Source organism: Capra hircus, assembly GCF_001704415.2.
Source record: "Capra hircus breed San Clemente chromosome X unlocalized genomic scaffold, ASM170441v1, whole genome shotgun sequence".
Classification (NCBI taxonomy): Eukaryota; Metazoa; Chordata; class Mammalia; order Artiodactyla; family Bovidae; genus Capra; species Capra hircus.
Window position 1 is genome coordinate 24809418 of NW_017189516.1, and position 72089 is coordinate 24881506.

A 72089-nucleotide genomic window follows, 5' to 3' on the forward strand; every position below is an offset into this window, starting at 1 on the left:
AAGGGAACTATATCAAAGATCAGTAAAACTAAAAGCTGGTTCCTTTAGAAGATAAGCACATGAGACAAATCATTAGCCAGACTCATCAAGAAAAGAAAGAAGACTCAAATCAATAAAATTAGAAGTAAAAAATAAGTTACAACAGACAATACAGAAATAAGGACCATAAGAGACTAACTACTATGAGCAACTATATACCGATAAAATGGACAACCTGAAAGAAATGGACAAATTCTTTAACGTATAACCATCCAAAACTGAACCAGGAAGAAATAAAATATTTGAGCAGATGATCACAAGCAGGGAAATTGGAACTGTAATGGAAAAAAAAGAAAAGAAAGAAATACTCAGGGTCATATGGCTTCATAGGGAAATTCTACCAAAATTTCAGAGAAGAGCTAATACCTATCCTGCTCAAACTCTTCCAGAAAATTTCAGAAGAAGAAAAATTCCCAAACACATTGTACAAGGTCACCATTACCCTGATATCAAAATCAGATAAAGATGCCCCCCCCCACACACACAGAAAATTACAGGCCAATATCACTGATGAACCTGTATGTAAAAATCCTCAGCAAAATTCTAGGAAACAACACATTAAAAAGACCATACATCATGACGAAGTGGGCTTTATTCCAGGGATGAAAACATCTTTCAATCTAGACAAATTAATCAATGTGATATACCATATCCTCTGTCCATGGGATGTCCGTCCTCCATCCATGGGATTTTCCAACAAGAGTACTGGAATGGGTTTCCATTTCCTTCTCCAGGAGATCTTCCAGACCCAGGGATTGAACCTAGGTCTCCCAATTGCAGGCAGACTGTTTAATGTGTGAGCCACCAGGGAAGCCCTGAAAAAGGAATGCACCTCAACATTGATGTTCAGTTGCTCAGTCATATCCAACTCTTTGCAACCCCATGGACTGTAGCACACCAGGCTTTCCTGTCCTTCACCATCTCCTGGAGCTTGCTCAAACTCATGTTCATTGAGTTGGTGATGCCATCCAACCGTCTCAACCTCAGTCACAGGCTTTAGTGTAGTGAATGAAGCAGAAGTAGATGTTTTTTTTTTTTTTTTTTCTGGAATTCTCATTCATTTTCTATGATCCACCAGATGTAGGCAGTTTGATTTCTGGTTCCTCTGCCTTTTCTAAATCCAACTTGAACGTCTGGAAGTTCTTGGTTCATGTACTGTTGAAGCCTGGCTTGTAGAATTTTGAGCATTACTTTACTAGCATGTATTCAGTTCAGTTCAGTTGCTCCAGCTCTTTGAGACCCCGTGAACCACAGCATGCCAGGCCTCTCTTTCCATCACCAACTTCCAGAGTTCACCCAAACCCATGTCTATTGAGTCAGTAATGCCATCCAACCATCTCAACCTCCATTGTCCCCTTCTCCTCCTACCTTCAACCTTTCCCAGCATCAGAGTCTTTTCAAATGAGTCAGCTCTTCAAATCAGGTGGCCAGAGTATTGGAGTTTCAGCTTCAGCATCATTCCTTCCAAAGAACGCCCAGGGCTGATCTTTAGGATTGACTGGTTAGATCTCCTTGCAGTCCAAGGGACTCAAGAGTCTTCTCCATCATCACAGTTCAAAAGCATCAATTCTTCAATGCTCAGCTTTCTTTACAGTCCAACTCCCACATCCACACTTGACCACTGGAAAACCATAGCCTTGACTAGATGGACCTTTGTTGACAAAATAATGTCTGCTTTTCAATATGCTGTCTAGGTAGGTCAGAGCTTTCCTTCCAAGCAGTAAGCATCTTTTAATTTCATGGCTGCAATCAATATCTACAGTAATTTTGGAGCCCAGAAAAATAAAGTCAGCCACTGTTTCCAGTGTTTCCCCATCTGTTTGCCATGAAGTGATGGGACTGAATGCATGATCTTCATTTTCTGAATGCTGAGCTTTAAGCTAACTTTTTCACTTTCCACTTTCACTTTCCACTTTCACTTTCAACAAGAGGCTTTTTAGTTCCTCTTCACTTTCTGCCATAAGGGTGGTGTCATCTGCATATCTGAGGTTATCGATATTTCTCTCGGCAATCTTGATTCCAGCCTGTGCTTCCTCCAGCCCAGTGTTTCTCATGATGTACTCCGCATATAAGTTAAATAAGCAGGGTGACAATATACAGCCTTGACGTACTCCTTTTCCTATTTGGAATCAGTCAGTTGTTCCATGTCTAGTTCTAACTGTTGCTTCCTGACCTTCATACAGGTTTCTCAAGAGGCAGGTCAGGTGGTCTGGTATTCCCATCTCTTTCAGAATTTTCCACAGTTTATTGTGATCCACACAGTGAAAGGCTTTGGCATAGTCAATAAAGCAGAAATCGATGATTTCTGAAACTCTCTTGCTCTTTCCATGATCCAGCAGATGTTGGCAATTTGATCTCTGGTTCCTCTGCCTTTTCTAAACCCAGCTTGAACATCTGGAAGTTCACGGTTCATATATTGCTGAAGCCTGGCTTGGAGAATTTTGAGCATTACTTTACTAGCATGTGAGATGAGTGCAATTGTGTGGTAGTTAGAGCATTCTTTGGCATTGCCTTTCTTTGGGATTGGAATAAAAACTGACTTTTTCCAGTCCTGTGGCCACTGCTGAGTTTTCCAAACTTGTTCACATATTGAGTGCAGCACTTTCACAGCATCATCTTTCAGGATTTGAAATAACTGAAATTCCATTACCTCCACTAGCTTTATTCATAGTGATGCTTCCTAAGGCCTATTTGACTTCACTATCCAGGATGTCTGGCTCTAGGTGAGTGATCACACCATCATGATTATCTGGGTCATGAAGATCTTTTTTGTATAGTTCTGTGTATTCTTGCCATCTCTTCTTAATATCTTCTGCTTCTCTTAGATCCCTACCATTTCTGTCCTTTATTGAGCCCATCTTTGCATGAAATGTTCCCTGGCATCTCTAATTTTCTTAAAGAGATCTCTAGTCTTTCCCATTATATTGTTTTCCCTTATTTCTTTGCATTGATACCTGAGGAAGGCTTTCTTATCTCTCCTTGCTATTTGGAACACTGCATTCAAATGGGTATATCTTTCTTTTTCTCCTTTGCTTTTTGCGTCCCTTCTTTTCACAGCTATTTGAACAGCTTCCTCAGACAGCCATTTTGCTTTTTTGCATTTCTTTTTCTTGGGGATGGTCTTGATCCCTTTCTCCTATACAATGTCACAAACCTCCGTCCATAGTTCATCAGGCACTCTGTCAGATCTAGTCCCTTAAATCTACTTCTCACTTCCACTGTATAGTCATAAGGGATTTGATTTAGGTCATACCTGAATAGTCTAGTGGCTTTCTCTAATTTCTTCAATTTAAGTCTGAATTTGGCAATAAGAACTTCATGATCTGAGCCCCAGTCAGCCTCCAGTCTTGTTTTTGCTGACTGTATAGAGATTCTCCATCTTTGGCTGCAAATAATATAATCAATCTTATTTCAGTGTCGACCATCTGGTGATGTCCATGTGTGAGATGAGTTCAATTGTGCAGTAGTTTGGACATTTTTTGGCATTGCCTTTCTTTGGTATTGAAATGAAAACTGACCCTTTCCAGTCTTGTGGCCATGGCTGAGTTTTCTAAATTTGCTGGTATACTGAATGAAGCACTATCACAACATCATCTTTTAAGATTTTAAATAGTTCAGCTGGAATTCCGTTACCTCCACTAGCTTTTTTCATAGTGATGCTTTCTAAGTTTTACTTCACTTCACACTCCAAGATGTCTGGTTCTAAGTAAGTGATCACACTATGGTGGTTATCTAGGTCATTAAGGTCTTTAAAAAATATTTCTTCTGTGTATTCTTGCCACCTCTTCTTAATATATTTTCTTCTAAAGACCATATACTAGGTGGCACTAAAAGTAAAGAACCCAGTGCCAATGCAGGAGACATAAGAGATGTGGGCTCAATCCCATGTCAGGAAGGTCTCCTTTAAGAGGGCATGGCAATCCACTCCAGTATTCTTGCTTGGAGGATCCTACAAACAGAGGCTTCTGGCAGGTTATAGTCCATAAGGTTACAATGAATTGGACATGACTGAAGCAACTTTGCACAGCACAGAACAGTACACGAAAAACCCATAGCAGACATCATCTTCTATGGTGAAAAGCTGAAAGCATTTCCTCTAAAATCAATAACAAAACAAAAGTGACCACTCTTGTCACTAGCATTCAACATAGTTTTGGAAGTCCTAGCCATAGCAATAAGAAAAGGGGAAAAAAAAGTAATCAAGATTGGAAAAGAAGAAGTAAAAAACTCTCTGTAAATGACATTATAGTATACATAGAAAACCCTAAAAATGTCACCACAAATTTTCTAGTGCTTGTCAATGAATATAACAAAGTTGCAGGATATAAAATTAACATACAGAAGTTTCTTGCATTCCTATATTTTAATACTGAAAAATAAGAATCAGAAATTAAGGAAAGAATCCCATTCACCATTTGAATAAAAAAAGAAATACTGAAGAATAAATCTACCAAAAGAGACAAAAGACTTGTATGCAAAAACTATAAAACACTGATTAATGAATCAAAGACAACACAAACAAATGGAAAGGTATACCATGTTCTAGGATTGGAGGATCAATATTGTGAAAATGGCTATTCTACCCAAACAATCTACAGATTCAATGCAATACTTAACCAACTACCAATGGTATTTTTCACAGAACTAGAATGAAAACTTTCACAACTTGTATGGAAACACAAAAGACCCTGAATATTCAAAGTATCTTGAAAAAGAAGAATGGAGCTGAAGGAATCGACCTTTCTGACTTCAGACTCTACAAAAAGCTACAGTCATCAAAGTACTGGCAGAAAAACAGAAATACAGACCAATGGAACAAGCTAGAAAGCTCAGAGTTAAACCCATGCAACTTTGGGCACCTTATATTTGACAAAGGAAGAAAGAATATACAGTGGAGAAAAGACAATCTTTTCAGTAACTGGTGCTGAGAAAACTAGAATGAAAATTAGAACCCTCCCTAATACCATAACCAAAAATAAACTCAAAATGGGTTAAAGACCTAAATGTAGGACAAGAAACTATAAAACTCTTAGAAGAAAACTTAGGCAGAACTCTCTTTGACATAAATCATAGCAAGGCCTTCTATGACCCATATCCTAGAGTAATGGAAATAAAAACAAAAGGAAACAAATGGGACCTAGTTTAACTTAAAAGCTTTTGCACAACAAAGGAAACTATAAACAAGGTAAAAAGACAACCCTTAAAATGGGAGAAAATAATAACAAATGAAACAACTGAAAAAGGATTAATCTTCAAAACATATAAGCAACTAATTCAACTCAATACCAGAAAAACAAACAACCCAATCAAAAGTGGACAGAAGACATAAACAGACATTTCTCCAAACAAGACGCACAGATGGCTAATAAACATTTGAAAAAGTACTGAGCATCAGCGTCACTCATTATTCAGTTCATTTCAGTTCAGTCACTCAGTCGTGTCCGACTCTTTGCGACCCCTCTTTGAATTGCAGCAAGCCAGGCCTCCCTGTCCAACACCAACTCCCAGAGTTCACCCAAACTCATGTGCATCAAGTCGGTGATGCCATCCAGCCATCTCATCCTCTGTCATCCCCTTCTCCTGCCCTCAATCTCCCCCAGCCTCAGGGTCTTTTCCAATGAGTCAACTCCTTGCATGACGTGGCCAAAGTAGTGGAGTTTCAGCTTCAGCATCAGTCCTTCCAATGAACATCCAGGACTGGTCTCCTTTAGGATGGACTGGTTGGATCTCCTTGCAGTCCAAGGGACTCTCAAGAATCTTCTCCAACACCACAGTTCAAAAGCATCAGTTCTTCGGCACTCAGCCTTCTTCACAGTCCAACTCTCACATCCATACATGACTACTGGAAAAACCATAGACTTGACTAGATGGACCTTAGTCGGCAAAGTAATGTCTCTGCTTTTGAATATGCTATCTAGGCTGCTCATAACTTTCCTTCCAAGGAGTAAGCGTCTTTTAATTTCATGGCTGCAATCACCATCTGCAGTGATTTTGGAGCCCCCCAAAATAAAGTCTGACACTGTTTCCACTGTTTCCCCATCTATTTCCCATGAAGTGGTGGGACTGGATGCCATGAACTTCGTTTTCTGAATGTTGAGCTTTAAGCCAACTTTTTCACTCTCCTCTTTTACTTTCATCAAGAGGCTCTTTAGTTCTTCTTCACTTTCTGCCATAAGCGTGGTGTCATCTGCATATCCTCATTATTAGAGAAATGAAAATCAAAACTACAATGAGGTATCACCTCATACCTGTCAGAATTGCCACCATCAAAATCTCTACAAACAATTGAAAGGTTGTTGCTGAACCATGAAACACTCTGGGATTCTTGGCCTCTGGAGGAGAATTAAATCGAGGGCCAGGGATGAGGCTTGATCACTTAGAGCTTTTGTGTAAAAAAGTTTTATTAAAGTATAAAAGAGATACAGAAAGCTTCTGACAAAACATCAAAAGGGGAACAGAGAGTGCCGCCTCACCAGTGTTAGCAAGGGAGTTAATATACTTTTTAATTAGTTATTACAATGAATCAAAAGAATGCCTGGAGATTGTAAAGATCTTACTAGACTCCCACAATTTACATTTTAAGATGACAGTACTAGCCAGGTTTTCAGAAAGGAGAATCTATTTGTAGGGCAGCAGTGGAGACTCACCTAGAAAGCATATTAAAAGCAAAGACATTACTTTGTCAACAAAGGTCCGTCTAGTCAAGACTATGGTTTTTCCAATAGTCATGTGTGGATGTGAGAGTTGGACTATAAAGAAAGCTGAGCACAGGAGAGAACTAGGTGTTGGAGAAGACTCTTGAGAGTCCATTGGACTGCAAGGAGATCCAATCAGTCCATTCTGAAAGAGATCAGTCCTGGGTGTTCATTGGAAGGTCTGATGTTGAACTGAAACTCCAATATTTTGGCCACCTGATGTGAAGAGCTGACTCATTTGAAAAGACCCTTATGTTGGGAAAGATTGAGGGAAGGAGGAGAAGGGGAAGACAGAAGATGAGATGGTGAGATGGCATTACCGAGTCAATGGACATGGGTTTGGGTAAACTCTGGGAGTTGGTGATGGACAGGGAGGCCTGGCGTGCTGCAGTTCATGGGGTTGCAAAGAGTCGGACACGACTGAGCGACTGAACTGTAATGAACTGAATGGAGACATAGATATAGATAATAGACTTGTGGACACAGTAAGGGAAGGAAAGGATTGGGTGAATTGAGAGAGTAGCATTGAAACATACATTCAGTTCAGTTCAGTCACTCAGTTGTGTCCGACTCTCTGACCCCATGGACTGCAGCATGCCAGACCTCCCTGTCTATCACCAACTCCCAGAGTTCATTGAAACTCAAATCCATTGAGTCAGTGATGCCATCCAATCATCTCATCCTCTGTCATCCCCTTCTCTTCCTGCCTTCAATCTTTCCCAGCATCAGGGTCTTTCAAATGAGTCAGCTCTTCACATCAGGTGGCCAAAGTATTGGAGTTTCAGCTTCAGCATCAGTCCTTCCAATGAATACCCAGGACTGATTTCCTTTAGGATGGACTGGTTTGATCTCCTTGCAGTCCAAGGGACTCTAAAGAGTCTTTTCCAACACTGCAGTTCAAAAGTATCAATTCTTTGGTGCTCAGCTTTCTTTATAGTACAACTCTCACATCCATACATGACCACTGGAAAAACCATAGTTTTGACTATGTATTTAAAATAGATAGCTAGTAGTAATTTGCTGTATGATGCCAGGAGCTCAAACCCAAAGCTCTGTGACAACCTATAGTGGTGGGACAAGGTGGGATGTGGAGGGAGGTTCAAGAAGTGGAGGACATATGTATATCTGTGGCTGATGTATGACAAAATGCAACACAATGTTGTAAATAAATTAGTTATTTAAATGATATGTTTCAAGAAAATATTCTAGGATGAAAAACTTGAATTTCAATATTTAAAGATCATCAAATTCCCTTAATGATGGATAAGAAGAAACTCTACACATGTATAATTATTAACTCTTAATAGAAATTCTAATGAAACAAATGCAAATGAAAAGCTTAGAAGTCTTCAGAGGGAAAAACATTTCATATACAGAATATTCCCAATATGATTAGTATTGAAATTCTCAGTAGAAACTCTAAATGCTAGAAGAAGACAGAGTGATCTCCTAATAATCCTGAGGAAGAGTGATTTCAACTCAAAAGCTCAACTTTATCAAGTGGGAAGTTAAAGTTATCCTCAGACATGTAATGAAGATCTGAATAATTCCCGTGAACCTTGTGAATATTAAAGGTTATGATCCATAAAATTAGGAAGTAAACTGAGAAATAGAAAGTCTTGGGTTTCGGACAACAATAGATCCAGGGAAGAGGGAGGAGGGATGAAGGAGAGGAGACATTCAAGATGAAATTTGTGCAGCTAAGCATGCAACTAGTGTGAATGGAAGTGGAGGACAGAGACTGAAGCTGGGATGGCCTAACAAGGAAAACATGGCAGAATTATGAAGTATTTTCAATTTCTGTAGGATATTTATATGCCACAGGAGCAAATTAAGCAACCAAATAATCCTAGGGGTGGGGTGGAGAAAGAAAGCTGTGTCTCTAATAAAGAAATGCAACCACAGTTTTACTGATGAGACAGTTCTCAATATTATGGAACAACAGACTGATTCCAAATAGGAAAAGGAGTACGTCAAGGCTGTATATTGTCACCCTGCTTATTTAACTTATATGCAGAGTACATCATGAGAAACGCTGGGCTGGAAGAAGCACAAGCTGGAATCAAGATTGCCAGGAGAAATATCAATAACTTCAGATATGCAGATGACACCACCCTTATGGCAGAGAGTGAAGAGGAACTAAAAAGCCTCTTGATGAAAGTGAAAGAGGAGAGTGAAACAGTTGGCTTAAAGCTCAACATTCAGAAAATGAAGATCATGGCATCTGGTCCCATCACGTCATGGGAAATAGATGGGGAAACAGTGGAAACTGTCAGACTTTTTGGGGGGGGGTGCTCCAAAATCACTGCAGATGGTGACAGCAGCCATGAAATTAAAGCACACTTACTCCTTGGAAGAAAAGTTATGACCAAACTAGATAGCATATTCAAAAGCAGAGACATTACTTTGCCAACAAAGGTCCGTCTAGTCAAGGCTATTGTTTTTCCAGTAGTCATTTATGGATGTGAGAGTTGGACTTTGAAGAAAGCTGAGCGCTGAAAAATTGATGCTTTTGAACTGTGGTGCTGGAGAAGACTCTTGAGAGTCCCTTGGACTGCAAGGAGATCCAACCAGTCCATTCTGAAGGAGGTCAGCCCTGGGATTTCTTTGGAAGGAATGATTCTAAAGCTGAAACTCCAGTACTTTGGCCACCTCATGCAAAGAGTTGACTCATTGGAAAAGACTGTGATGCTGGGAGGGATTGGGGGCAGGAGGAGAAGGGGACGACAGAGGATGAAATGGCTGGATGGCATCACTGACTCGATGGACGTGAGTCTGAGTGAACTCCAGTTGTTGGTGATGGACAGGGAGACCTGGAGTGCTGTGATTCATGGGTTGGCAAAGAGTCGGACACGACTGAGCAACTGAACTGAACCGAACTGAGTAGTATAAATATTGAATGTTAGCTTAACACCTTGCCTGTATTAATTTCCTTCTTTGTGGAAAAAGTGGATAATTTTTACATGTGCCTGCTAAGTCACTTCAGTTGTGTATGACTCTGCAACCCCATGGACTGTAGCCTGCCAGGATTCTCTGTCCATTGGATTGTCCAGGCAAGACTACTGGAGTGGGCTGCCATGCCCTCCTCCAGGGGATCTTCTCAACCCAGAGACTGGACCCATGTATCTTAAGTCTCCTCCATTGACAGTCGGGTTCTTTACCACTAGTGCCACCTGAGAAGCTCCTATTTTAAACATAACCATGTGGCTTCCCTTGTAGCTCAGCTGGTAAAGAATCTGCCTGCAGTGCAAAAGACTCTGATTCGATTCCTGGGTAGAGAAGATCCCCTGGAGAAGGGATGGGTTTTCCTGTTGGCTCAGACAATAAAGCATCCGCTTGCAATGAGGGAGACGTGGTTTCAATCCTTGGGTTGGGAATATCCCCTGGAGGAAGATATAGCAACCCACTCCAGTATTCTTGCCCAGAGTATCCCCATGGACAAAGCAGCCTCGCTGGCTACAGTTCATGGGGTCACAAAGTGTCCGACATGATTGAACTACTAAGCACACATGAACTCTTTGTATTCCATGTGAAGAAATAGAATTTGTTTTGTTTTTCCCCTCTACTATAATCTAGTCCCTAGTAGATTGTTGACATCAAACATACATATGTATATGTATGTGTATATATATATATATATATATTTCTAGAATAATATACAAGTAAGTGTATTTTATAGCTTGGTTATATTATATGTAATTATGCACTTTATGTATTTTTTAACTGTAAATTTAATGATTCATGCTTTTCAACAAAGTAAGAAAATTCAGGTTACCATTTACATATTTGGCATTCAGGTTGAGTTTCTTGTCATTTTGTCTTTTAAGAGTGATTTGTATGTTTGTGAGCTCAGTGTACATGGAGCCCTACACTCTTAAATGTGTACTATAAGTACAATGATCATAATCAAGTCATTTCTTCAGTGTATCATTACAATGCAGATATCTGACTAAGATTAAATATTTGAAATGTCAAAAAAGTTTTTTGTGTTGTAACAATGGAATTGGGGGATAAAAATAATACAACAAGAATTTTATATTAAAGTGCTCTGGGACAATCCAGAGGGATGCGGTGGGGAGGTGGGAAGGGGGTTCAGGATGGGGGCACACATGTGTACCTATGGCTGATTCATGTCAATATATGGCAAAAACTATCACAGTATTATAATTATCCTGCAATTAAAACAAAGTCATTAATTTAATAAAATAAAATAATATTCTATATTATGTATATTGATGTTTTTTTCTACTCCTTTAGAAAAATTGAAACAAATGGAGTACTAACAAATTCAAAGTTAATAGATTAAGTAAGTTTTGGATCAAACTATATTATACCATGTATCAAAAATAATATGGTCAATATAACCCTGACAGTAAAATTGCTTATTTCTTCTATTTATGTAATAAGTTGTATTTAGATCTCCTTACTTTTATGGGCTTTTATGGAAATATGCTTATGAGAGATATACCTACCACCTACCTCCCTATTTCAACCTCCCACTGACATTAACACCCTTGGAGGAGAAGGACCATTGAGAAGCATGCTTTTTTATATACATAGGAAATGAAGTCAGTTGAGGTGATGGGGAGAGCACTATAAGAAACGACGACCAAGCTGACTATTGGAGGGAAGCTGTAGTTTCTTTGCTTCTTCTTATTATGCTACTACAGCTTTATTTCTTCTTATTATATTTTGAGAACCAATTTAATCACTCATGGCTTTGAACAAATTGGAAAAACAAAGATGTGTTTTTGGCATAAGTGAAGTCTTGGTCTGTTAAGATTACATTAGTTGAAGGTCATTTTCATCCTGAGGATGATCCTCACATTTAGGAGATTTTTATAACTTGAGGTCAGAAATAGCTCCCAGATACATTGGCTCAGGCTTTCATATTATTGTGTATGTGTGTGTGTGTGTGTGTTTTATGTAAATATTTTTAGTCACAGTTCACAAACTCCTACTATCATTCATTAGGAGCTTTGAATATTTGTTAACTATACTCCTGATGTGATTTAAGTTTAAATTACCTCTTTCAGGTGCTAAAAAAGAAGCAAAAATCGTATTTAAGCATTCTTTTTGATATTTTTACTTGTGTAGTAAGATACAGAAATAAAGGATAATGAGCTGAATCAGAAACCCACCACTGGGTCTTGTACTTTTGTTGCAGGAAGGAGGACCCCATCCAGGGCCCGAATCTGGGCTCTTATCTAACACTCAGAAATGAATTGTCTGAGGAGACTCATGTGCTGACAAAGCAAGAGATTTTATTGGGAAAGGGCACCTGGGTGGAGAGCAGTAGGGTTAGGGAACCCAGGAGAACTGCTCTGCCGCGTGGATCACAGTTCAGTTCAGTTCAGCCACTCAGTCGTGTCCAACTCTGCGACCCCATGAATCACAGCATGCCAGGCCTCCTTGTCCATTACCAACTTCCGGAGTTCACTCAGATTCACATCCATCGAGTCAGTGATGCCATCCAGCCATCTCATCCTCTGTCATCCCCTTTTCCTCCTGCCCCCAATCCCTCCCAGCATCAGAGTCTTTTCCAATGGGTCAACTATTCTCATGAGGTGGCCAAAGTACTGGAACTTCAGCTTTAGCATCATTCCTTCCAAAGAAATCCCAGGGCTGATCTCCTTCAGAATGGACTGGTTGGATCTCCTTGCAGTCCAAGGGACTTTCAAGTGTCTTCTCCAGCACCACAGTTCAAAAGCATCAATTCTTCAGCGCTCAGCCTTCTTCACAGTCCAACTCTCACATCCATAAATGACTACTGGAAAAACCGTAGCCTTGACTAGACGGACCTTAGTCGGCAAAGTAACGTCTCTGCTTTTGAATATGCTATCTAGGTTGATCATAACTTTTCTTCCAAGGAGTAAGTGTCTTTTAATTTCATGGCTGCAATCACCATCTGCAGTGATTTTGGAAAGCCCAAAAAAATAAAGTCTGACACTGTTTCCACTGTTTCCCCATCTATTTCCCGTGAAGTGATGGGACTGGATGCCATGATCTTCATTTTCTGAATGCTGAGCTTTAAGCTAACTTTTTCACTCTCCTCTTTCACTTTCATCAAGAGGCTTTTTAGTTCCTCTTCACTTTCTGCCATAAGGGTGGTGTCATCTGCATATCTGAGGTTATTGATATTTCTCCTGCAATCTTGATTCCAGCTTGTGCTTCTTCCAGCCCAGCGTTTCTCATGATGTACTCTACATATAAGTTAAATAAGCAGGGTGACAATATACAGCCTTGACGTACTCCTTTTCCTATTTGGAACCAGTCTGTGGTTCCATGTCCAGTTCTAACTGTTGCTTCCTGACCTGCATACAGATTTCTCAAGAGGCAGGTTAGGTGGTCTGGTATTCCCATCTGTCTCAGAATTTTCCACAGTTTATTGTGATCCACACAGTCAAAGGCTTTGGCATAGTCAATAAAGCAGAAATAGATGTTTTTCTGGAACTCTCTTGCTTTTTCCATGATCCAGCAGATGTTGGCAATTTGATCTCTGGTTCCTCTGCCTTTTCTAAAACCAGCTTGAACATCTGGAAGTTCACGGTTCACGTATCCTGAAGCCTGGCTTGGAGAATTTTGAGCATTACTTTACTAGCATGTGAGATGAATGCAATTGTGTGGTAGTTTGAACATTCTTTGGCATTGCCTTTTTTTGGGATTGGAATGAAATCTGACCTTTTGCAGTCCTGTGACCACTGCTGAGTTTTCCAAATTTGCTGGCATATTGAGTGCAGCACTTTGACAGCGTCATCTTTCAAGATTTGAAATAGCTCAACTGGAATGCCATCACCTCCACTGGCTTTGTTCATAGTGATGCTTTCTAAGGCCCCCTTGACTTCACATTCCAGGATGTCTGGCTCTAGGTGAGTGATCACACCATCGTGATTATCCGGGTCATGAAGATCTTTTTTATACAGTTCTTCTGTGTATTCTTGCCACCTCTTCTTAATATCTTCTGCCTCCGTTAGGTCCGTACCATTTCTTTTATTGAGCCCATCTTTGCATGAAATGTTCCCTTGGTATCTCTAATTTTCTTGAAGAGATCTCTAGTCTTTCCATTCTTTCTATTGTTTTCCTCTGTTTCTTTGCATTGATCGCTGAGGAAGGCTTTCTTATCTCTCCTTGCTATTCCTTGGAACTCTGCATACAGATGGGTATATCTTTCCTTTTCTCCTTTGCTTTTTGCTTCTCTTCTTTTCACAGCTATTTGTAAGACTTCCCCAGACAGCCATTTTGCTTTTTTGCATTTCTTTTCCATGGGGATGGTCTTGACCCCTGTCTCCTGTACAATGTCATGAACCTCATTCCATAGTTCATCAGGCACTCTATCATATCTAGTCCCTTAAATCTATTTCTCACTTCCACTGTGTAATCATAAGGGATTTGATTTAGGTCATACCTGAATGGTCTAGCAGTTTTCCCTACTTTCTTCAATTTAAGTCTGAATTTGGTAATAAGGAGTTCATCGGGTTTTATCATGATGGGATTAGTTTCCGTGTGGTCTTTGGCCAATCATTCTAATTCAGAGTCTTTCCTGGTGGTGCACACATCACTCAACCAAGATGGACACTAGCGAGAGGGATTCTGGGAAGTGGATGAACATGTGGTGTCTCCTTTAGACCTTTCCCGAACTCTTCCGGTTGGTGGTGGCTTATTAATTCCGTATTCCTTATCAGGATCTCCTGTCATAAAACAACTCACACAAATGGTTACTATGGTGCCTGGCCAGGGTGGGCGGTTTCAATCAGTGTGCTTCCCCTAAACACTTCTATGTATAGTACCAGATGGAGATAAACTATTATCAATCAGTCATTAATTCATACTATTCTGAATGTTAGTTAACAATTAACAAGAATCTCTAAATAAGTTTTGCTACATCCTTCAGTATAAGTGAAGTCCTTTCTTGAGAAGAGGACTCTTGTCAACACCTATACATTAAACTTTGAGCATCACTGATACCACCAAAGAAGATTCTGTAGTCTCTTTAATAACACTGTCTTATCACCTGAATATTATAGGGAAAATGTTACTATATTATATCATCTGAATATTATAGGGGAAAACAACACAGAGAGAAAACCAATTCTAGGTCTGTAATAGCTTACTTTTAGTATTAAAATTATTTACTCAATTAAATTTCTTTTTAATCTCACCCAATCCTGACCATGCACAAAACTCTTGTTTTGGATTTATTTTCCAACAAACCTTCTATAATTTTCCTTTTTACCTTCAAATTTTGTCCTATTAACCCCCTTTTTTGTTTTCTTTCCAGGACAAAATTACTTTTTTTCCCCTTTAAACTGCATTTCCATTCCTTGTATCTTTCTCCCTTTCATACAAAGATGTTATCCTTATTAATTTTATTACTTTTAATGATATATAATATCTAAAACTCTTAACTTTTAAAGACCTTTCCCTTTCTTTTTCTTTTGGTTTTAAATCTACTTGACTGAGTTAATTAGACTTTCTCAAGTCCTTGTGGGTTGTACTTACATTTCTGCTTTGTAGAGATTTGTAAAACAAAAATAGTTGCTTTTAATTTCCCAGAGAATATTTCTGCTACCTAAATTCTATGAAAAGATTGATTTGTATAGCTACATTTTCTTTAATTTGTTTCTTTATATCTTCAAGAAGATTTCCAACTAAACTAGAAATCAAGAATTCTATGTTTGAGAACTTTAGGGTTCAATTTATCATGGCTTTAAAAGTTTGGACCGAGTCCCTTTTTCTGTATACACAAGTTAAACCCGGTGCAATTTACCCTAGAGGCAAAGAAAAGCTCTATTATTGGTAGTATAATTAGCTCCTTGATATCAGCTTCATATTGTGTGAGTTCAGGTAAGCCTGATGGTTTCCTTTAGTATTGAGAAGTGGAGTATTCCTGCAATGTCAGTAAACAAGGATGGGAAAGCCATCACCAACCCTCCAAATATGAATTTCTGAGCCTTGGAGGCACCCAGAAAGAAGAAAAAAATCTGCTATCTGGAAGTAATAAGGTTGCAGGCACTATCTGTGGTGAGCACTGAGGGGCTCAGGATGTGAAAAATGCAAGATTCTGGCCCCAGATAGCTGAGATGCATACAAAAGGAATGATTTCATTGAGTCCAGACTCATGCATCTTCCCATAGAGCCAGACATCCTGGAATGTGAAGTCAAGTGGGCCTTAGAAAACATCACTATGAACAAAGCTAGTGGAGGTGATGGAATGCCAGTTGAGCTATTTCAAATCCTGAAAGATGATGCTGTGAAAATGCTGCACTCAATATACCAGCAAATTTGGAAAACTCAGCAGTGGCCACAGGACTGGAAAAGGTCAGTTTTCATTCCAATTCCAAAGAAAGGCAATGCCAAAGAATGCTCAAACTACCAAACTCATCTCACATGCTAGTAAAGTAATGCTCAAATTTCTTCAAGCCAGGCTTCAGCAATAGGTGAACCGTGAACTTCCAGATGCTCATGCTGGTTTTAGAAAAGGCAGAGGAACCAGAGATCAAATTGCCAACATCTGCTGGATCATGGAAAAAGCAAGAGAGTTCAAGAAAAACATTCATTTCTTCTTTATTGACTATGCCAAAGCCTTTGACTGTGTGGATCACAATAAACTGTGGAAGATTCTTCAAGAGATGGGAATACCAGACCACCTAACCTGCCTCTTGAGAAATCTGTATGCAGGTCAGGAAGCAACAGTTAGAACTAGACATGGAACAACAGACTGGTTCCAAATAGGAAAAGGAATACGTTCAGGCTGTATATTGTCACCCTGCTCATTTAACTTATATGTAGAGTACATCATGAGAAATGCTGGGCTGGAAGAAGCACAGACTGGAATCAAGATTTCCGGGAGAAATATCAATAACCTGAGATATGCAGATGACACCACCCTTACGGCAGGAAGTGAAGAGGAACTAAAAAGCCTCTTGATGAAAGTGAAAGAGGAGGGTGGAAAAGTTGGCTTAAAGCTCAACATTCAGAAAATGAAGATCATGGCATCTGGTCCCATCACGTCATGGGAAATAGATGAGGAAACAGTGGAAACAGTGTCAGACAATCTCTTTAACAAGTGGTGCTGGGAAAACTGGTCAACCACTTGTAAAAGAATGAAACTAGATCACTTTCTAATACCATACAGAAAAATGAATGCAAAATTGATTAAAGTTCTAAATTTAAGAGCAGAAACTATAAAACTCCTAGAAGAGAACATAGGCAAAACACTCTCTGACATAAATCACAGCAGGATCCTCTATGATCCACATCCCAGAATATTGGAAATAAAAGCAAAAATAAACAAATGGGACCTAATTAAAATTAAAAGCTTCTGCACAACAAAGGAAACTATAAATAAGGTGAAAAGACAGCTTTCTGAATGGGAGAAAATAATAGCAAATGAAGCAAATGAGAAAGAATTAATCTCAAAAATATACAAGCAACTCCTGCAGCTCAATTCCAGAAAAATAAATGACCCAATCAAAAAATAGGCCAAAGAACTAAACAGACATTTCTCCAAAGTAGACATACAGATGGCTAACAAACATGAAAAGCTGCTCAACATCATTCATTATCCGAGAAATGCAAATCAAAATCACAATATACCATTTCATGCCAGTCAGAAGCTGCTATCCAAAAGTCTACAAGCAATAAATGCTGGAGAGGGTATGGAGAAAAGGGAACCCTCTTACACTGTTGTTGGGAATGCAAACTAGTACAGCCACTATGGAGAACAGGGTGGAGATTCCTTAAAAAAACTGGAAATAGAACTGCCTTATGACCCAGCAATCCCACCACTGGGCATACACACTGAGGAAACCAGAATTGAAAGAGACACATGTACCCCAATGTTCATCACAGCACTGTTAATAATAGCCAAGACATGGAAGCAACCTAGATGTCCATCAGTAGATGAATGGATAAGACAGCTGTGGTAAATATACAGAATGGAGTTTTACTCAGCCATTGAAAAGAATACATTTGAATCAGTTCTAATGAGGTGGATGAAATTGGAGCCTATTATAGAAAAACACCAATACATTATACTAACACATATGTATGGAATTTAGAAAGATGGTAATGATACCCCTATATGCAAGACAGCAAAAGAGACACAGATGTATAGAACAGTCTTTTGGATCCTGTGGAAGAGGACGAGGGTGTGATGATTTGGGAGAATGGCATTGAAGTATGTATAATATCATATGTGAAATGAATCACTAGTCCAGGTTTGATGCATGATACAGGGTGCTCGGGGCTGGTGCACTGGGATGACCCAGAGGGATGGGATGGGGAGGGAGGTGCGAGGGGGATTCAGAATGGAGAACCTGTGTACACCCGTGGAAGATTCATGGTGATGTATGGCAAAACCAATACAATATTTTAAAGTAATTAGCCTCCAATTAAAATAAATAAATTTATATTTTAAAAAAAGAAAGTAAAATCTGTCACTACTTCCACTTTTTCCCCATCCATTCACCATGAGATAATAGGACTGGATGCCACAATATTAGATTTTTGAATGTTGAGTTTTAAGCCAGGTTTTTCACTCTCTTTTTTCACCTTCAAGTGACTTTTTAGTTTCTTTTCTCTTTCTGTCATTAGCGTTGTATCATCTGCATACCTGCCATTGTTGATATTTCTCCTAGAATCTTGATTCTAGCTTGTTAGTCATCCAGTCTGGCATTTCGCCTGCTGTACTCTGCATAAAAGTTAAATAAGCAAGGTAAAAACATTTTGAACCTGTCAGTTGTTCCAAATAAGGTTCTGTTGCTTCTTGACCCACAAACAGGTTTTTCAGGAGACAAGTATGTTGGTCTGGTATTCCCATCTCTTTAAGAATTTTCCACAGTTTGTTGTGATCCTTACAGTCGAAGAATTTTATACAGTTAATGAAGCAGAAATAGATGTTTCTTCTGGATTTTCCTTGCTTTCTCTATGATCCAGTGAGTGTTGTCAATTTGATATCTGGTTCCTCTGCCTTTTCTAAACCAAGTTTGTACATCTGGAAATTTTTGTTTCATATACTGCTGAAGCAGAGCTTGAACGATTTTGAACACAACCTTACTAGCATGTGAAATGAGTACAACTGTCCAGTAGTCTGAACATTGTTTGATGCTGCCCTTCTTTCGGATTGGAATGAAAAGAGATCTTTTCCAGTCCTATGACCATTGTTGAATTTTTCAAATTTGCTGATATATTGAGTGTAGCACTTTAACAGCATCATCTTTTAGGATTTTAAATGGCTCAGCTGGAATTCCATCATCTCCACTGGCTTTGTTTGTAGTAATACTTCTTAAGGCCCACTTGACTTCACACTCCAAGATGTCTGGCTCTAGGTGATTGACCACACCATCAAGGTCGTCCTGATCATTAAGACCTTTGTATGTATAGTTCTGTATATTCTTGCTACCTCTTCTTAATCTATTCATCATATATTAGGTCCTTACAGATCTAATATAATTAGATCCTTACTGTCTTTCCTTTATTATGTCCATTCTTGCCTGAATATTTCCTTTGATATCTCCAATTTTCTTGAAGAGATCACTGGTCTTTCCTATTCTATTGTTTTCCTCTGCTTCTGTGCATTGTTGATTTAAGAAAGCCTTCTTTTTCCTCCTTGCTATTCTCTGGAATGCTGCATTCAGTTTGGTATATTTTTCCCTTTCTCCCCTGCTTTTCACTTCTCTTCTTTTCTCAGGTATTTCTATAGTCTCCTCAGACAACCACTCTCCTTCTGGCATAAAAATGTCTAAAATAAAATAAAAACAAAACTTATTTAAAATCAAGAAAAAAATTATCTCTTAGAAGGGAAGTCCCATAAAGCTATCAACCAATTTATCATTAGAGACCTTGAAGGCCAGAGAGGATTGGATTACATATACAAAGTGGAAGAAAGAAACTGCCAAAGAAGAATAAATTATCAGTGCAAAATAGACACATATGTACATAAATAAGATTTTTATTCAAGTCTCATGATAACCAGAAAAAAAAACACCCCACAATAGATTCACAAACATAGAGAGAAGAAAACAAAAATTATCTCTATGGAGAAACATGGTTTGCAAAGGAAGGCAGCAAGAGAGAAACAAAGAAACATGTGAACTACAAAACATCCAGAAACAATATGATGGAATTAGTAAGAACTCACCTGTCAGTAACTACTTTAGATGTAAATGGTTTGAGATATCTAATCAAATGGCAGAGTAGCTGAATGAGTAAAAATGTAAAAACAGAAGATCTACCTATATATTCTACATACAAAACACTTTGGAATGGATAAAGAAGATGTAGTGCATACATACAACAGAATATTACTTAGCCATTATAAAATAAAATAATGTCGTTTGCAGCAACATGGATGGACCTATAGACTGTCGTGCTGAGTGAAGTCAGAGAAGGAGAAATATCATATGACATCCCTTATATGTGGAATCCAAAAAGAAATGATATAGGTGATCTTACTTACAAGACAAAAAGAGACTCACAAACTTAGAAAACAAATGCTTGGTTACTGGAGGAGAAGGATGGTGGAAAAGGATAGTTAAGGAGTTTGGGTTGGACATATATACACTGCTGTATTCAAAATGGATAACCAAGAAGGATCTATTGTATAGCACATGGAACTCTGTTCAATGCTATGTGGCAGCTTAGATGGGAGGGGAGTTTGGGGGACAATGGCTACATGTATATGTATAGCTCAGACCATCACCACTCACCTCAAACTATCAAAACATTGTTAATAGGCTATCAGTTCAGTTCAGTTGCTCAGTCATGTTCGAATCTATGCAATCCCATGGACTGCAGTACACCAGGCTTTCCTGCCTATCACCAACTACAGGAATTTCCTCAAATTCATGTCCATCGAGTTGGTGATGCCATTCAGCAATCTCATCCTCTGTCATCCTCTTCTCTTCCTGCCTTTAACCTTCACTAGCATCAGGGTCTTTTCAAATGAGTCAGTTCTTCTCATCAGGTGGCCAAAGGATTGGAGTGTCAGCTTCAGCATCAGTCTTTCCAATAAATATCCAGGACTGATTTCCTTTAGGATGGACTGGTTGGATCTCCTTGCTGTCAAAGGGACTCTCAAGAGTCTTCTCCAACAGCACAGTTCAAAAGCATCAATTCTTTGGCACTCAACTTTTTTTTATATTCCAACTCTCACATCCATTACATGACTATGGGAAAAACCATAGCTTTGACTAGACAGACTTTTGTTGGCAAAGTAATGTACCTGCTTTTCACCATGCTGTCTAGATTGGTCACAGCTTTTCTTCCAAGGAGCAACTGTCTTTAAATTTCATGGCTGCAATTCCCATCTGCAGTGGTTTTGGAGCCCAAGAAAATAAAGTCTGTCACTGTTTGCATTGTTTCCCCATCTACTTGCCATGAAGTGATGGGACCAGATCCCATGATCTTAGTTTTTTTAGTGTTGAGTTTTAAGCCAACTTTTTCACTCTCCTATTCAACATTCATCAAGAAGTTTCTTAATCCTTCATTTTCTGCCATAAGGGTGATGTCATCTGTGTATCTGAGGTTATTGATATTTCTCCCAGAAATCTTAATTCCAGCTTATGTTTCATCCAGCCCAGCATTTCAAATGATGTACTCTACATATAAGTTAAATAAGCAGGGTGATAATATACATCCTTGATGTACTAATTTCCCATTTGGAACCAGTCTGTTGTTCCATGTCTGGATCTAACTGTTGCTTCTGGACCTGCATACAGATTACTCAGGAGGTAGGTAAGGTTGTCTGGTATCCCCAACTCTTGAAGAATTTTCCACATTTTATTGTGATCTACACAGTCAAAGGCTTTGGCGTAGTCAATAAAGCAGAAGTAGATACTTTTCTGAAACTCTCTTGCTTTTTCAATTATCCAATGGATGTTGGCAATTTGATCTCTGGTTCCTCTGCCTTTTCTAAGTCCAGCTTGAACATCTGGAAGTTCTCAGCTCACGTGCTGATGAAGTCTCATTGGGAAAATTTTGAGCATTACTTTATTAGCATATAAGTGCAATTGTGCAGTAGTTTGAATATTCTTAGGCACTGCCATTCTTTGGGATTGGAATGAAAACTGACCTTTTCCAGTCCTGTGGCTACTGCTCACTGCTATAGTTTCCAAATTTGCTGGCATATTGAGTGCAGCACTTTCACAGCATCAGCTTTCGGGATTTGAAATAGCTCAACTGGAATTCCATCACCTCCACTAGCTTTGTTCGTAGTGATGCTTCCTAAGGCCCACTTGACTTCACATTCCTGGATGTCTGGCTCTAGGTGAGTGGTCACACTATCGTGGTTATCTGGGTCATGAAGATCTTTTTTGTATAGTTTTTCTGTGTATTCTTGCCACCACTTCTTAATATCTTCTGCTTCTGTTAGGTCCATACCATTTCTGTCATTTATTGTGCCCCTCTTTTCATTAAATGTTCCCTTGGTATCTCTCATTTTCTCAAAGAGATCTCTAGTCTTTTCCATTCTATTGATTTCCTCTATTTCTTTGGATTGATCACAGAGGAAGGCTTTATTATCTCTCCTGGCTATTCTTTGGAATGTTGCATTCAAAAGGGTATATCTTTCTTTTTCTCCTTTTCCTTTAGCTTCTCTTCTTTTCTCAGTATTTATAAGACCTGCTCAGACAAACATCTCGCCTTTTTGCATTTTTTTCCTTGGGTATCATCTTGATCACTGCCTCCTGTACAATGTCATGCTTCACAGAGCCTTTCACATGATGTACTCTGCATATAAGATAAATTCTCATATTTTCTTGCTTCTTTTCATTTCCTATAATGTTTTGTTTTATAATGCTTTTCATGGATGTGGTGATAGTTTTGTTTTGGCAGACAGTTGATTTGCTGACTCTGATGTTTTCAAATCTTGATTTTAAAACTGGCTTGAGTCTAGAGTGGTGGCTTGCTGACTATTTCTTTAAGGACAAAGTAATAAATATTTTAGGATTGCAGGTCATACAGGTTCTATTTAACTGCAAGTAGACAAGAGACTACTATGAGCAATCATATGTGAATAAGATGGACAACCTGAAAGCAATGGACAAATTTTTAGAAAAGCCTTCTAAGATTGAACCAGAAAAAAACAGAAAACATGAACAGACCAATCACAAGCACATAAATCAAAACTGTAATCAAAAAGTTTTCCAACAATAACAAAAATCCAGAGCAAGATGGCTTCACAGGAAAATTATATCAAACATTTAAAGAAGAGGTAGCATTTATCTTATTCATACTCTTTCAAAGAGTTTCAAAGGAATGAAAACTCACAAACTCATTCTACAAAGCCACAATCACTGTGATATAAAAACCAGGCAAAGATATCACAAAAAAGTACATTGTATGCCAATGCCACCAATGAGCATTGATGCAAAAATTCTCAGTAAATTGTAGCAAACAGAATTCCAAAGCACATTAAAAGGATCATACAAGTGAGGATTAAGTGATTCAAGGGTGCAAGAATTCCTCATTACTGTAAATCAATCAATATGATACACAATATTAAGAAATTAATGGCAAAAACAATATGATCATCACAATAGGGACAGGGAACGCCTTCAACAAAATTCAACACTCATTTATTATGAAAACTCTCTAGAATATTGGTATAGAAGGAATCTAGCTCAACATAATAAAGGCCATATATAATGCCACAGAAAACATTATTCTCAATGGTGAAAAACTTAAAGAATTTTCTGAAATCAGAAACAAGACAAGAATATTCATTCTCACCACATTTATTCAACATGTTTTTAGAATTACTAGTCATGGAAATCAGAGAAGAAAAAGAATCCAAACAGGAAATGAAGAAGTAAAAGTGACCCTGTTTACAAGTGGCATAATACTATATGTAGAAAATCGTAAAGATGCCACCATAAAATTACTAGAGCTAATCAATGAAGTCCCTTGTATTCCCACACACTAACAATGAAAAATCAGAAAAATAATTTAAGAAGACAATCCCATTCATTATTGCAACTAAAAGAATAAAATACTTGGGAATAAACCTACCCAAAGAGAAAACACATGAATGCAGAAAATTAAAAGACACAGATGAAAGAAATCAAAGGTGACACAAATAGATGGAGAAACATACCATGTTCTTGGATAGGAAAAATAAATATTTTGAAAATGAGTACACTGCCCAAAACAATCTACAGGTTCCATGAAATCACTATCAAATTACCAATGGCATTTTTTATAGAACTAGAAGAAAACATATTACAATTTAACAAAACACAAAAAGACCTTGAATAGTAAAAGCCATCTTGAAAAAGAAAAATGAAGATGGAGGAATCAACTTTCCTGCCATCAGACTACAAAACTACATTCATCAAAACTGCATGGTACTAGCACAAAAACAGAAATATAGACCAATGGAACAAGATAGAAAGCCCAGAGATAATCTCATATACATATGGCACCTTATCTTTGACAAATATGCAAAAATATTTAATGAAGAGAAGACAGTTTATTCAATAAGTGGTGCTGGGAATACTGGACTCTTATGTATAAAGGATTGAAATCAGAACATTTCATAAACTCTAAATGGGTTAAAAATCTAAATGTAAGGCCAGAAACTGTAAAGCTCTTAGAGGAAAACAGAGACAACACACTCTTCAACCTTAATCACAGCAAGATCCTCTTGACCTCACCTTTAGAGTAATGGAAATAAAACTGAAAGAAACAAGTGGGACCTAACTAAACTTAAAAGCTTTTTCACAGCAAATGAAACAATAAATAGGATGAAAAGCAGCCTTCTGAATGGGAGAAAATAACTGCAAAAGAAGCAACTGATAAAGGATTTATCACAAAAATATATAAACACCTCATACAGCTCAATGTCAGGAAAACAAACAACTCAATAAAATATGAACTGAATACCTAAATAGACATTTCTCCAAAGAAGACATACAAATGGCCAATAAACACTTGAAAAGATGCTCAACATCACTCATTATGAGAGAAATGCAAATCAAAACAACAATGATATATTAACTCACACCAGTCAGAATGGCCATCATCAAAAAATCTACAAACAATAAATGCTGGAGATGATGTGGAGAAAAGGGAATCCTCCTGCACTTTTGGTGGGAATGTAAACTGATATGGCTACTATGGGTAAAAGTGGACATTCCTTTAAAAATAACAATAAAACTAACTTCTGACCCAGCAATCCCACCACTGGGAATATACTCTGAAAAAACCATAATTGAAAAAGACATATATATACCCTAATGTTCATTGCTGCACTATTTACAGTAGCTAGAATATGGAACTAACCTACATGTTCATCAATAGATGATGGTATAACCAAGATGTGGCACATATACACAATGAAAAATTACTCGGACATAAAGAGGAATGAATTTGAGTCAGGTGTAGAGAGGTCAACAAATGTAGAGTCTGTTATACAGACTGAAGTAAATCAGAAAGAGAAACAAATATCATATATATTAATGCATATATATGGAATCTAGAAAAATAGAACTGATGAACCTATTTGCATGGAAGAAGTAGAAACATAGATATAGGGAATGGACTTGCGGACACAGTGGAGGAAGGAGAGATTGAGATAAATTGAGAATGTAGCATTGACATATATACACTATCATGTGGAAAAGATAGCTAGTGGATAGTTGCTAGATAACACAGGGAGTCCAACCTGGCACTGCAACAACCTAGAGAGGTGGGATGGGGGAAGGGGAGGGAGGCTCAAGATGGTAGGGATATATATATATATATATATATATATATATATATATATATATATATATAATTATGACTGACTTGCATTTTTGTACAGCAGAAATAAATACAACATTGCAAAGCAATTATCCTCCAATTAAAAATAAATAAAGACAAAATAAGGAATACTAACTTCAAAAAACAAAGGAAGAATTTTTGATGCTGAACTCCCATCAAGGCCTAGAGGATAGATGCCCACTTGTAAGTACAGGGGATGCAGGGTTGATACCTAGTCCAGGAATATTTCAAATACTGAGGAGCAACAGGCCCATATGCCACAACTACTGAGCTCACTCTCTAGAGCCCATGAGCTGCAGTTACTAAGCTCACATGCATAACCACTGAAGCCCACATGCCTAAAGCCTGTGATTCACAAGTAGAGAAGCCACCACAATTTGAAACCCATGTGCCACAAAGAAGAGTAGCCCCCACTTGCCCCAACTAGAGAAAGCCCACCCACTGGAACAAAGACCCAGTGTAACCATAAGTAAATCAATAAATAAAATTAAAAGAAAAAAAAAAAAAACAAGGAATATTGGAGGTGAACCATTGGACCAAATAGATTGATCATTCCATCCAATAGCACAAAAATACATGTTATTCTCAAAGTGTTCATTGTTCAGTCATATCTAACTCTTTGTGACCCCATGGACTGTAGCCCTTCAGGCTCCTTTGCCCAAGGAATTCTCTAGGTATGAATACCAGAGTGGGTAACCATTCTGTTCTCCAGGGCATCTTCCTGACCCAAGGATTGAATGCACATCTCCCGTGTCTCCTAAATTTCAGGTGGATTCTTTACCTTCTGAGCCACCAGGGAAGCAATATAATCTTCTCAAGTACATGCCAAACATTCTCTAGAATATATCATATGCTGCTGCTGCTGCTAAGTCGCTTCTGTTGTGTCCGACTTTGTGAGTCCCCATAGACGGCAGCCCACCAGGCTCCCCTGTCCTTGGGATTCTCCAGGCAAGAACACTGGAATGGGTTGCCATTTCCTTCTCCAATGCATGAAAGTGAAAAGTGAAAGTGAAGTCACTCAGTTGTGTCCGACTCTCAGCGACCTCATGGACTGCAACCTACCAGGGCCCTCCGTCCATGGGATTTTCTAGGCAAGAGTACTGGAGTGGGTTGCCATTGCCTTCTCCGAGAATATATCATATAATAGGTCACAAATAAGTCTTGGGATATACAAAAAGTTTGAGATCACACCAAATATCATTTCAACCATAATTATATCAAACTAGAAATCAATAACAAGACAAAAGCTAGAAAATTCACACATATATGTAAATTAAATAACAACCCTCAGTGGCACCCCATTCCAGTACTCTTGCCTGGACAATCCCATGGACGGAGGAGCCTGGTGGGCTGCAGTCCATGGGGTCGCTGAGAGTCAGACATGACTGAGCGACTTCACTCTCACTTTTCACTTTCCTGCATTGGAGAAGGAAGTGGCAACCCACTCCAGTGTTCTTGCCTGGAGAATCCCAGGGATGGGGGAGCCTGGTGGGCTGCTGTCTATGGGGTTGCACAGAGTCGAACACAACTGAAGCGACTTAGCAACAGCAGTAGCAAACAATCAACGAGTCAAAAAATGGAAATAAAAATAACCTTAAAAACAAATGACAATGGAAACAAAACATACCAAAATACATGGGATGCAGCAAAAGCAGTTATAAGATGAAGGTTTACAGCCTTAAAAAACTACATTAAGAAGAAAACGACTCAAATAAACAAACTAACCACTCAAGGAACTGTAAAAACGAAGGAACACCAAACTTAACATAAAAGAATGAAATAACAAATATAAGAGCAGAAATAAAATAACAGAGATGAAAAAAAACAATACAATGACAGCAAAGAGCTGGTTTTTAAAAGATAAAACTATAAAATTTCAGCTACACTATGGAAAAAAACACAAATATATAACTACATGCAAATAAATACATTTCAAAATGAAAGAGGTGATATTACATGTTACCTCACAAATACAAAGATCATAAAAGACAATTAACAAGAATTATACAACAGAAAATGGAGGGACTAGAAGAAATGGTTAAGTTCCTAAAAACACAAATTACCAAGACTGGAGAAATAGAAGATTTGAACAGAGAAATGAGCAGGTAGGTTAAATCAGTAATCAAAAGACCTATTTGTTGTTTTAGTCACTAAATTATGTCTGAGTCTTTGCAATCCCATGGACTGTAGACCACCAGGCTATTCTATCCATGAGATTTCCCAGACAAAAATAGAGGAGTGGGCTTCCATTTCCTTCTCCAGGGGTTCTTCCCCATACTTGAGTCTTTGTTCTGCCCTCAGCTCCTCAGGTTAGGGCTGAAAGGTCATTAATGGACTGTTAGGGGCCTGGAGAGCAGCAGGCTCTGTGGGAGTTCAGGGAGCTGAGGCTAACGAGGGCAGGGAAAGGAGTCCACAACAGGCTGCCCTCCTCCCCCACCCTGCTCCCCATCCCTGTTCTCTAGCTCTGCCCTGTCAGTGCACCCCCAGTCAGGGTACAAGGCAGAGGGCAGAGGGAATGAGCATCCTGAGCCTAGGGAAACTTTATTATTCATGAACACACTGTGCAGGCTGAGTCACTGGACTGATCGGAAAGCCTCTGTCCTCTTCCTGGAGGAGGGGCTGGGGGTCGTAGCTAAGCTGTGCTCCCTCTATCCGCTCCACGTGCTGACACAATGAGTGACATGAGTTCTGTAAGCTTGGAAATGGGTCCTGGCAGTGGGGAGATTTCAGCTGCCACACTGTGCTCCAGGATGAGCATCCATAGCAGAGATGATGGTGACACTTGCAGTAAGCACAGTTACAGTGAGTTTGGTGCCAGCAGCTCATCTTTTGAGGAACTGGACCTGGAGGGCGAGAGACCCCTGAGGGAACCAAAGCTCAGCCCTGAGACTGAGCCTCTAGGGGCTGCCAAGTGGTACTGGGAGCCCAGTACTCCAGAGAAGGGTGAAGAGTAACCACAGCCTGCACCTTCCTGTGGCCCAGCTGCTAAGGATCTGAGCAACTCTGCAGTCATCCCTGGGCTCAAGCTGGGGCTGGGGCTCTCATGCAGCCCTGACTTCTCCTGCCCTGGGCCTCTGGCTAAGCCTTCTCCTCACTGTCTTCTTGGCCCTGAGAGTGAGAGGAGCCTCTGGAGCTGCCATTCTTGTTACATCTGTTTTTCAGATTCAGGTTGGCACTTCCCGGACCCAGAATAAAAACAAATGATTTCCTCAGTTTCAAAAAAAAAAAAAGATAGACTTGTTGCTTTAGTCACTAAATTGTGTCTGATTCTTTCTGATCACAAGGACTGTAAACCTCCAGGCTATTCTATCTATTAGATTTCCCAGAGGAGAATATGGGAGTGGGCTGCCATTTCCTTCACCAGGGGTCTTCCTCACCCAGGGATCAAACTCGCATCTGCAGCATTGAATGCAGATTCTTCACAACTGAACCACCAGGGAAGCAACAACAAGAGATTAAATCAGTTATTAAAAGGCTACCAACAATGAAGAGCCAACAAGACAGTTTACCTACTGAATTCTACCAGACAATTAAAAAGAATGAATGCTAGTCTTTCTCAAACTCTTCCAAAAAATTGAACAGAGAATCCTATGAAACTCATTTTATGAGTCCAGCATCATCCTGATACAAAAGCCAGATAAAATACTACAAGAAAAGAAAGCCGCAGAACAATATCTTAATGAATACAGGTTAAAACCTCTCTGCAGCATACTGGAAAAGATGAATTCAAAAGCATATAGAAAGGATCATACACTATGATCATATGAGATTCACCTTTGAATGTAAGGATGATTCAGTGCATGCATAACAATAAGTATGGTATATCACATTCAAAAATGAAAACTTACCTCAATAGATGCAAAGAAAATACCTATAAAAATACATTTTATCATGACAAAAGTGCACAATAAAAAGCTTATAGAAGTAATTTTGTGACCCTAGGGACTATAACCCGCCTGGCTCTTCTGTCCATGGGATTCTCCAAGCAAGAATACTGGAGTGGGTTGCCATGTCCTCCTCCAAGAGACCTTCCTGACTCAGGTACTGAACCTACATCTCCTGTGTCTCTTGCATTGGCAAGCAGGTTCTATACCACTAGCACCCCTCTAAGAGGCCCATAATAAACACACATATGACAAACCCATAGCCAACATGCTCAATTCTGAAAGGGTAAAATTTTTTTCTTCTAAGGTGAGAAACAAGAGCGTACATTGTCACCACTCATATTCAAGTCTTAGCCACCACAATTAGGTAAAGTTTAACAAGGACCTAGAAGAAATAAAAAAGAGTCAATCAATAATTAATAATGCAATAAATGAGATAAAAAACACTCTAGGTGGAACCAATAGTAGAATAAATGAGGCAGAAGTTAGGATAAGTGAGGTAGAAAGTAAAATGGTGGAAATAATGAAGCAGAGAGGAAAAAAGATTTAAAAGAAATAAGGAAAACCTCAGAGACCTCTGAGACAATGTTAAATGCCCCAACATTTGATTCATATGAGTCCAAGAAGAAGACAAAAAGAAAGGCCATGAGGAAATACTTGAGGAGATAATAGTTGAAAACTTCCCTAAAATGGGGAAGGAAAGAGCTACCCAAATCCAAGAAACCCAGAGAGTCCCACACAGGATAAACCCAAGGTGAAATACCCCAAGACACATATTGATCAAATTAACAAAGATAAAACACAAAGAGCAAATATCAAAAGCACCAAGGGAAAAACAGCAAATAAATCACAAGGGGATTCCCATAAGGATAACAGCAGATCTTTCAATAGAAACTCTTCAGGCCAGGAGGGAATGGCAAAACATACTTAAAGTGATGAAAGAAATAAACCTACAACCCATATTACTGTACCCAGCAAGGATTTCATTCAAATATGAAGGAGAAATAAAAAGCTTTACAGTAAAGCAAAAGCTGAGAGAATTCAGCACCACCAAACCAGCTCTTCAACAAATGCTAAAGGATCTTCTCTAGACAGGAAACACAGAAAAGGTATATAAACTTGAACCCAAAACAACAAAGTAAATGGCAATGGGATCATACTTATCACTAATTACCTTAAATGTAAATGGGTTGAATACCTCAATCAAAAGACAAAGTTTGGCTGAATGGATACAAAAACAAGACCCCTATATATGCTGTCTACAAGAGTCCCACCTCAAACCTAGGGACACATACAGACTAAAAGTGAAGGGCTGGAAAAAAATATTTCACACAAATGGAGACCAAAAGAAAGCAGGGTTAACTATACTCATATCAGATAAAATAGACTTTGAAATAAAGGCCATAAAAAGAGACAAAGAAGAACACTAGATAATGACCAAAGTATCAATCCAAGAAGAAGATATAACAATTATAAATATATATGCACCCAACATAGGAGCACCACAGTATGTAAGACAAATGCTAACATATATGAAAGGGGAAATTAACAGTAACACAATAATAGTGGGATACTTTAATACCCCACTCACACCTATGGATAGATCAACTAAAGAGAAAATTAGCAAGGAAACACAAACTTTAAGTTATAAAATGGACCAGTTAGACTTAATTGATATCTACAGGACATTTCACCCTAAAACAGTGGTTTCACCTTTTTCTCAAGGCAACATGGAACCTTCTCCAGGATAGATCACATCCTGTGCTATAAATCTAGCCTTGGTAAATTTTTTTAAAAAATGAAATAATCTCAAGCATATTTTCTGATCACATGTGGTCAGATTAGATGTTAATTACAGGGGGAAAAATTAAAAATACAAACATATGGAGACTAAACAACACACTTCTAAATAACGAACAAATCACTGAACAAATCAAAAAAGAAATCAAAGCATGCATAGAAACGAATGAAAATGAAAACACAACAACCCAAAACCTATGAGATTCAGAAAAAAACAGTGCTAAGGGGAACCAGGTTCATAGCAAAACAAGCCTACCTCAAGAAACAGATGAAAAATCAAATAAATAACCTAATTCTACACTTAAAGCAACTAGAAAGAGAAGAAATGAAGCACCCCAGGCTTAGTAGAAAGAAAGAAATCTTAAAAATTAAAGCAGAAATAAATGCAAAAGAAACAAAAGAGATCATAGCAAAAATCAACAAAGCCAAAAGCTGGTTCTTTGAAAAGATAAATAAAATTGACAAACCATTAGCCAGACTCATCAAGAAAAAAGGGAGAAAAATCAATTCAACAAAATTAGAAATGAATATGGAGAGATCACAACAGACAACACAGAAATACCAAGGATCATGAGAGACCAGTATCAGCAAATATATGCCAATAAAAATTCTTAGAAAAGTATAGCTTTCCAAATCTGAACCTTGAAGAAACAAAAAACCTTAACAGGCTCATCACAAGCACAGATATTGAAACTGTAATCAGAAATCTTCCAACAAACAAAAGCCAAGGACCAGACGGCTTCACAGTTGAATTCTACCAAAAATTTAGAGAAGAGCTAATACCTATCCTACTCAAACTCTTCCAGAAAATTGCCAAGGAAGGTAAATTTTCAAACTCATTCTATGAGGTCACCATCACCCTAATACCAAAATCAGACAAAGATGCCACAAAAAAAGAAAACTATAGGCCAATATCACTGATGAACATAGAGGCAAAAATTCTTAACAAAATTCTAGCAAACAGAATCCAACAACATACTAAAAAGATCATACATCATGACCAAGTGGGCTTTATCCCAGGGATGCAAGGATTCTCAATATTCACAAATCAATCAATGTAATACACCACATTAACAAATTAAAAGATAAAAACCATATGATTATCTCAATAGGTGCAGAGAAAGCCTTTAACAAAATTCAACATCCATTTATGAAAAAAAAAAAATACCTTCCAGAAAGCAGGCATAGAAGGAACATACCTCAACAAAATAAGAGCCATATATGATAAACCCAGAGCAAACATAATCCTCAATGGTGAAAAATTGAAAACATTTCCCCTAAAGCGAGGAACAACACAAGGGTGCTCACTCACACCACTACTATTCAACATGGTTTTGGAAATTTTGGCCACAGTAATCAGGGAAGAAAAAGAAATAAAAGGACTCCAGACTGGAAAACAAGAATTAAACTCTCGCTGTTAGCAGATGACATGATGTTCTACACAGAAAAACAAAAAAACACAACCAGAAAATTACTAGAGCTAATCAATGAATATAGTAAAGTTGCAGGATATGAAATTAACACACAGAAATCTCTTGCATTCCTATACACTTAAAATGAGAAAACAGAAAGAGAAATTCAGGAAAAGTTTCCATTCACCATTGCAACGAAAATAATAAAATACTCAGGAATAAATCTACCTAAAGAAACAAAAGACCTATATATAGAAAACTATAAAACTTTGATGAAAGAAATCAAAGAGGACACAAATAGATGGAGAAATATACCATATTCATGGATTGGAAGAATCAATATAGTGAAAATGAGTATACTACCCAAAGCAATCTATAGATTCAATGCAATCCCTATCAAGCTACCAATGGTATTTTTCACAGAACTAGACCAAATAATTTCAGAATTTGTATGGAAATACAAAAAACATTGAATAGCCAAAGCAATCTTGAGAAAGAATAATGGAACTGGAGGAATTAACCTGCCTTACTTCAGATTATACTACGAAGCTACAGTCATCAAGACAGTGTGGTACTGGCACAAAAACAGAGATATAGATCAATGGAACAAAATAGAAAGCCCAGAGATAAATCCATGCATGTATGGACACCTTATCTTTGACAAAGGAGGCAAGAATAACAAAGGAGAAATGACAATCTCTTTAACAAGTGGTGCTGGGAAAACTGGTCAACCACTTGTAAAAGAATGAAACTAGATCACTCTCTAACACCGCACACAAAAATAAACTCAAAATGGATTAAGATCTAAATGTAAGACCAGAAACTATAAAACTCCTAGAGGAGAACATAGGCAAAACACTCTCCGACATACATCACAGGAGGATCCTCTATGATCCACCTCCCAGAATACTGGAAATAATATCAAAAATAAATAAATGGAATCTAATTAAAATTAAAAGCTTCGGCACAACAAAGGAATATATAAACAAGGTGAAAAGACAGCCTTCTGAATGGGAGAAAATAATAGCAAATGAAGCAACTGACAAACAACTAATCTCAAAAATATACAAGCAACTTATGCAGCTCAATTCCAGAAAAATAAACGACCCAATCAAAAAATGGGCCAAAGAACTAAATAGACATTTCTCCAAAGAAGACATACAGATGGCTAACAAACACATGAAAAGATGCTCAACATCACTCATTATTAGAGAAATGCAAATCAAAACCACAATGAGGTACCACTTCACACCAGTCAGAATGGCTATGATCCAAAAATCTGCAAGCAATAAATGCTGGAGAGGGTGTGGAGAAAAGGGAACCCTCCTACACTGTTAGTGGGAATGCAAACTAGTACAGCCACTATAGAGAACAGTGTGGAGATTCCTTAAAAAATTGCAAATAGAACTACTTTATGACCCAGCAATCCCACTGCTGGGCATACACACCGAGGAAACCAGAATTGAAAGAGACACATGTACCCCAATGTTCATCGCAGCACTGTTTATAATAGCCAGGACATGGAAACAACCTAGATGTCCATCAGCAGATGAATGGATAAGAAAGCTGTGGTACATATACACAATGGAGTATTACTCAGCCATTAAAAAGAATACATTTGAATCAATTCTGATGAGATGAATGAAACTGGAGCTGATTATACAGAGTGAAGTAAGCCAGAAAGAAAAACACCAATACAGTATACTAACACATATATATGGAATTTAGAAAGATGGCAATGACGACACTGTATGCAAGACAGCAAAAAAGACACAGAGGTGTATAACGGACTTTGGGACTCTGAGGGAGAGGGAGAGTGTGGGATGATTTGGGAGAATGGCATTGTAACATGTATACTATCATGTAAGAATCGAATTGCCAGTCTATGTCCGACGCAGGATACAGCATGCTGGGGGCTGGTGCACGGGGATGACCCAGAAAGATGTTATGGGGAGGGACGTGGGAGGGGGGTTCATGTTTGGGAAAGCATGTACTCCTGTGGTGGATTCATGTCAATGTATGGCAAAACCAATACAGTATTGTAAAGTAAAATAAAGTAAAAATAAAAATTAAAAAAAAAAAAAAACACAGTGAGGTACCATCTCACGCCAGTCAGAATGGCTGCTATCCAAAAGTCTACAAACAATAAATGCTGGAGAGTGTATGGAGAAAATGGAACTCTCTTACACTGTTGATGGGAATGCAAACTAGTACAGCCACTATGGAGAACAGTGTGGAGATTCCTTAAAAAAACTGGAAATAGAACTGCCATACAACCCAGCAATCCCACTTCTGGGCATACACACTGAGGAAACCAGAATTGAAAGAGACACGTGTACCTCAATGTTCATCTCAGCACTGTTTACAATAACCAGGACATGGAAGCAACCTTAATGTCTATCAGTAGACGAATGGATAAGAAAGCTGTGGTACATATGCACAACTGAATATTTTTCAGCTATTTAGAAGAATGCATTTGAATCAGTTCTAATGATGTGGATGAAACTGGAGATTGTACAGAGTGAAGTAGGTGAGAAAGAAAAGCACCAATAGAGTATGCTGCTGCTACTAAATCATTTCATTCATGTCCGACTCTGTGCAACCCCACAGACGGCAGCCCACCAGGCTCCCCCGTCCCTGGGATTCTCCAGGCAAGAACAGTGGAGTGGGTTGCCATTTCCTTCTCCAATGCATGAAAGTGAAAAGTGAAAGTGAAGTCGCTCAGTCGTGTCCAACCCTCAGCGACCCCATGGACTGTAGTCCACCAGGCTCCTCCATCCACGGGATTTTCCAGGCAAGAGTACTGGAGTGGGGTGCCATTGCCTTCTCTGCCAATATAGTATATTAACACATATATATGGAGTTTAGAAAGATGGTAATGATGACTCCATATGTGAGATAGCAAAAGAGACACAGATGTAAAGAACAGACTTTTGGACTCTCTGGGAGAAGGTGATGTGGAAGATGTGACAGAATAGCACTGAAACATGTATATTACCATATGTGAAATAGATTGCCAGTCCAGGTTTGATACATGAGACACTGCACTCAGAGCTGGTCCACTGGGACAACCCTGAGGGATGAAATGGGGATGGAAGTGGGAGGGGTGTTCAGGATGGGGCACACATGTACATCCATGGCTGATTCATGTCAATGTATGATGAAAAACCACTACAATATTGTAAAGTAATTAGCCTCTAAGTAAAATAAATTAATCAATTTTAAAAAAGAGTTACTGGGAAAACTGGACAGCTACATGTGAAAAATGAATTTAAAGTAGTATCTAATGCCACATTCAGAAATAAACTCAAAATGGATTAAAGACCTGAATGTAAGGCAAGAAACCTTAAAACTCTAAAGGAAAAATAGAACACTTTTTGACATAAATTTTATCAGTATGTTTGTTGGACCTGTCTCCTAAAGCAAAGGAGATAATTAAAGAGGACCTAATTAAATGTAAAACCTTTTCCATGGCAAAGAAAATGATTCACAAAATGAGAAAACCTATAGAATGGGAGAACATATTTGGAAATTATGTGACTAGCAAGGGGTTTATACTAAAAAATATATAAACAGCTCATACATAAACATGAAAATAAAGAAACAATACAGGGGAGGGGGAGGGGAGGGACAAACCAGGATATGGGCATTAGCAGATGCAAGCAATTACATTTAGCATGAATAGAGAACAAGGTTCCACTGTATAGCATTGGGAACTATTTAATCTCCTTTACACACCATAATAGAAAAGACTATTTTTTAAAAGTATATATATATATAGATAGATAGATAAATAGACAGATAAATAACTGAGTCATCACTTTGCTGACAAATGTTCATATAGTCAAAGCTATGGTTTTGCCAGTAGTCATGTATGGATATGAAAGTTGAAACATAAAGAAGACTGAGTACTGAAGAACAGTTGTTTTCAAACTCTGGTGCTAGAGAAGATTCTTGAGAGTCTCTTGGACAGCAAGGAGATCAAATCAGTGCATCCTAAGGGAAATCAACTCTGAATATTTATTGAAAGGACTGATGCTGCAGCTGAAGCTCCAATACTTCGGCCACCTGATGTGAAGAGCTGACTCTAGAAAAGACCCTGATGCTGGGAAAGATTGAAGGTAGGAGGAGAAGGAGATGACAGAGAATGAGATGTTAGATGGCATCACCAACTCAGTGGACATGATTTGAGTGAACTCCAGAAAATGGTGAAGGATAGGGAATCCTCGTGTGCTCCAGTCCATGAGGTTGCAAAGAGTTGGACACGACTTTGTGACTGAACAACAACAACAACTGGGTCACTTTGCTGTACAACAGAAATTAGCATGATATTATAAATCAACTATACTTCAATTTTTCTAATATGGAAAAAATCTAGGAAAAATATTAGATTGTATTTGTTTAAAAACAAATGAAAAACCAGACTAAAAAATGGCAGAAGACTTTTTTGCAAAGAAGACATTTTTACAAAGAAGCATACAAATGGCATCAGGCAAATGAAAAGATGCTCAGTGTTACTAATCATCAGGGAAATGCAAATAAAAATCACAATGAGATCTCACCTCACACCTCTCTAATTGGTTATTATCAAAAAGAACATAAATGACAAATGTTGGTAAGGGTGTAAAGAGAAGGGAATACTTGTACACTGTTGGTGGGACTATAAATTGGTGTAAAAATGTGGAAAACAGTATGGAGGTTTCTCAAAAAATTAAAATAAGGCTATAATATGATTCTGCAATTCTCCTCCTGGATATATGTCTAAAATTATTTTTCATAATCTAATTCCAATGGATACATGCCCTGCAATGTTCACAGCAGCATCAATTATAATTACTAGGATATGGAAATAACCTAAGTATCCATCAACAAATGAATAGAGAACATGCTTTAACAGCACATATGCTAAAATTTGAAAGATACAGTAGCATGGCCCCTCTGCAAAGATGACATAATGAAGTGTTCCCTAGTTTTAAGGAAACAAAAATCTTAAATGACACTTTAGACCAGATAGACTTAATTGATATTTGTAGGACATTCAGTCCAAAAGCATCAGAATACTCTTCTGAAGTGCACATGGAACATTCTGTAAGATAGATCACACCTTGGGCCACAAATCAAGCCTCAGTAAATTTAAGAAAATTAAAATATTATCAAACATCTTTTCTGACCACAACAAAAGATCAGAAATCAATTACAGTGAGAAAAAACTATTAAAAATACACAAAGACTAAACAATATGTTACTAAACAGCCAATGGATCACTGAAAAAAAAATAAAAGAAGAAAGTAAAAAATATCAAGAGGCAAAAAACAATAAAAATACAATGATCTAAAACCTATGGGACTCAGGAAAAGTACTTCTATGAGGAAAGTTTATAACAATAAAATTTCACCTCAAGAAACAAGAAAAAAATCTCTAATACTAAAAAAATACTCAAAAATACTAAAATAAAATCTCATACCTAAAACTAGAGAAAGAAGAACAAACAAAATCCAAAATTAGTGGAAGAAAAGAAGTTATAAAAAACAGAATAGAAATAAATGAAATGGAGATTAAGAAAAAACAACAAAAATAAATAAAACTGAAAGCTGATCTTTTGAGAAGATAAACAACATTGATAAACTTTTAGGCAGAAAAGTTTTTAGCCTTTGTCAAGAAAAAGGGACACTCAAATGAACAGAATTAGAAATGAAAAAAGGAGAAATCACAACTGACATTACAGAAATACAAAGGATCATAAGAGTCTACTACAAGCAAGTATACACCAATAAGATGGACAACATAGAAGAAAAGAATAAATTGTTAGAAAAGTACAACAGTCTAAGACTAAATGAGGAAGAAAGAGAAAACATGAACAGACCAATCACAAGTACTGCAACTGAAATTGTGATTAAAAATCTTCCAAGAAACAAAAGTCCAGGACAAGATGGCTTTACAGGCAAATTCTATCAAACATTTAGAAACAACATCTACCATTCTAAAACTCATCCAAAAAAAGTTGCAGAGAAAAGAACACTCCCAAGCTCGTTCTGCAAGGCCACAATAACCATGATATCCAAGTCAGACAAAGATATCACACAGAAAAGAAAATTATAGGCCAATATAGATTCAATAGATTCAAAAATCCTCAATAAATTTCTAGCAAACCAAATCCAATAACACATTAAAAGTATCATAAGCCATGAGTAAGTGGGATTTGTCCCAAGAATGAAGGATTCTTCAATATATGTGATATTGAATCAATGCAATACACTACATTAATAAATTGAAGAACAAAAACCATATGATAGTCTCAATAGATGCAGAAAAAACCTTTCAACAAAATCTAACACCCATTTATGATTAAAAAAAAATTTCCAGAAACTGAGAATAGAGGGCAGTTACATTAACATAATAAAAGCCATATATGACAAAAACCAGGATTCTCTGGTGATAATGGTAAAGAACCACTTGCAATGCAGGAGACATGAGTTGTGGTTTATTCATGGGTTATGAAGATTCCTTGGAGAAGAGAATGGCATCCCAATCAAGTAGTCTTGCCTGGAGAGTCCCTTGGAGAGAGGAGCTTAGTGGACTACAGTTCATAAGATCACAAAGAGTTGGACATGACCAAAGTGACAAAACCACACATGACAAAACCAAAGAAAACGTCATTCTCAATGGTGTGAAATTGAAAGCATTTCTGCTAAGATCAAAAACAATGCAAGAATATACGTTCTTACCACTCTTATTCAACATAGCTTTGTAGGTCCTAGTAATGGCAATCAGAGAAGAAAGAGAAAAAAAGTGGAATCCAAAATGGAAAAGTAGTAAAACTGTCACTGTTTGCATATGACATGATTCCATGCATAGAGAATCCTAAAGATGCTACCAGAAAACTACTAGGGCTTACCAAAAAATTTGGTAAAGTTGCAGGATACAAAATTAATACACAGAAATCTCTTGCATTTGTATTGTTGTTGTTCAGATGCTCAGTTGTGTCCAACTATTTGCAGCCCCATGAACTGCAGCACACCAGGCTTCCCTGTCCTTCACTATCTCCTGGAGCTTGCTCAAACTCATGTCCGTTGAGTCAGTGATGCCATCTAACCATCTCATCCTCTGTCATCCCCTTCTCCTGCTTTCAATCTTTACCAGCATCACGGTCTTTTCTAATGAGTCAGCTCTTTGCATCAGGTGGTCAAATTATTGGAGTATCAGTCCTTCCAATAAATGTTCACAGCTGATTTCCTTTAGGATTGACTGGTTTGACCTCCTTGCAGTCCAAGGGACTCTTATTTGTAAATTCTTACAGAAAAAGATCAGAAAGGAAAATTAAGGAAAAATCTCATTTACCATCATATCAAAAAAAAAAAAAAAGAAAATCTAGGAATAAACATACCAATGGAGGCAAAACATACCTAAAGAGGATAACAACTAATAGCTCCAGAAAGAACGAAGTGACTGGGCCAAAGCAGAAAAGACTCACAGTTGTGGATATGTCTAGTGATGAAGGTAAAATCTGATGCTATAAAAAAACAGAATTGCAATAGGCACCTGGAATGTTAGGTCCATGAATCAAGGTAAATTGGATGTGGTCAAGAAGGAGAAGGAAAGAGTAAACATCGACATGTTAGCAATCAGTCAACTAAAATAGACTGGAATGGGTGAATTTAATTCAGATGAGTATTATACCTACTACTGCAGGCAAGAATCCCATAGAAGAAATGGAGTAGCCCTCAGAGTCAACAAAAGTCTGAAAATATAGCGTTTTGGTGCAACCTCAAAAACAACAGAATAATCTTGCTTTCTTTCCAAGCAAACCATTCAACACCACAGTAACCCAGGTCTAGCCCCAACCACTGATGCCAAAGAAGCTGAAGCTGATGAGTTCTATGAAGACCTATAACACCTTCTACAACTGACAGTAATAAAAAGTATCCTTTCCATCAAAGAGGATTGTAATGCAAATGTAGAAAGCCAAGGGATACTAGAATAACATGTAAGTTTCACCTTGGAATACAAAAAGACGGAGGGCAAAGGTTAATAATTTTGTCAAGAGAACATGCTGGTCTTAGCAAACACCCTTTTCCAACAACCCAAGAAATGACAGTACATATTGACATCACCAAATGATCAATAATGGAATCATTTCAATTACATTCTTTGCAGTCAAAAATGGAGAAGCTCTACACAGTCAGCAAAAACAACAAATCCCTTATGATCATACAGTAGAGGTGATTAATTGATTTGAGGGATTAGATCTGGTAGACATCATGCCAGAAGGACTATGGACTGAGATTCATAACATTGTACAAGAGGCAGTGACTAAAACTATCCTAAAGAAAAGTAAATACAAGTAGGTGAAGTGATTGAAGAGGCCTTACAAATAGATGAAGAAAGAAGAGAAGTAAAAGGCAAGGGAGAAAGGGAAAAATATACCCAACTGAATGCAGAGTTCCAGAGAGTAGCAAGGAGAGATAAGAAGGCCTCCTTAAATGAAAAATGTGTAAAATAGAGGAAAACAATAGAATGAGAAAGACTAGAGATCTCATCAGGAAAATTGGAGATATTGAGGAAATATTTCATGCAAGGATTGGCATGTTGGCAATTTAAACTCTGGTTCCTCTACCTTTTCTGAACCAAATTTAGACATCTGGAAGTTCTTGGTTCATGTAATGCTGAAGCCTAGCATGAAGGATTTTGAGCATAACTTTACTAGCATGGGAGATAAATGCAATTGTCTGGTGGCTTGAACATTCTTTACTACTACCCTTCTTGGGAACTGGGATGAATATTAACTTTTTCCAGTCCTGTGGCAACTTGGGTTTTTCAGATTAACTGACATATTGAGTGCGGTACATTGATAGCATCATCTTTTAGGATTTGAAATCACTCAGCTGGAATTCCATCACCTCTACCAGCTTAATTGGGAGCAGTGCTTCCTAAGGCCCAATTGGCTTCACACTCTGGAATGTTTGGATCTGGGTGAGTGACCATACCATAATGGTTATCTAGATCATTAAGATCTTTTCTGTATAGTTCTTCTGTGTATTCTTTCCATCTCTTCTTGATTTCTTCTGCTTCTATTAAGTCTTTACCATTTCTATCCTTTATTGTGCCCATCTTTGGATGAAGTGTTCCTTTGATATTTCCAATTTTCTTGAGGAGATCTCTAGTCTCTTCCCTTCAGCTATTTTCCTCTATTTCTTTACATTGTTCACTGAAGAAGGCCTTTGCTTGAAGAAGCGAGTCTTTGGAACTCTGCATTTAGTTGGGTTACCTTTCCCTTTCTCCCTTGCTCTTAATTTCTTTTCTTTCTTCAGCTGTTTTTAAAGCCTCCTCAGATATATGCCTTTCCTTCTTGCCTTTTTTTTTTCCTTTGGAATGGTTTTGTTTCTGCCTCCTGTACAATATTACAGATCTCTGTCCATAGTTCTTCAGGAACTCTGATGACTAGATCTAATCCCTTGAATCTATTAATCACCTCCACTGTATATTCACAGGGGATTTGATTTAAGTCGTACCTAAATGACCTAGTGGTTTTCCCTGCTTCTTTTAGTTACGCTTGAATTTTGCTATGAGAAACTGATTATCTGAACCACAGTTACCTCCAGGTTTTGTTTTTGCTGACTGTATATAGCTTCTCCATCTTTGGCTGCAAAGAATGTAATCAATCTGTTTTTAGTGTTGACCATCTGGTAATGTCCATGTGTAGAGTCTTCTCTTGTGTTGTTGGAAGAGAGTGTTTGCTATGACCAGTGAATTTCTTGGCAAAGCTCTGTTAGCCTTGGCCCTGTTTCATTTTGTACATGAAGGCCAAACTTGCCTGTTACTCAAGGTATCTCTTGACTTACTACTTTTGCATCCCAATCTCTTATGATAAATAAGACATCTCTTTTTGCTGTTATTTCTAGGAGTTTTTTCAGGTCTTCATAGAGCTGATCAACTTCAGCTTCAGCATTGGTGGTTGGAGCATAGACTTGAATTACTGTAATGTTGAATGGTTTGCCTTGAAATGAAGTGAGATCATTCTGTCATTTTTGAGGTTGCAACCAAGTACAGCAACTCTGACTCTTTTGTTGATTATGAGGGCTACTTCATTTCTCCTATGGGATTCTTGCCCACAGTAGTACATATAATGGTCATTTGAATTAAATTTACCCATTCGCATCCATTTTAGTTCACTGATTTTTAAGATGTCGATGTTTACTCTTGCCATCTCCTGCATGACCATGTCCAATTTACCTTGATTCATGGACCTAACATCTCAGGTTCCTATGCAGTACTGTTCCTTACAGCTTTGGATTTTACTTTCATCACCAGATCCATCCACAACTGGGCATCATTTCCTCTTTGGCCCAGCTACTTCATTCTTTCTCGGTCTATTAGTAGTTGTCCTCTGCTCTTCCCCAGTAACATATTGGACACCTTCCAACCTGGGGGACTCATCTTTTAGCCATAACTTATTTGTCTTTTTATACAGTTCATGGAATTCTCACAGTGAGTATACTGGAGTGTTTTGCCATTTCCTCCTCCAGTGGATCATATTTTGTCAGAACCCTCCACTATGAACCATCTGTCTTGAGTGGCCCTGCGCAGCATTGCTCATAGTTTCATTGAGTTATGCAAACTCTTTCACCACAACAAGGCAGTGATCCATGAAGTGGAATGAAAAAAAAACGAGAGAGAGACAGGGCCAAATACATTAAAATCAGAAATGCAAAAAAGGAGTCACAACTGACACCACAGAAATGCAAAGAATCATAAGAGACTATTATTAATATGATCCAATAAAATGGACAACCTACTAGAAATGGACAACTTCTAAGAAAGGTAGAATATCCCAACACTGAAAAAGGGAGAAATAGACAGTATGAAGAGATTAATTACCCATGCTGAAATTGAATCAGTAACTTAAAAACTCCCAAGAAGCAAACTTCCAGGACCAGATGACTTCAGCCATGAATTCTACCAAACATTTAGAAAAGAGTTAACACTTATTGTTCTGAAACTATCCAAAAAGTTGCAGAGGAAGGAACACTTCCAAATTAATTCAATGAAGTCACCATCACTTTGATACAAAACCACACAAAAATGTAACCAAAAAAAGAAAATTACAGACTAATATCACTGATGAACCCAGATGAAAACTTTCTCAACAAAATACTAGCAAGTTGAAAGCAACAATGTGTTGCAAAGATCATACACTATGATCACACGGGATTTGTCCCAAGGATAGAAGGATAATTCAATGTCACCAAATCAATCAGATTGATGTATATTTTTAAAAACTGAAGAATAAAAACCTATGGTCTATATACACTATTATGTATAAAATAGATAATTAGTGGGAAGTGGCATATAACACAGGAAGCCCAGCCTGGCACTATGTGGTGACCTAGAGGAGTGGGATGGGGAAGAGGACAAAAGCTCAAGAGGGAAAGGATTATATATATTATATATATAATATTGTATTATATAGCAAATATACTCCAATTTAAAAAGCCTGGAGTCATATCAATCAACACAGGAAAATCTTTTGATAAAAATCAAATTTACTTATAATGAAAACTCTTCAGAAAGTTGTCATAGAGGAAGCATATCTCAGCAAAATAAATCCAAATATGACAAACCAACAGCTAACATCATACTCGATGGTAAAAAGAACAGAAGGCATTCCCTCTAAGATCAGGAGGAAGGCAAGGATGCCCACTCTCACCACTTTTTTATTCAACATAGTTTTGCAATCCTAGCATAGCAATTAGATATGAAAAAGAAACAGAAAGAATCTGAACTGGAAAAGAAGAAATAAAACTGTCACTATTTGAAGATGACATAATGCTATACACAGAAAATCCTAAAGAGACTACCACAAAGCTACTAGGGCTCATTGGGAAAGTTGTTGATGTTCAGTTGCTAATTCATGTCCAACTCTTTGAGACACCATGAACTGCAGCACTCCAGGCTTCCCTGTCCTTCACTATTTCCCTGAATTTACTCAAGCTCATGTCCATTGAGTCAGTGATGCCATCCAACTATCTCATTCTCTGTTGCCTCATTCTCCTCTTGTCCTCAATCTTTCTCAGCATCAGGGTCTTTTACAATGAGTCAGCTCTTCACATCAGGTGGCCAAAATATTGGAGCTTCAATTTCAGAACCAGTCCTTCCAATGAATATTCAGGGTTGGTTTCTCTTAGGATTGACTGGTTTGACCTCTTTGCAGTTCAAGTGACTCTGAAGAATCTTCTCCAGCACCACAGTTTGAAAGGATCAATTCTTTGGTGCTCAGCCTTCTTTATGGTCCAACTCACACCATACGTGACTACTGGATACAAAATTAATATAGAGAAATCACTTGCACTCCTGTGTATTAACAACAAAATATCAGAGGGATAAATTAAGGAAACAATCTCATTTAGTAGGGCATCAAACAGAAAAAAAAAACTACTTAGGAATAAATATACATAAGGAAGCAAAAAACCTGTACTTAGAACACTACAAGACACTGATGGAAGAAATCAAGTATGACACAACCAGATGAAAAGATATACATGTTCTTGGATTGGAAGCATCAATACTGTTAAAATGATTATGCTACCCAAGCAATCTACAGATTCAAAGTAATCTCTATTATAATATCAATGGTATTTTTTTCAGAGAACTAGAGGAAAATATTTTTAAAATTTATATAGAAATACGAGTACCCCAATAGCAAAAACGATCAAGAATCAGGTTCCCTAACTTCAGACTATATTACAAAGTTACAGCCATCAAAACATTATGGTACTGGCACAAAAACAGACATATAGATCAGCACAATTGGATACAAAGCCCAGAAATAAAGTTATGCACTTATGATCAATTAATCTACTACAATGGAAGCAAGACTATACAGTGGACAAAAGACAGTCTCTTCAATAGATGATGCTGAGAAAACTGGACAACTCACATCATTCAGAATGGCCGTTCTTAAAAAGTCTATCAGTAATAAATTTTGGAGAGAATGTGGAGAAAGGGAACCATACTACACTGCTGGTAGGTCTTCATAGTGACCTACATAGTGTGGTCACTATGGAGAAAAATATGGAGATTTATTTAAAAGTCTAAAAATAGAGATACGATATGATCCAGCAATCCCACTTCTAGAAATATATCTGGAGAAAACCCTATTCACAAAGATACACGCACCCCAATGTTCCAAGAAGCACTATTTAAAATATAGAAAACATGTTGTTTAGCCATGTCCAACTCTTTGCAAACCCATGGACTGCAGCACACCAGGCTTCCCTGTCCTTAACTGCCTCACAGAGATGGCTCAAAATCATGTCCATTGATTCTGTTATGCTATCTAATGATCTCATCCTCTGCCACTCCCTTCTCCTGTTGCCTTCAATCTTTTCCAGCATTAGGGTCTTTTCAATGAGAATGCTCTTTGCAACAGGTGGCTAAAGTATTGGAGCTTCAGTTTTAGCAACAGTCCTTCCAATAAACATTCAAGGTTGATTTCTTTTAAAATTGACTGGTTTGATATCCTTGAAGTCCAAGGGATTCTCAAGAGTCTTCTCCAGCACCATAATTCAAAAGTGTCAATTCTTTGGTGCTCAGACTTCTTGATGGTCCAACTTTCACATCTGTACATGACTAATGGAAAAACCATAGCTTTGACTATACAGACCTTTGCCAGTAAAGTGATGTCTCTGCTTTTAAATATTCTAAGATTGTCATGGTTTTCCTACAAACAAGCAAGCATCTCTTAATTTCATGGCCACAGTCACAGTCTGCAGTGATTTTGGAGCCCAGGAAAATAAAATCTGTCCTTTTCCCAATTTTTCTCTTCTATTTGTCATGAAGTGATGGGAATGGATGATCTTGATTTTTTGAATGTTGAGTTTTAAACCACCTTTTCCACTCTCTTCTTTCATTCTCATCAAGAGACTCTTTAGTTCCTCTTCACTTCCTTCCATAAGAGTTGTATCATCTGCATATATAAGGTTGTTAATATTATGTACAGCAATCTTGATTACAGCATGTGATTTCTTCAGGTCAGCATTTCCTATGATGTACTCTACATATAATTTAAACAAGCAGAGTGAAAATATACAGCCTTGACTTACTCCTTTCCCAATTGTGAAACAGGTGTTCCAGGTGCAGTTCTAACTGCTGCTTCTTAATCCACAAACAGAAAAAGGCATCTTTATTGTGTTAGTTCTAAACGATCTTGTATGTCTTCATAGAACTGACCAATTTCAGCTTATTCAGCATTAATGATTGGAGTATAAACCTATTCAAGGATCACAGCCTTGTCATGGCAGAGGAGCTTTCATAACTCAATGAAACTATGAGCCATGCCTTGAAGGGCCACCCAAGATGGATGGGTCATAATGAAGACTTCTGGCAAAACATGATCCACTGGAGAAAGAAATGGCAAACCACTCCAGTATTCTTGCCATGAGAAACCCATGGAACAACTTGAAAAGACAGAAAGGTATGACACTAGAAGATGAGTATGCCAGGTTGAAAGGTGTCTTGAATGCTACTGGGGAAGAATGGAGGGCAATTACTAATAGTTCCAGAAAGAATGAAGCAGATGGGCCAAGGGACACTCAGAAAGGACACTCAGTTGTGGATGGGTGTGGTGGTGAAAATAAAGTCTGATGCTGTAAAGAAAAATATTGCATTGGAACATGGAATGTTATGTCCATGAATCAAAGTAAATTAGACATGGTCAAGCAGTAGATGACAAGATCAAATATTGACATCTAAGGAATCAGTGAACTGAAATGGATGGCAATGGGTGAATTTAATTCAGATGACCATTATATCTATTACTGTGGGCAATAATCCCTTAACAGAAATGGAATAGCCCTCATAGTCAACAAAAGAGTCCAAAATGCAGTACCTGGGTGCAGTCTCAAAAATGACAGAATGATCTCTGTTCATTCCCTAGGCAAAACATTGAACATCACAACCTTTCAAGTCTATGCCCCAACCACTAATGCCAAAGAAGCCAAGAAACAGAAGCATCCTAAATGTACATTGACAGACAAATGGATAAAAATATGTGGTATACAATGTTATTTTTCACAGAACTAGAACAATAATTTCACAATTTGTATTAAAACACAAAAGATGCTGAATAGCCAAAACAATCTTCAGAAAGAAGAATGGAGCTGGAGGAAACAAACTTCTTGACGTCAGACCATACTAAAAAGTTACAGTCATCAAAACAGTATGGGGCTTCCAGTTCAAGAGAGCAGAGAAGAAAGACATGAGTTCATTTTCTCCTGTGAAAGCACCAATATTGCAACTAGCTATTGAACAACCATCAACAGGAGGATGCTGAAACCCAGAAAAAAAGATACAACATGTCCAAGACAAAGAAGAAGCCACAGTGAGACAGTAGGATGGGCGCAATCATGATAAAATCAAATCCCATACCAGCAATGTGTGTGACCCACAAACTGGAGAACAATAATACCAAAGAAGTTCTCCCACTGTTGTGAAGGTTCTGAACCCAATTCAGGATTTTCAGCGTGGGAATTTGACAAGGGGACTGGGAATGTCCAGAGAATCTGGCCTTGAAGGTGAGTGACATTTGATTATAGGATTTACACAGGACTTAGGGAAACAAAGGCTTCAGTCTTGAAGGGCACAAACAAAATCTTGCATTCACCAAGATGCAGAGGAAAGAAGCAGTGACCCCACAAGAGACTCAACCAAATAACCTGCCAGTGTTAGAGAGCTTTCTGTGGAAGTATGGTTTGGCAGGATCTCACCATAGGGACGGGGGCACTGGTAGCACCAAGAAGGTCCTCCTTGCTGTAAATCCTCTTGGAGTCTGCCATGAACCCTACCATAGAGCCCAAGGGTAGATTGCCTCAGTCCAAACAAATACCAGGGAAGGCGTGTAATTGCACCCATCAGTAGATAATTGGATAAAAGCTTTACTGAGAAAGGCCAGGCCTACCAGAGCAAGACCCTCTTTTTCCCATCACCAGTTCCTACAGTCAGACAGCTTACACAAGCCTCTTATCATCCTCCATCATAAGTCAGACAGAAGAAGCAAGAAGAGCCAATCAGGCAGAGGCTAAAACAAAGATCATATTATAGAAAGTCAATCACAATTAAAAAGTAGAAAATTAGGTGAAGGTACAAGATAAAACCCCAGAAAAACAACTAAATTCAGTGGAGATAGGCAACCTTCCACAAAAAATAAGTCAGAATAATGATAGTGAAGATGACCCAGGATGTTGGGAAAAGAATGGAGGGAAAGATTGAGAAGATGAAAGAAATGTTTACCAAAAACCTAGAAAAACTAAGGAACAAACAGAGATGAATGATACACTAAAAGGTGAATAATACAATAGCAGAAAAACTGAGGGAGAAGAATGGATAAATGACTGGAGAAGAGAATGGTGGACATCACAGCCACAGAAAAGAATATAGGAAAAAAGAATGAAAAGAAATGAAGACAATATGAGACATCTGGGACAACACTAAAGGCAAAACATTTGCATTATCAGGGTCCCAGAAGGAGAAGAGAGAGAGAAAGCATCTGAGAAAATATTTGAAAATATAGTAGCTGAAAACTTGCCAAACATGGGAAAGGAAATAGACAACCAAGTCGAGGAAGCACAGAGAATCCCAGGAAGGATAAACCAAAGGAGAAACACACTGAAACACATAGTAATCAAACTGACAAAAACTAATGACAAAGATAATATATTAAAAACAACAAGGGAAAAACATCAAATAACATATAAAGGAACTCTCATCAGGTTATCAGCTGATTTGTCAACAGAAACTCTACAAGCCAGAAGGGAATGGCACAGTATATTGAAAGTGATGAAAGGGAAGCAATTTCAGCCAAGAACACTCTATACAGCAAGACACTCCTTCAGATTTGATGGAGAAATACAAAGCTTTTCAGACAAGCAAAAGTTAAAAGAATTTAGCACCACCAAACCAGCTTTACAACAAATGCTAAAGGAACTTCTCTAGGCAAGAAACACAAAAGAAAGAAACGATCTACAGAAAATAAACACAAAACAATAAAGAAAATGGTAATAGGAATATAATTATGGATCATCAAATGTAAATGTACATGGATTAAATGCACCAACCAAAAGTCGTAGACTGCCTGGGCTGATGAAAAGATGTGCATGTATGCACTCCCACTTAACCAGATCACTCTGCTTGACCCCTCAAACTGTATGTAATCATTCTATATTGTTATGTTAGTCATGCTCCCATTATGGCTTACAATTGTAATTATCTTTTATTTTTTACCTGGTTATTGATTGTCAAAACTGATAAACATCTTTTATTATTATGATTATATAACTATTACTCAGTTAATACCATTGTATCATGATTGGTCAACAGAAAAATAATAGAACTCTATATCACCACAAGTAGAATTTAACAGGAAAACATGTAATCACTTTTGCAAATTCAGATGCATATCATAACTATCTTGAAATTTTTTGAGAATTACAAATGACCAGGAATATATGTTTCTAATGAGTAGTCATGTTTAAAAACAACTGGACTATATGATGACCTGGTACTTTTATCTAGTTTCATTTTTTCTATTTCATATTCAGTGCTCCCATTTAATTTAGTTTATGTTTTTCATTTTCTCCATCTCTTCCTTTTTTTTGCTGTTTTTTTCTCAAGCCTTTATCAAGCATAGTAAGAAAAGTTTTGGATACATATACAGCAATAATATGTATTTTATATATATATATATTTAGAAAATTTACAAATTCTTCCTAACTGAAAAATTTGTGGCATATTTTATTCCACTTGTTGGACTTAGGATGAATAGAATGCTAGATTTCTAATTTAAAAAAAAATAGATATGGAGCAAAAAAGAAAGGTTTACTCTATAGCACAGGGAATTATAGTCAATATCTTATAATAACCTATAACCTAATTCTTCAAGCTACCCTTCAGGAATATGTAAACCGGGAACTTTCAGGTATACAAGTTGGATTTAGAAAAGGCAGGGAAACCAAAGACCTAATTGCTAACATTCACTGGATCATAGAAAAAATTAGAGAATTCCATAAAAAACATTTACTTCTGCTTTACTGATTACGCCAAAGACTTTGACTGTGCAGATCATAACAAAATGTGGGAAATTCTTAAAGAGATGGGAATAACAGATCACTTCACCTGTCTCCTGAGAAATCTGTATGCAGATCAAGAAGCAACAGTTAGAACTGGACATGGAGCAACAGACTGGGTCCAAATTGGGAAAGGAGTACATCAAGGCTGTATATTGTCACCCTGCTTATTTAATTTATATGCAGAGCACATCATGTGAAATGCCAGGCTGGAGAAAGCATAAGCTGGAATGAAGATTATGGGGAGATATATCAACAATATTAGATATACAGATGACATCACCCTTCTGGCAGAAAGTGAAGAGGAATTGAAGAGCCTCTTAATGAAAGTGAAAGAGGAGAGTGAAAAAGCTGGCTTAAAATTCAACATTCAAAAAATTAAGATCATAGCATCCAGTCCCATCACTTCATGGCAAATAAATGGGAAAACAATGGAAACAGTGACAGACTTTATTTTCTTGGGCTCAAAACTCACTGTGGGCAGTAATTGCAGCCAGGATATTAAAAGACAGTTGCTCCTTGAGAAAAAAGCAATGACAAAACTAGACAGCACGTTAAAAATCAGAGACCTTATTTTACTGACAAAGGTCCATCTAGTCAAAGCTATGATTTTTTCAGTAGTATGGATGTGAGAGCTGAACAATAAAAAATGCTGACTGCCGAAGAATAGATGCCTTTGAACTGTGGTGTTGGAGAAGACTCTTGAGAGTCTCTTGGACTGCAATGATTTCAAACCAATCAATCCTAAAGGAAATAAATCCTGAATATTCATTGGAAGGTCTGATGCTGAAGCTGAAGCTCCAGTACTTTGGCTACCTGATGTGAATAGCTGACTCATTGGAAAATACACTGATGCTGGGAAGGATGGAAGGCAGGAGGAGAAGGGGATGACAGAAGATGAGATGGTTGGATAGCATCATGGACTCAATGGACATGAGTTTGAGCAAACTTCAGGAGATGGTGAAGGACAGGGAAACTGGGTGTGCTGCAGTCCATGGGGCTGCAAGGAGTTGGACACCGCTGAGTGACTGAACAACAACAACAACCTATAATGAAAATTAATTTCAAAATAGTATGTGTATATGTGTAACTGAATCACCTTGCTGTGGGCCTGAAACATTGTAAGTCAACCTTCAATAAGATATATATATATATATACACATATACATATATATGTGTATATATATAAAGGAAAAGGATAATGGTACTGGCACAAAAACAGAAATACAGACCAATGGAACACGATAGAAACCTCAGAAATAAGTAAATGCACCTATGCAAAGAACTGACTCATTTGAAAAGACCCTGATGCTGGGAAAGATTGAAGGCAGGAGGAGAAGGGGACGACAGGATGAGATGGTTGGATGGCATCACCGACCCAGTGGACATGAGTTTGGGTAAACTCCAGGAGTTGGTGATGGACAGAGAGGCCTGGCGTGCTGCAGTCCATGGGGTCACAGAGTCAGACATGACTGAGTGACTGAACTGAACTGAACTGAAATGACCATTTTTCTAGATTCCATACATATGCAGTAATATACAATATTTGTTTTCTTTTTCTTTCTGAGTTACATTGACCTGTATGATAGTCTCTAGGTTCATCCACATCTCTGCAAATGACAGTTTCATTCTGTCCTATGACTGATTAATATTCCATTGTATGTCGGTACCATATTATCTTTATCCATTATTATGTTCATGGACATTTAGATTGCTTATATTTCCTGGCTATTGTAAATAGTGTTGTAATAAACATTTGCAGTGCATATATCTTTTGAAATTATGGTTTTCTCTGAGTATATTTGGAGCAGTGGGATTTCCGGGTCAAATGTTAGTTCTATCTTTAGATTTTGAAGGAAGCTCCATAAATTTCTCCATACTGGATGTATCAATTTATATTCTCATCAACAATGTAGGAAGGTTCCCTTTTTTCACACCCTTTCCAGCTTTGATTATTTGTAGATTTAAAAAATTAATTTATTTAATTTAATTGGAGGCTAATTACTTTAAAATATTGTGGGTTTTTTTGCCACACATTGATGTGAATCAGGCATAGGTGTACATGTGTGCCCCGTTCTGAACCCCCATCCTACCTCCCTCCTCATCCCTCAGAGTCATCCCAGTGCACTGGCCCTGAGCACCCTGTCTCATGCATCGAGCCTGGACTAGCAATCTCTTTCACATATGGTAATATACATATTTCAATGCTATTCTTTCAAATCTTCCCATCCTCGCCTTCTCCCACAGAGTCCAAAAGTCTCTTCTTTACATCTGTGTCTCTTTTGCTGTCTAGCATATAGGGTCATTGTTACCATCTTTATAAATTCCATATATATGCATTAATATACTGTATTTGTGTTTTTCTTTCTGATTTACTTCTTTCTGTATAATAGGCTGCAGTTTCATCCACTTCATTAGAACATATTCAAATGCATTCTTTTTAATAGCTGAGTAATATTCCATCATGTATATGTACCACAGCCTTATCCATTCATCTGCCGACGGACATCTAGGTTGCTTCTATGTGCTAGCTATTGTAAACGGTGCTGTGATGAACAATGGGGTACACATGTCTCTTTCAATTTTGGTTTCCTCAGTGTGTATGCCCAGCAGTGGAATCACTGGGTCGTATGGCAGTTCTATTTCCAGTTTTTATAAGCAATCTCCACACTGTTCTCCATGATGGTTGTACTAGTTTGCATTCCTACCAACAGTGTAAGAGGGTTTCCTTCTCTCCTTACCCTCTCCAGCATTTATTTGTAGACATGTTGATAACAGCCATGCTTACGAGCATGAGGTGGTACCTCATTCTGGGTTTGATTTGCATTTCTCTAATAATGAGTGATGTTGAATATCTTTTCACTTGTTTGTTAGCCATCTGTATGTCTTCTTTGGAGAAATGTCTGTTTAGTTTTTTCGCCCGCTTTTTGATTGGGTTGTTTGGTTTTCTGGAATCAAATTGTATGAACTGCTTGTATATTTTTTAGATTAATTCTTTGTCGGTTGCTTACTTTGCTAATATTTTCTCCCATTCTGAAGGCTGTCTTTTCACCTTGCTTATAGTTTCCTTCATTGTTTAAAAGCTTTTAAGTTTAATTAGATCCCATTTGTTTATTTTTGCTTTTATTTCCATTATTCTGGGAGGTGGATCATAGAGGATCCTGCTGTGATTTATAGCAGAGAGTGTTTTGCCTATGTTTTCCTCTAGGAATTGTATAGGTTCTGGTCTTACATTTAGATTTTTAGTCCATTTAGTGTTTATTTTTGTGTATGGTGTTAGAAAGTGTTCTAGTTTCATTCTTTTACAAGTGGTTGACCAGTTTTCCCAGCACCACTTGTTAAAGAGATTTTCTTTTCTCCATTGCGTATTCTTGGCTCCTTTGTCAAAGATAGGTGCATGGATTTATCTCTGGGCTTTCTATTTGGTTCCATTGATGTATATTTCTGACTTTGTGCCAGTATCATACTATCTTGATGACTGCAGCTCTGTAGTATAGTTTGAAGTCAGGCAGGTTGATTCCTCCAGTTCCATTCTTCTTTCTCAAGATTGCTTTGGCTATTCAATGTTTTTTTTTGTATTTCCATACATATTGTGAAATTATTTGCTCTAGTTCTCTGAAAAATATGATTGGTAGCTTGATAGGGATTGCATTGAATCTATAGATTGCTTTGGGTAATATACTTATTTTCACTATATTGATTCTTTTGATGCATGAACATCGTGCATTTCTACATCTATTTGTGTCCTCTTTGATTGCTTTCATCAGTGTTTTATAGTTTTCTATATGTAGGTCTTTTGTTTCTTTAGGTAGATTTATTCCTGAGTATTTTATTCTTTTCATTGCAATGGTGAATGGAATTGTTTCCTAAATTTCTCTTTTGTTTTCTCATTGTTAGTGTATAGGAATGCAAGGGATTTCTGTGTGTTGATTTTGTGTCCTGCAACTTTACTATAATTCATTGACTAGCTCTAGGAATTTTCTGGTGGAGTCTTTAGGGTTTTCTATGTAGAGGATCATGTCATCTGCAAACAGTGAGAGTTTTACTTCTTTTTTCCCAATCTGGATTCCATTTATTTCTTTTTCTGCTCTGATTGCTGTGGCTAAAACTTCCAAAACTATGTTGAATAGTAGTGGTGAGTTTGGCACCCTTGTTTTGTTCCTGACCTTAGGGGAAATACTTTCAATTTTTCACCATTGAGGATAATGTTTGCCGTGGGTTTATCATATATGGCTTTTATTATGTTGAAGTATATTCCTTTTATGCCTGCTTTCTGGAAGGCTTTTTTCATAAATGGATGTTGAATTTTGTCAAAGGCTTTCTCTGTGTCTATAGAGATAAATATATGGTTTTTATCTTTCAATTTCTTAGTGTCATGTATCACATTGATTGATTTGTGAATATTGAAGAATCCTTGCATCCCTGTGATAAAGCCCACTTGGTCATGATGAATGATCTTTTTAACATGTTGTTGGACTCTGTTTGCTAGAATTTCGTTGAGGAGTTTTGCATCTATGTTCATCAGTGATATTGGCCTGTAGTTTTCTCTTTTTTGTAGCATCTTTGTCTGGTTTTGATATTAGGGTGATGGTGGCCTCATAGAATAAGTTTGGCAGTTTACCTTTCTCTGCTAATTTCTGGACGAGTTTGAGTAGGATAGGTAATAGCTTTTCTCTAAATCTGTGGTAGAATTCACGTGTGAAGCCATCTGGTCCTGGGCTTTTGTTTGCTGGAAGATTTCTGATTAAAGTTTTGATTTCTGTGCTTATGATGTATCTGTTAAGATTTTCTATTTCTTCCTGGCTCAGTTTTGGAAGGTAATACTTTTCTAAGAATTTGTCCATTTCTTCCAAGTCGTCCATTTTATTGGCATATAGATGCTGATATTAGTCTCTTATGATCCTTTGTATTTCCATGTTGTCCATTTTCATTTTTAATTTTCTTGATTTGATTCTTCTCCCATTGTTTCCTTGATGAGTCTGGCTAATGATTTGTCTATTTTATTTATGTACTCAAAGAATCAGCTTTTAGCTTTGTTATTTTTTGCTATAGTCTCCTTCGTTACTTTTTCTTTTATTTCTGCCCTAATTTTTATGATTTCTTTCCTCCTACTAACCCTGGGTTCTTTGTTCTGTTTATAGTTGTTTTATGTGTAAAGTTAGGTTATTTATTTGATTTTTCTGTTTCTTGAGGTAAGCTTGTATTGCTATGAACCTTCCCCTTAGCTCTACTTTTATTGAATCCCATAGGTTTTGGGTTGTTGTGTTTACATTTTCATTTGTTTCTATGCATATTTCGATTTATTTTCTGATTCATCCTGTGATTTGTTTGAAAATCAGAAGCATGTTATTTAGCCTCCATATATTTGTATTTTTAGTAGTTTTTTTTTTCCTGTAGTTGACATCTAATCTTACTACATTGTGATCAGAAAAAGATTCTTGAAATAATTTCAATATTTTTGAATTTACCAAGGGTAGATTTATAGCCCAGGATGTGATCTATCCTAGATAAGGTTCTGTATGCACTTGAGAAAAAGGTGAATTTCATTGTTTTGGAAGTGAAAATCCTATAGATATCAATTAGGTCTAACTGGTCTATTGTATAATTTAAAGTTTGTGTTTCCTTGCTAATTTTCTGTTTAGTTGATCTATCCATAGGTGTGAGTGGGGTATTAAAGTCCCCCACTATTATTGTGTTCCTGTTAATGTCCCCTTTCGTACTTGTTAGCAATTGCCTTACATATTGCAGTGCTCCTATGCTGGATGCATATATATTTATAATTGTTATATCTTCTTCTCGGATTGATCCTTTGACCATTATGTAGGTCCTTCTTTGTCTCTTTTCACAGCCTTTGTTTCAAAGTCTACTTTATCTGATATGAGTATTGCTAGTCCTGCTTTCTTTTGGTCTCCATTTGTGTGAAATATCTTTTTCCAGCCCTTCACTTTCAGTCTGCATGCCCCTTGTTTTGAAATGGGTCTCTTGTAGACAGCATATATAGGGGTCTTGTTTTTGTATCCATTCAGCCAGTCTTTGTCTTTTAATTGGGGCAATCAATCCATTTACACTCAAGGTAATTACTTGTAAGTATGATCCTGTTGCCGTTTACTTTGTTGTTTTGGGTTTGACTTTATAAACCTTTTCTGTGTTTCTTGTCTAGAGAAGATCTTTTAGCATTTGTTGAAGAGCTGGTTTGGTGGTACTGAATTTCTCTCAGCTCTTTCTTGTCTCTAATTCTTTTTATTTCTCCTTCATATTTGAATGAGATCCTTACTGGGTACAGTAATCTGCGCTGTAGGTTTTTCTCTTTCATCACTTTAAATATGTCCTGCCATTCCCTTCTGGCCTGTAGAATTCTATTGAAAGATAAGCTGTTATCCTTATGGGAATCCCCTTGTGTGTTATTTGTTCCTTTTCCCTTTCTGCTTTTAATATTTACTCTTTGTGTTTGTTCTTAGTTCATTTGATTAATGTCTGTCTTCAGGTGTTTCACCTTGGGTTTATCCTGTTTGGGACTCTCTCGGTTTCTTGGAGTGGGTGGCTATTTCCTTCCCCATTTTAGGGACATTTTAAACTATTATCTCAAGTATTTTCTCATGGCCTTTCTTTTTGTCTTCTTCTGGGACCCCTATGATTCGAATGTTGGGGCATTTCACATTGCCCCAGAGGTCTCTGAGTTTGTCCTCATTTCTTTTAATTCTTTTTTCTTCTCTGCTTCACATATTTCCACCATTCTATCTTCCACCTCACTTATCCTATCTTCTGCCTCAATTATTCTATTGTTGGTTCCCTCCAGAGTGTTTTTGATCTAACTTATTGCATTATTCATTGTATATTGACTCTTTTTTTTTCTTCTAGGTCCTTGCTAAAGATTTCTTGCATCTTCTCAATCCTTGTCTCCAGGCTATTTATCTGTAACTCTATGTTGTTTTCAAGACTTTGGATCATCTTTACTATCATTATTCTAAATTCTTTTTCAGGTTGACTCCCTATCTCCTCCTCTTTTGTTTGGCTTGGTGGGCATTTATCATGTTCCTTGGAGAAGGAAATGGCAACCCACTGCAATACTCTTGCCTGGAAAATGCCATGGATGGAGAAGCCTGGTGCAACCTACAGCCCATGGGGTTGCAAAGAGTTGGACATGACTTCATTTTCCCTTTCACTTTACCTGCTGAATATTTCTCTACCTTTTCATTTTGTTTAGATTGCTTTGTTTGGGGTGGCCTTTCTGTATGCTGGAAGTTTGTGGTTTCTCCTTATTGCAGAGGTCCCTTACCTGTGGGTGGGGCCAGAGGAGTGGCTTGTCAAGGTTTCCTGATTAGGGAAGCTTGCATCTGTGTTCTGGTGGGTGGAGCTGGATCTCTTCTCTCTGGAGTGCAACGAAGTGTCCGGTAGTGACTTTTGAGGTGTCTATGGACTTGGTGTGACTTTGGGCAGCCTGTATTTTAATGCTCAGGTTCATGATCCTGCATTGCTGGAGAAGTAGTGTGGTATGTCTTGCTCTGCAACTTGTTGGCCCTTAGGTGGAGTTTGGTTTCAGTGTAAGTATGGAGGCTTTTGGATGAGCTCTTGTTGATTAATGTTCCCTGGAGTCAGGAGTTTTCTGGTGTTTTCAAGTTTTGAATTTAAGCCTCCTGCCTGATTTTCAGTCTTATTCTTACAGTACCCTCAAGACTACTCCATTCATACAGCACAGGTGATAAAACATCTAGGTTAATGGCAAAAAGATTTTCCACACTGAGGGACACCAAGAAAGGTTCACAGAGTTACATGGAGAAGAGAAGAGGGAGAAGGGAGATAGAGCTGACCAGGAGGGGAAGAGGGGGAAGCAAAAGGGGAGAGACCAATCTAGCCAGAAATCAGTTTCCTGGGTGTTCCCCACAACCTGGAACACCCAGAGAGATTCACAGAATTAAGTAGAGGAGAGAAATGGGAGGGAGGAGATAGAGGTCACCTGGGGGAGAAAAGGGAGAGTCAAAAGGGAACGGAGCAAACAAGCCAGTAATCACACCCCCAAGTAAAAATAGGTACTGAAGATTAGATTCTTAAAAGTAGAAAATTGATAACAAATACCAAAAAGCAAAGATTATAAAGCTAGAGTAGAGGTTAGATTCTCAAAAATACAATATTAAAAATATAAAGCAAAGTCAATCACAAAAATTATATATATATATATATATATATATATATATATATATATGCAATTTGCTTTACAAATAGGGTTTTTTTTTTTTTTTTTTGCAAGGTAGTAGTAGGTTATTCAGAGTACATCATGAGAAATGCTGGGCTGAGAGAAACATCAACAACTTCAGATATGCAGATGACACCATCCTTATGGCAGAAAGTGAAGAGGAACTAAAAAGCCTCTTGATGAAAGTGAAAGAGGAGAGTGAAAAAGTTGGCGCAAAGCTCAGCATTCAGTAAACTAAGATCATGGCATCTGGTTCCATCACTTCATGGCAAATAGATGGGGAAACAGTGGAAAGAGTGTCAGACTTTATTTTTTTGTGCTCCAAAGTCATTGCAAATGGTGAGTGCAGCCATGAAATTAAAAGAAGCTTACTCCTTGGAAGGAAAGTTATGAGCAACCTAGATAGCATATTCAAAAGCTGAGACATTACTTTGCCAACAAATGTCCATCTAGTCAAGGCTATGGTTTTTCCAGTGGTCACATATGGATGTGAGAGTTGGACTGTGAAGAAAGCTGAGCGCCTAAGAATTGATGCTTTTGAACTGTGGTGTTGGAGAAGACTGTTGAGAGTTCCTTGGACTGCAAGGAGATCCAACCAGTCCATTCTGAAGGAGATCAGTCCTGGGTGTTCATTGGAAGAACTGATGCTGAAGCTGAAACTCCAGTATTTTGGCCACCTCATGTGAAGAGTTGACTCGTTGGAAAAGACTCTGATGCTGGGAGGGATTGGGGGCAGGAGGAGAAGGGGACGACAGAGGATGAGATGGTTGGATGGCATCATCAACTCGATGGACATGAGTTTGAGCAAACTCTGGGAACTGGAGATGGACAGGGAGGCCTGGCGTGCCACGTTTCATAGGTCACAAAGAGTTGGACACGACTGAGCTACTGAACTGAACTGAACTGAGTAGATTATAAAAACAAAAAGAGGTAATAAAGTACTTAAAAATTTCAAAAAAATTTAAAATGATAATAGTAAAATATATCTAGGAATTTCTCTGGAGCTGTTTGGGGCAGTGTGGGTTCATTTCAGTCTCTGATATGTCCTTATTCCAGCTTATTCTTCATCTCATGGTCAATAGGCTGCATCCTATGCTTAATCAATGCTAGCTACAGGATTTTAATCTATTGCACCTGTCACTTCCAGAACAGTTCCCTCTTTTTGTTTATTTTGGCTTCCTCTTTTTGCAAGTCTTTTCAGTATCTAATTTCTACCCTGAGACAAAGGGGTGAATGTGGTCACTTGTTCAGTTGTGCTGTGGAGAGGGAGGAAGACTGCAAACAAATATCACTGGTGTCTGTGCAGAGTGCTTACAGTTTATGGACCACAAAGGGTTTGCCTCAGCTCATGGTACATGTGCTTTCCTGGTCTACAGTGCTCAAGCTCCAGGTCTAAGCTGCTCAGATTCAGGTTTTCAGGTACTCAACAAAGGCATAGACTTGGTTGGGCCTGTGTTTTATGCCCTTCCCAGGTCCGAGGAGCTCAGGCTACCAGGTGCTTGGCGAGTGCACTGTCCCAGGTGTACAGTGCTGTTTAATCACCTCCCCAGTCCCTGCCACTCAGTTCCCTGGTGTGCTGCAAGAGCGCTGTCTCAGGTGTGCCATGTGTCTCCTCGGGAGCTCATCTCTGGCTGCAACCCTCCTGGCAGATGTCAACCATCCAGGATCCAAGGAAGACTTGGTTAGCAACTGGGAGCCTGCTCACAGTTTGGTGGAGGATGCCATCTCTGGGGCCTAGATTTCCCCTTGCCTTCTGGCTCTGGCTGTCGTCCACCTGCCTCTCTGCCTCTGTCAGGGAGATGGGCCGGTCCACAGCTGGCTTGCTCTTCTTTGGTATTCACTCAATCCTTTGTTCTATGAGCAGGCCAGGCTACACCTTAGGTTAGAGATATTCATAGGAAAGTTTTCTTTCTCTCTCTCTCTCTTTTTTGCTCTTTCTCTGGCTGTCCCACAGTTTGGTTTGCTATCTCATGTTAGCTCGCTCAGATTGTTCTCAGGGCATCAGGCCCTGTCCTTATCCTAAGCATGCAACCCATGCCTCCTTGTTGCCCCCACTCACTGGTGGCAGAGGCAAGCATCTGGGCTACTTCTCCATTGGGAATTGCAGTTAGAGGTGGATTTTGTGTTTGTTTGTTTGTTTTTTTTTCCTCCCAGTTATGTTGCCTTCTGAGATTCCAAAGCTCCCCACAGGCGCGCCAGTGAGAAGGTTTCCTGGTATTTGGAAGCTTCTCGTCCTTCAAGACTCGCTACCCAGGATGGGTCTCTGTTCCTAACTTGTTTGTCTCTCTTTTTGTCTTTTATATTTTGTCCTACCTCCTTTCAAAGAGAATGGGCTGACTTTCTGGATGACTCGTGTCTTCCGTCAGCATACACAAGTTGTTTTGTGGAAGTTGCTCAGAATTCAAATGATATTTTGATGAATATGTGGGAGAGAAAGTAGTTTCCCCGTCCTATTCCTCTGCCATCTTCGGATTGCCTCCTATTTGTATATTTTTGATCATGGCCATTCTGACCCATGTGAGATGACACTTCATTGTAACTTTGATTTGCATTTATTTTATAATTAGTGATGTTGACCATCTTTTCATTTATTTGTTTGCCATATGTATCTATTATATGGAGAAATGTCTATTTAGGTCTTCTTCCCATTTTTTGATTTGGTTGTTTATGGGTTTTTTTTTTTTTTTTTGACCTGCATGAACTGTTTGTATTTTTTAAGGATTAATCTTTTGATAGTTCCTTTCTTTACAAATATTTTCTCCCATTCTGGGGATTACCTTTGGGTTTTATTTATGGTTTCTCTGCTATGCAAAACCTTTTAAGTTTAATTAGGTTCCATTCACTTATTTTTGTTTTTATTTTCATTACTTTAGGACATGGGTTGAAATAGATCAATATCACGATAATCCAAGTCTATGCCCCAACCAGTAATGCTGAAGAAGCTGAAGTTGAGCGGTTCTGTGAAGACCTACAAGACCTTTTAGAACTAAATGCCCCCAAAAGATGTCCTTTTCATTACACAAGACTGGAATGCAAAAGTAGGAAGTCAAGAAATGCCTGGAGTAACAGGTAAATTTGGCCTTAGAGTACAGAATGAAGCAGAGCAAAGGCTAAGGCCAATAGAGTTTTGCCAAGAGAAGGCACTGATCATAGCAAAAATCCTCTTCCAACAACACAAGAGAAGACTCTACACAGAGACATCACCAGAAGGTCAACACTGAAATCAGATTTATTATATTCTTTGCAGCCAAAGATGGAGAAGCTCTATACACTCAGCAAAAGCAAGACCAGAGATGACTATGGCTCAGATCACGGACTTCTTATTGCCAAATTCAGACTGAAATTGAAAAAAGTGTGGAAAACCACTCGACCATTCAATTATGACATAAATCAAATTCCTTATGATTATAAAATGGAAGTGAGAAATAGATATAAGGGACTAGATCTGATAGACAGAGTGCCTGATGAACCATGGACGGAGGTTCGTGACATTGTAAAGGAGACAGGGATCAAGACCATCTCCAAGACAAAGAAGTGCAAACAAGCAAAATGGCTGTCTGAGGAGGCCTTACAAATAGCTGTGAAAAAAAGAGACACAAAAGGCAAAGGAGAAAAGGAAAGATATAAGCTACTGAATGCAGAATGGGAAAGACTAGAGATCTCTTCAAGAAAACTAGAGATACCAAGGAAACATTTCATGCAAAGATGGGCTCAATAAAGGACAGAAAAGGTATGACCTAATAGAAACAGAAGAACTTAAGAAGAGGTGGAAAGAATACACAGAAGAACTGTATGAAAAAGATCTTCATGACCCAGATAATCACGATGGTGTGACCACTCACCTAGAGCCAGACATCCTGGAATGTGAAGTCAAGTGGGCCTTAGGAAGTATCACTACAAACAAAGCTAGTGGAGGTGATGGAATTTTAGTTGAGCTATTTCAAATCCAAAAAGATGATGCTGTGAAAGCACTGCACTTAATATGTCAGCAAACTTGGAAAACTCAGCAATGGCCACAGGACTGGAAAAGGTCAGTTTTCATTCCAATCCCAAAGAAAGGCAATGCCAAAGAATGCTGAAACTACCGAACAGTTGAACTCACCTCACACACTAGTAAAGTAATGCTCAAAATTCTCCAAGCCAGGCTTCACCAATACGTGAGCCGCGAACTTTCAAATGTTCAAGCTGGTTTTAGAAAAGGCAGAGGAACCAGAGATCAAATTGCCAACATTCACTGGATCATCGAAAAAGCAAAAGAGTCCCAGAAAAACATCTCAATTCAGTTCATCGCTCAGTTATGTCTGACTTTTTGGAACCCATGAACTGCAGCATGCCAGGCCTCCTTGTCCATCATGAACTCCCAGAGTCTACCCAAATCTATGTCCATTGAGTCGGTGATGCCATCCAACCATCTCATCCTCTGTCATCTCCTTCTCCTCCTGCCCTCAATCTTTCCCAGCATCACGGTCTTTTCAAATGAGTCAGCTCTTCACATCAGGTGGCCAAAGTATTGGACTTTCAGCTTCAATATCAGTCCTACCAATAAATACCCAGCCCTGAACGCTTTAGGATGGAGTGGATGGATCTCTTTGCTGTCCGGGGGACTCTCAAGAGTCCTCTCCAACACCACAGTTCAAAAGCATCAATTCTTCAGTGCTCAGCTTTATACTCCAACTCTCCCATCCATACATGACTACTGGAAAAATCATAGCCTTGACTAGAAGGACCTTTGTTGGCAAAGCAATGTCTCTGCATTTTAATATGCTGTCTAGGTTGGTCATAACTTTCCTACCAAGGAGTAAGTGTCTTTTAATTTCATGGCTGCAATCATGATTTGCAGTGATTTTAGAGCACAGAAAAATAAAGTCAGCCACTATTTCCACTATTACCCCATCTATTTGCCATAAAGAGATGACACAGGATGCCATGAACTTATTTTTCTGAATGTTGAGCTTTAAGCCAACTTTTTCACTCTCTTCTTTCACTTTCATCAAGAGGAACTTTAGTTCTTTTTCACTTTCTGCCATAAGGATGGTGTCATCTGCATATCTGAGGTTATTGATTTTCTCCCAGCTATCTTGATTCCAGCTTGTGCTTCCTCCAGCCCAGCATTTCTCATGATGTACTCTGATATAAGTTAAATAAGCAAGGTGACAATATACAGCCTTGACATAATCTCTTCCTATTTGGAACCAGTCTGTTGTTCCATGTCCAGTTCTAACTGTTGCTTCCTGACCTGCATACAGGTTTCTCAAGAGGCAGGTCAGGTGGTCTGGTATTCACATCTCTTTCAGAATTTTCCACAGTCTGTTGTGATCCACACAGTCAAAGGCTTTGGAATGGTCAATAAAGCAGAAATAGATGTTTTTCTGGAACTCTCTTGCTTTTTTTTATGATCCAGCAGATGTTGGCAATTTGATCTCTGGTTCCTCTGCCTTTTCTAAAACCAGCTTGAACATCTGGAAGTTCATGGTTCATGTATTGGTGAAACCTGGCTTGGAGAATTTTAAGCATTATTTTACTAGCATGTGAGATGAGTGCAATTGTGTGATAGTTTCAGCATTCTTTGGCATTGCTTTTCTTTGGGATTGGAATTAAAAGTGACCTTTTCCAGTTCTGTGGCCATTGCTAAGTTTTCCAAATTTGCTGCCATATTGAGTGCAGCACTTTCACAGCATCATCTTTCAGCATTTGGAATAGCTTTTCTGGAATTCCATCACCTGCACTAGCTTTGTTCATAGTGATGCTTCCTAAGGCCCGCTTGACTTCACATTACAGAATGTCCGGCTCTAGGTGAGTGATCACACCATCGTGATTATTTGGGTCGTGAAGCTCTTTTTTGTACAGTTCTTCTGTGTATTCTTGCCATCTCTTCTTAATATCTTCCACTTCTCTTAGACCTCTACCATTTCTGTCCTTTATTGAGCCCATCTTTGCATGAAATGTTCCCTTGGTATCTCTAATTTTCTTCAGGAGATCTCTAGTCTTTCCCTTTCTATTGTTTTCCTCTATTTCTTTGCATTGAATGCTGTGGAAGGCTTTCTTATCTCTCCTTGCTATTCTTTAGAACTCTGCATTCAGATGCTTATATCCTTCCTTTTTTCCTTTGCTTTTTGCTTCCCTTCTTTTCATAGCTATTTGTAAGGCCTCCTCAGACAGCCATTTTGCTTGTTTGCATTTCTTTTTCATGGGGATGGTCTTCATTCCTGTCTCCTGTACAATGTCATGAACCTCCATCCATAATTTATCAGGCACTCTATCTTTCAGATCTAGTCCCTTAACTATATCTGTCAGTTTCACTGGATAGTCATAAGGGATTTGATTCAGGTCACACCTGAATGGTCTAGTGGTTTTCTGCACTTTCTTCAATTTCAGTAATTTTAGAAGAGCTACCTCAAATCTAAGGTCAGGGGCAGCGGCCGAGAGGAGCTACCCTATGTCCAAGGTGGGGCACAACAGCTGCACTTTCTTGAAGCAGACGTGGGGTGATACCCCATGTCCCAGGTAGGAGAAACCCAAGTAAGATAGTAGGCACTGAGAGAGGGTATCAGAAGGCAGATAGATTGAAACCACAATCACAGACAACTAGCCAAATGATCACATGGACCACAGCTTTGTCTAACTCAATGAAACTAAGCCATGCCGTGTGGGTCTACCCAAGATGGACGGGTCATGGTGGAGAGGTCTGACAGAACGTGGTCCACTGGAAAAGGGTGTGGCAAACCACTTCAGTATTGGGAATACCATGAGAATACCATGAACATTATGAAAAGGCAAAAAGATAGGAAACTGAAAGTTGAACTCCCCAGGTTGGTAGTTGTGCAATATGCTACTGGAAATCAGTGGAGAAATACCTCCAGAAAAATCAGTGGAGAAATACCTTCAGTATTGGGAATACCTTGAGAATACCATGAACATTATGAAAAGGCAAAAAGATAGGAAACTGAAAGTTGAACTCCCCAGGTTGGTAGTTGTGCAATATGCTACTGGAAATCAGTGGACAAATACCTCCAGAAAAATGAAAGATTGGAACCAAAGCAAAAGCAACACCCAGTTGTGAATGGGACTGGTGATAGAAGCAAGTTTTGATGCTGTAAAGAGCAATATTGTATAGGAACCTGGAATGTCAGGTCCATGAATCAAGGCAAATTGAAAGTGGTCAAACAGGAGATGGCAAGAGTGAACATTGGCATTCTAGGAATCAGCAAACTAAGATGGACTGGATTGGGTGAATTTTACTCAGATGACCATTATATCTACTACTGCAGGCAGGAATCCCTTAGAAGAAATGGAGTATCCCTTATAGTCAACAAAAGATTCTGAAATGCAGTACTTGGGTGCAATCTCATAAATGACAGAATGATCTCTGTTCGTTTCCAAGGAAAACCATTCAATATCAAGATAATCCAAGTCTATGCCCCGACCAATAACGCTGAAGAAGCTAGAGTTGAACACTTCTATGAAGACCTACAAACCTTCTAGAACTTACACCCCAAAAAATGTCCTTTTCATTATATGGAACTTGCATGCAAAAATAGGAAATCAAGAAACACCTGGAGCAACAGGCAAATTTGGCCTTGGAGTGCAGAATGAAGCAGGACAAAGGCTAATAAAGTTCTGCCAAGAGAACACACTGATCATAGCAAAGATCATCTTACAACAACACAAGAGAAGACTCTACACATGGACATCACCAGACGGTCAATGCTGAAATCAGATTGAGTATATTCTTTGGAGCCAAAGATGGAGAAGCTCTATATAGTCAGCCAAAAGATGAGGAGCTGCCTGTGGCTCAGATCATGAACTCCTTATTGCCAAATTCAGACTGAAATTGAAGAAAAACATCTACTTCTGCTTTATTGACTATGCCAAAGCCTTTGGCTGTGTGGATCACAATAAAGTGTGGAAAATTCTGAAAGAGATGGGAATACCAAACCACCTGACCTGCCTCTTGAGAAATCTGTATGCAGGTCAGGAGGCAACAGTTAGAACTGGACATGGAACAACAGACTGGTTCCAAATAGGAAGAGATTATGTCAAGGCTGTATATTGTCACCCTGATTATTTAACTTATATACAGAGTATATCATGGGAAATGTGGTCTGGATGAAGCACAAGATGGAATCAATATTGCTGGGAGTAATATCAAGAATCTAAGATATGCAGATGACACCATCCTCATGGCAGAAAGTGAAAAGGAACTAAAGATCCTCTTGATGAAAGTGAAAGAGGAGAGTGAAAAATTTGGCTTAAAGCTCAACATTCAGAAAGCTAAGATCATGGCATCCTGTATCATCACTTCATGGCAAATAGATGGAGAAACAGTGGAAACAGTGGCTGACTATTTTTCTGGGCTCCAAAATCACTGCAGATGGTGATTGCAGCCATGAAATTAAAAGAAGCTTAGTCCTTGATAGGAAAGTTATGACCAACCTAGACAGCATATTAAAAAACAGAGACATTGTCAACAAAGGTCTGTCTAGTCAAGGCTATGGTTTTTCCAGTAGTCATGTATGGATGTGAGAGTTAGAGTATAAAGAAAGCTGAGCACCAAAGAATTGATGCTTTTGAACTATGGTGTTTGAGAAGAGTCTTGAGTGTTCCTTGGACTGCAAGGAGATCCAACCAGTCCATCGTAAAGGAAATCAGTCCTGTGCGTTCATTGGAAGGACTGGTGTTGAAGCTGAAACTCCAATACTTTGACCACCTGATGCGAAGAGCTGACTTATTTGTAAATACTCTGATGTTGGGAAAGATTGAAGGTGGGAGGAGAAGGGAATGACAGAGGATTAGATAGGTGGATGGCATCACTGACTCAATGGATATGAGTTTGGGTAAACCCTGGGAGTTGGTGATGGACAGGGAGGCCTGGCGTGCTGCAGTTCATGGGGTCGCAAAGAGTCAAACACGGCTGAGTGACTGAACTGAACTAAACTCTTGTGATTTATGTCAAAGAGTGTTCTTCCTATATTTTTCTATAAGAGTTTTATAGTCTCTTGCCTTGTATTTATGTCTTTAATCCATTTTGCGGGTGTGTGTGTGTGTGTGTGTGTGTGTGTGTGTCTATGGTTTCAGGGAATTCTCTGATGCATTCTTATATATATAGTTGTCCTCTTTTCCCAGCATCACTTATTGAAGTGTCTTTTCTACATCTTATATCCTTTCCTCCTTTGTCATAGATTAGGTGACCATAGGTCTGTGTGTTTATCTCTGGGCTTTCTATCCTGTTCAGCTGGTCTACATCTCTGTTTTTACAGAAGTACCATACTGCCTTGATTACTATAATTTTGTGTTATAGTCGGAAGCCAAGGAGTATGATGCCTCCAGCTCTGTTTTTCATTCTCATTTTTTTTTTTTTTTGGCTATTTGGGGTGTAGGGGTGTTCCTGTTGTCTTAGCAGGTAAAGAATCCTCCTGCAATATGGGAGACATGGGTTTGATCCTTGGGTCAGGAAGAACCCCCAGAGAAGGAAATGGCAGCCAACTCAAGTAATCTTGCCTGAAAAATCCCATGCACCGAGGAGCCTGGTGGGCTAGAGTCCAAAGGGTCACAAAAAGTTGGACACGACTGAATGACTAAGCATTCTTGCATGTGTTTCGACACAGATTGTAAAATTTCCTGTTGTAATTATATGAAACATGGCTTTGTTAATTTAATAGGGATTACATTGAATCTGTAGATAGCTTTGTTTTGTATACCCATTTTCACAATATTGCCACTTTCAAACCAAGAACATGGTGTATCTCTCCATCTATTTGTGTTGTCTTTGATTTTTTTTTTCATCAGCATCTTTTTTTTTAATTGGAGGATAATTGCTTTACAATATTGTGTTAGTTTCTGCCACACATCAACACAAATCAGACATAGGTATATATATATATATATATATATATGTCCCCTTCTGTGTGAACCGCCCTCTCACCTATCATTCAGTCGTACCCCTCTAGGTTGTCACAGAGCATCAGATTTGAGTTCCCTGCATTATACAGCAAATTCACACTGGTTATCAATTTTACATAGGGTGATACATATGTTTCAATGTTACTGTTTCAAATCGCCACTCTCTTGCCTTCCATCATTGTGTCCACAGTTTGCTCTCTCTGTCTGCATCCACATTGCTGCTCTGCAAGTAAGTTCATAAATACCATCTTTCTAGATTCCATATATATGCATTAATATATGTTATTTGTTTTTCTCTTTCTGACTTACTTCACTCTGTATAATAGGCTCTAGGCTCATCCACCTCAATAGAACTGACTCAGATGCATTCCTTTTACTAGCTGAGTAATATTCCACTGTATATCTGTACCACACTTCTTTATCCATTCATCTTTCAATGGACACCTAGGTTGCTTCCAAATCCTAGCTGCTTCCATGTCCATGTAGACAGTGCTGCAATTAACACAGTGGGTACATGTGTCTTTTTTAATTCTGATTTTCTTTTTTTTTTTTAAATTTATTACTCATTGATATGAATCAGCCATGGGTTCACCTCTGTTTCCCATCATGAACCTCCCTCCCACCTCCCTTCACATTTTCTAAGAGTGTATTTCCAGTAGTGGGATTGTTGGGTCATAGGATAGTTTTAATCCTAGTTTATTAAGGAATCTCCATACTGTTTTCTGTAGTGATTGTATCAGTTGAAATTCCCACCACCAGTACAAGAGGGCCCCTTTTCCCCAAACCGACTCCAGCATTTATTGTTTGTAGATTTTTGGATGATGGCCATTGTGATGAGTATGAGGTGTCACCTTATTGTAGATTTGATTTGCATTTCTATAATAATGAGAAATGTGGAACATCTTTTCATGTGTTTATTCACCATCTGTACATCTTCCTTGGACAAATGTCCATTTAGGCCTTCTGCCCATTTTTTTGATAGGGTTGCTTTTCTCTTTTTGGTATTGACCTGTATGGGCTGCTTCTTTATTTTGGAGATTATTCCTTTGTCAGTTGTCTCATTTGCTATTATTTTCTCCAAGTCTGAGCATTGTCTTTTCATCTTGTTTATAATTTTCTCTGCTGTGAAAAGCTTTTAAGTTTAATTGTTGTTGTGCACTTGCTCAGTCATGTCTGACTCTTTGCGAGCCAATGGCCTGCAGCAAGACAGGCTTCCCTGTGCTTCACCATCTCCCAGAGCTTGCTCAAACTCATGTCCATCGAGTCTGTGATGTCATCCAATCATCTCATCTTCTGTCATTCCCTTCTCCTACCGCCTTCAATCTTTCTCAGCATCAGGGTCTTTTCCAATGAGTTAGTTCTTTGCATCAGGTGACCAAAGTATTGGAGTTTCAGCTTCAGCATCAGTCCTTCCAATGAACACCCAGAACTGATTTCCTTTTGGATTGACTGCTTGGATCTCCTTGCATTTCAAGGGACTCTCAAGAGTCTTCTCCAACACCACAGTTCAAAAGCATCAATTCTTCGGTGCTCAGCTTTCTTCACAGTCCAACTCTCACATCCATACATGACAACTGGAAAAACCATAGCCTTGACTAGATGGATCTTTGTTGGCAAAGTAACATCTCTGCTTTTTAATATGCTGTCTAGGTTGATCATATTTTTTCTTCCAAGGAGCAAGTGTCTTTTGATTTAATTGCTGCAGTCACCATCTGCAGTGATTTTGGGGCCCCAAAAAAATAAAATCTCTCACTATTTCCATTGTTTCCCCATCTATTTGCCATGAAGTGATGGGACTGGATGCCATGCTTTTAGTTTTATGAATACTGAATTTTAAGCCTACTTTTTCACTGTGCTCTTTCACTTTCATCAAGAGGCTTTTTAGTTATTCTTCACTTCCTGTCATAAGTGTGGTGTCATCTGTATATCTAAGGTTATTGATATTTCTCCCAGCAATCTTGATTCCAGCTTGTGCTTCCTCCAGCCCAGCATTTCTCATGATGTACTCTGCATATAAGTTAAATAAGCAGGGTGACAATATATAGCCTTGATGAACTCCTTTCCCAATTTGTTGTTTCATGTCCGGTTCTAACTGTTGCTTCTTGAGCTGCATACAGATTTCTCAGGAAGTGATCTGGTGGTCTGGTATTTCCTTCTCTTTCAGAATTTTCCACAGTCTGTTTTGATCCACACAGTCAAAGGCTTTGGCATCGTCAATAAAGTAGAAGCAGATGTTTTTCTGGAACTCCCTTGCTTTTTCTATGATCCAACAGATACTGGTAATTTGATCTCTGGTTCCTCTGCCTTTTCTAAATCTAGCTTGAATATCTGGAAGTTCATAGGTCACGTACTATTGAAGCCTAGATTGGATAAATTTGAGCATTACTTTAGTAGAATGTGAAATGAGTGCAATTGTTTGGTAGTTTGAACATTCTTTTTTTAAAATTTTTATTTTTACTTTATTTTACTTTACAATACTGTATTGGTTTTGTCATACATTGACATGAATCCACCATGGGTGTACATGCGTTCCCAAACATGAACCCCCCTCCCACCTCCCTCCCCATAACATTCTTAGGCATTGCCTTTCTTTGTGATTGGAATGAAAACTAATCTTTTCCATTCCTGTGGCCAGTGCTGAGTTTTCCAAATTTGCTGGCATATTCATAGCACTTTCACAGCATCATCCTTTACGATTTGAAATAGCTTGACTGATATTCCATCACCTCCACTAGCTTGGTTCATAATGATGCTTCCTAAAAGCCCACTTGACTTTGCATTCCAGGATGTCTGGTTGTAGGTGGATGATCACATCATCATGGTTATCTGAATCATGAAGATCTTTTTTGTTTAGTTCTTCTATGTATTCTTGCCACCTCTTAATATCTTTTGCCTCTCTTAGGTCTGTACTATTTTTGTCCTTTATTGTGACCATATTTGCATGAAATATTCCCTGGTATCTAATTTTCTTGAAGAGACCTCTAGTCTTTTCCATTCTATTGTTTTCCTCTCTTTCTTTACATTGATCATTGAGGAAGACTTTCTTGCCTCTCCTTGCTCTTCTTTGGAACTCTGCATTCAGATCGGTATATCTTTTCTTTTCTCCTTTGCTTTTAGCTTCTCTTCTTTTCTCAGCTATTTGTAAGGCTTCCTCAGACAACCATTTTGCCTTTTTGCATTTCTTTTTCTTTGGGATGGTCTTGATCACTGGCTCCTGTACAATGTCACAAACCTCCAACCATAATTTTTCAGGCACTCTGTGTAACAGATCTAATCCCATGAATCTA